The sequence below is a fragment of the Schistocerca piceifrons genome, chromosome X (genome assembly GCF_021461385.2).
Source record: "Schistocerca piceifrons isolate TAMUIC-IGC-003096 chromosome X, iqSchPice1.1, whole genome shotgun sequence".
Lineage (NCBI taxonomy): Eukaryota > Metazoa > Arthropoda > Insecta > Orthoptera > Acrididae > Schistocerca > Schistocerca piceifrons.
In genome coordinates this window covers 29,509,903-29,581,991 of record NC_060149.1, presented here as the reverse complement: position 1 = coordinate 29,581,991, position 72,089 = coordinate 29,509,903, and positions in this window count along the sequence as shown.

The window sequence follows — 72,089 nt, the reverse complement described above, 5'->3', positions numbered from 1 at the left end:
CTGCAAAAATAATTCAGATGCAAACAAGGACATCAGCTTTTTGAGCTTTACAAAAGATGAAAAACGGTAAGGTAACATTGTTATACAGAGTGGTCAGAAACTCTGGAAAACCTGTGAGGTTCTTGCAGGGTAGGTTGTGCTGAGGAATAATTGTCAAGGAAAAATACGATGCCTTACGCCCTTTCCAAGTTAGCCAGTCAAGCCGTTGTACGTGCAAATTCAAGCCACCTGCCAGAGACAGTGTCGCCAAACGAGTTCCTTGTTTGGTTCCCTACAACTTAACACGAACGCGATACAAAAACTCGACATGGGACGGTAGTGAGGACCAAAACCAAGCCTAAGGTTGCGCTGTCTCGTGTACTATCATCTACGCTATGAGAACAGCTCAACTAATTGTATCTGGCGGGCCACTTGAACTTGAGGGAGCAACTGCCTGATTAACTAACTTCAATGCTGCTTAACTCGGAAACAGCGTAACGCATCGAATTTTTTTGTTAACAATTACTTCTCAGCAGAACCTACCCTGCAACACCCTTACAGGCTTTCCAGATTGTTTTTGACCGCCCTGCATATCTATAACTTACTAAGAGTTGATTGTTATCAGTTATGAATCAGAGCAACATAATAATTGCAATTATTTGGATAGCAGGAAAGCGGAACAAAGTATGTGGCAAGGTCAAAAATATATTACAAAGACCCAAACTGCATATTTTTAACTTTTGGTTTCATTTAGTCTGTGACCTCAAAAAAAATAAAATTTGTAAGCACCTATTTTCTGAGCATGTAATAAACGCTAATACCAGAAAAGACTGGAAAGTAACACACAATAATTTTACAACCAAAAAGTTTAATGGGTAACAAAACAAAAAAAGTCACAAATGAACTTACATCTTTCATCTACTTTTCTACGCAGTCATCAACGTTCTTACCACATTTTCTCCCATCATGGTATCAGTTTCAATATGCCCTGTTCGTAGAAGTCCCTTTGGTTGGAGTGTAGCCGTTTGAGGACTGCTGATTTCATTTCCGCACTTGCCGCAAAGCGTTGGCCGGCCGGGAATTTTTTCATGGGACCAGACACATAAAAGTCCGATGGTGCAAGTCCGGACTGTATGGTGGATGCTGGAGACCGTCCCACACAAATTTGGCGATTTTTTCACGAACAGGAGCAGCAATATCGGGGCGAGCACCGTCATGAAGAAGTTTGACACTGTCAGTATTAACGCTGTGGCGTTTGTCACGAAAGGCAAGACAACTTAACCATAGTTTTAATGTAGCTTGCACCATTCACAGTGGTCCTGTATTCAGTAAAGTCTACTAGTAACATACCATACACATCCGAGAACACTGTCAAGCACTTTCTTAGCAGCCTGAATCACTCTGCATTTTTTTCGTACTGGGGAACCAGCTTGTTTCCATTCCATAGAGGACTGCTTGGTTTCGGGTGTCAGAAGTGACGATTCCTTTCAGAAAGGGATGCCCTTCTACGGCGTAACGCGTTAAGTGATACAAACTTACCATCATTCGCTGACCCTTTGTGGTTGTCTGTCAGGTTCTTAGGCACCCAGGAGCACTAACTTTACGAAATTTCAACGTAACATGAACAATATCGTACACAACACCATAGTAAATGTTGAACTGTTGCGATAAGGTTCGTAGTTGCACACGCAGGTCGTTCAAAATTGATGCCTCAATGGCTCCGACATGCTGCGGGGTTGCGTGGAAGATCACTAAGGTTCACACGATCCTCTTGGAAGAATGCACATCACCTGGAGACATTCATACGTCCTATACAGTCCCCATACACGCCATCAACGTCCCTGTGAATTACACTGTGTTTATGCTCTTTGGCCTACAAATATCTAACTACATTTCGCTGCTCTTCACATGTTGATGAGAGTGATATGCGCGCTGTGTTTGTTTCGCAGTTCAGGATTCTCTCGCTAGAGCTGCACATGAAAGCAAAAAACCTTCGGCTGCGCAAATTTCAAACTATATCGTCGAGAAATGTCAACATTCCAGCTACAAGTCCAGGGTTGAAAACAATTGCTGTGCGCTACTTTCTGATCCTCCCTCGTATTTACCTAATAATGCTAGGTAAGAAGGGAGGCTATACTAATTAATATGACTGATGTGTATTGAGTTCCTCTGTTCAGTGAAGTGAATGTTAGGAGACTGAGGACGATTGATGGTTACTTACATTGTAGCACATGTTTTTTACTGTAGCACATGTGTTAAGCCTGTGTTTATATCCAATGCAAAAAAATGGACTGCATATTCTAAGACAGCAGATTTGCCCAAGAAGGCTACAAAATACTTAATTAACAACTGCACAATATGTAGCGTGCACTTGGAAGATGTGAGAACTGATTAAAACCCAATGCTGTTCAAATAATATTCAGTATACCAAATCCACCAAAGGCAGTATTACTCAAAACGAGGGCTCCTAAGGATAGGACCGGTGACATAAGTCGAGAACCTAAGAAGACTCAATTTGACACGCTGTTAAATATGATCCATATTACATAAAATGTTAGACTCAGCTTCTACGTCTGTGCCTAATTCAAAACATCAGTATACATTAAATTTTAATGCAGCCCACTGTCTTAATTTAAATCAATACCTTCGCATTACTTTCAGGCTGAAACCACGAATGAAAATTCCAGTACTGACACAAACACTGACAGTCCTGCAAAGTGTCCCATAACAAATGTTTCTGTTGGAAGTGAAGTTAATTTATCAGCTCATAATCCCAGAAAAGAAAAATTAAGAAATAAAATAAAATTGCTGCAAGGAAACAACTGATATTTACAACACAAACTAGCTTCATTGTCCTCTGAAGCTAAAATCAGTGGCAGTTCACACCTTTGACGTGTGAACAGTAATGAAATAGAAAGAATATGTCACAAATTTTTAACTAAAGGTTTATGACAGCTTGTGGAAATTCAGATAGATTTAAGGTATCGTAGCGAGAAGGGAATGTGTTTCCTTTCGTAAAAGTTGTCATTTACTCGGTTAGGTTAGTACCGCTTCGTAAAAATGGCCATTTTGAACCGTGGTAGTAAGCACTTATCGTTTCGCGTTGACTCGGTTTCAATATGGCATCGAACGGAACACTTGACTTCGTAATTTTATCCAGTCATGCGACCAGGATGAAAACCATTCCGGTCGTGTGCTGCGTCGATGTTCACTGCTGTTAACGACAAACCCTATTCGACAGCGCGCCTTAAAATATAACTGTTCGTCACAGTAGGGTGTATGTGAGTGACAAGCTCACCCACCTCTCAAATTTTCCTCACCCACCTTTCGTAGAGTTCTCCGAACGCTGCACCCCAAATGTGAGTTGTGCTGTTACCTATTTACATACAACACCACTTATGAAAAGGTACACCACTACCAAATAAAAAGGCCTTAATCCTGGTAGATGTGACCTATATTATGGAGACCGAACGTCCTGGAAATCAGTGACTGTACAGCCGTCCATACAGCATGACACCCTCCAAGATGACACGTGTCAGAATTCAACAGGCAGACTCTGCCGAGAGCATGACGCTACCAACAGAACAAGGTATTGCATGACCCTTCACTCACTTAAGAGTTTAAATGTCGCAACACCACTAACCGATGTTGGGAATGTTCTCCAATACTCTCTGCTTTGCCCTGCCATGCCTTGTCTCGCTACAAAGAACTTGTCATATCTGGTCAGGATATTTTGGACGGCCGAAAGCAAAAGCTAATTATTCCCCGTACGGGTGTCACAAAGGTAAACGACGAGTCGCGATCATACAGTACTCAGCGACGTTCTCAACACCACATTTGAGTAAAGCACAGCCTCCAGTCACGCCATAAAACAACATACCTTGCAACCTCAGATGTGGTATAACGTAACAAACATTCACTTTGCTCCTTGACTTTTTGTCGCCGTGCGGTTTAGGCGCTTCAGTCTGGAACCGCGTGACCGCTACGGTCGCAGGTTCGAATCCTGCCTCGGGCATGGATGTGTGTGATGTCCTTAGGTTAGTTAGGTTTAATTAGTTCTAAGTTCTAGGTGACTGATGACCTCAGAAGTTAAGTAGCATAGTGCTCAGAACCATTTGAACCATTTTTGAACCTTGACTGTTTGAGTCTAATCTCTTCAGTTTGCCACCAGAAAAATACACTTACAACACGTATTCAAAGTCACCTCTAAGCGAATGTAACACCCACATTACTCGCTCTGGATGAGCATTAACAAAGTTAATTCGTCATTTTGACAGAGAGCGACTTCCACGCGTTTATCCAAGTCGAGCGATCCACAGCGTCTACCTTAACAATGGCCGCCCTTCTCTATCCCAACCTCTGCACGCTGTGAGAGAAGTCAGCCACCGTCATTTACTTCATACCAAATTTATCTGTAGCTCTGACCTTCTCTGTTATGAACTTCACTGAGCAGAACGTGAAACCGAATTTTAATAAAGGTGCCTAATCTGCCACCACCAGCTACAGGGAACCATTTAAGGGACTCCTTTCCCGCCGGCCGAAGTGGCCGTGCGGTTCTGGGCGCTGCAGTCTGGAACCGCGAGACCGCTACGGTCGCAGGTTCGAATCCTGCCTCGGGCATGAATGTGTGTGATGTCCTTAGGTTAGTTAGGTTTAAGTAGTTCTAAGTTCTAGGGGACTAATGACCTCAGAAGTTGAGTCCCATAGTGCTCAGAGCCATTTGAACCACTCCTTTCCCCCGAAATGCGATATGTCACGGACTCGCCCGTCCGAAGCCAAGTGAATGGGTATCCCCCCTCTAAAAGTACGCCGTAACTTTCTGCTTTAGGCCCCCCTGGGTATCCCTGCACTTCTCTCTGTCAGCTACGAGCCCTGCAGCTACCATACGCCGCGCGGCGTGCCCGCGGGCTTAGAGGCGCCATGTCACGAATTGCGAGGTCCTCCCTCGGGCATGGGTGTGTGTGTTGTCCTCAACGTAAGTTAGCTTAAGTACCATGTAAGTCTAGGGACCGATAATCTCAGCAGTTTGGTCACTTATGAATTCACACACATTTGAACATCTGAGCTATCATCCGCCATGCTGACATTCAACACTGGGAGCTCGGCACGCCAAAATCGTCGCTCTGATTCTGATACGCTCACAGAATTAAAGTGACAATTTCCTTTATACACATAGTCTGATGTTCAAACCATCTTCATCATTTGACTTCTCATAGTTTACTGCTTTACTTACATGGGTTTGTAACTAGCTCACTTACAACATTCGATGTATAAAATGTTGTTATCGAGTCTTTGAGAGTGCGCAGTGCTATGACAATACACTGCCCTATGCTTTCCTTCGTATGTACTATCTAGTGTGTGCTCTGGGACTAATTTTCCTTCGTTCACTGGACTAATTACTTATTACAGAGACTTGAATACACATTTAATATATGCTGTAGCAGGATTTAATGCCTGGAAAACTGAACGAATGTACAAATAAAAATTTTGCAGTAAGAATCATACCAAATGTGAGAAATCATTCGTAGTGGATAGGAACTTACAAGGAACTAGCTTATTCAAGCCACACAGGGAGGTGTTGATGTCGAGTTTTTGGACAGTGTAATAAACACGAAGGTGTTCAGTAAGGCTGAGGATGGGTAGGAATTTGATAAAATGGTAAAAGAAGGTAAATAAAAGGTGAAACATATCAATTACATGAAATAACAATGTAACTTGAAGCTGTGGCGTTGAATATGGCTTTGTGAAATAAGTGAACGAATATTTATAAAGCGCGCATATAAAGATGACGTGAATACAAACATGCAGAACTAGTATACAATAAAATATACATTTGACACAGAGTTGTTTCTGTTACTTGTAAACGAGAAAAAGACTTAAGGAACTTAAATATAGGTGAACCAGACAACAAAGTTCCCCTACATCCTGAAAAGTTAAACTGTGAGACGGTACATAAAGGCTTTCTGCTGGAAGTAGAACCGCGCTCTACCAAAACTGTTGTTTTGGTAGTTTTGGTACTCTACATAAATGACACAGTAACTGATAATATTACCAGTAGTATTGGTAGAATTCTTAGGGAAAGAACTATAAACGAATGTGTATGAGAAAAACTGGGAGCCGACGAGTTCTCTTGCTTTTTTTGCACATAATTAAAACCGCAAATCATTCAGTGTTAGTCCATTGTGTATTTCATGTCCTTATACAATATAAATTATGAAAGCTGTTTATGAATAACAGAAACATGTTTTATATAAGTTCGACGAAGTACTGAAGTGAAGTTTGATACATTTTGGTTTTGCGTTTTTTTACCTTTCTGCTTATGACATTGCGTTTCCTAGCACTACAAGATAAATTTGTATTGTTTTCCTTATCTTTGCTATAACATCCCTCTGTTTCGCATTACAAATAAACACTTTTCGAATTAAACCTGTATTGAACACTTAGTTTTATTGTTGCTGTGAATAAAAGGCCGGAATATAGGCAGGACAAGAATGTTCTGTAAGTTACCCAGCCATTTATAGCCGGCCGAAGTGGCCGTGCGGTTAAAGGCGCTGCAGTCTGGACCCGCGAGGCCGCTACGGTCGCAGGTTCGAATCCTGCCTCGGGCATGGATGTTTGTGATGTCCTTAGGTTAGTTAGGTTTAACTAGTTCTAAGTTCTAGGGGACTAATAACCTCAGCAGTTGAGTCCCATAGTGCTCAGAGCCATTTTGAACCAGCCATTTATATATCCTCACTCAGTTTCTTGACATTTCACCATCTCCTGTTTTTGAGGAAATCTAATAAGACACTGATCACATATGTCAGGAAAGTGATTGTGACGAGGTAACGCCTGATAGTTATGCAGCACACCCAGTCTACAAATAATGCGGGTACGACCTAAATTGACCAAAGCTACTAGGAAAACTACCGCAGTTGGCGCTTACTTACGGTAGTCTATGGTAGCCTGTTGTAACCTTCGGCAGTTTTACAACTTTATCTATAAACTATGCCAAAGCAGAGTCCCAGCAGCCTCCCTCACTGGCACACAGGGTCACTTGTTTATATGGCAAAGGCAGTATTCTGCCCGCTGAGCAGTTACAAGTGATAACAGCCATGGTCGCGTCACTCGGGCCTCACAGACCACTCAATATAACGCTTAAGCGGAGCATTTACAATAAAATAAACTCTACGTGAAACAAAATTAGGCAAACACAATGAACACGGCATCCCTTATTCGATTACACAGAGCGTTTATGTATGGTGGTACAAACTTGTATCAGTCTGAGATAAGGAATCATGGAACGGTAACGAATGAGTCGAAAGGAACGTATCCACACGAGATATGGACTGAATCTGCCAGTGAAATACAATAACCTACGAATTGTTACTTGTGCAATGTAATTAATTGGTAGACCAACAAGTATGTACGCGCATCCCGTGGTGGGTGTGGACAGAAAGCACTGATATGGTCTGCCATGAAGCCCAGCTCTGCAAAATTGCAGTCTATTCAAGTGTATAGTCAGGGCCTACGAAAATGGCATGCGGGCTGATTACAGATTTGGTTGTTGCATATAGACAAACAAAAGGAAACTATAGGGAAGCCACGTAAAAACATATGACGAACACCGTGATCCCAAATCTGTTCCAGTAGATCAGGGAGACCGGGTCAAAATACAACGAGCGGGTACGAAAACCAATTTTACGGACTTCCCGTCTGGGAGAAACAGTTGAAGATTCTTCTATCTGCCTGTGCAGTGGATGTCATGCAAAACGCTTAGTTCGAAGAAATGTGAGATCACCAGCTGGAACCCTAGCATTCAGATAAATTTCCCTTCGGCTGTCCTAGGATCTAAGCCAATGACTGTTGCAGCTCTTCACTTCCCTGGGTGTATACTTTCCTAGGATGAAGCCTGACGGCAATAGTTGAAATAGTTACGTATGATCGTCAGGACTTTCAGTGATCTTATGGGCGACAAAGTACATACCCCCGTATTTGCTACGACCCCGCTTAACGGCGTCATTGTACAGCGTACACTGTGTTTCGAGAGACATACTCTCAGCGTTGTTGGATGGAACTCCATTTGACCTTCATTCTAGAGCTTGGGTCCAACATGATGGACCCCTCAACTAAGTCTGCAGATGTTGCTAGTGAATCTGAGTGTAATGTCGTCCCTGTTACATGGAAAGGTAGAGGCATTTATATTTTTTGTCCTGCTCTCTCACCTTCCGGGGCCCAATTTGATTTCTTCTTGTGGAATCGCCGAAAAAGCCTTTTGTATAAAACTGACGACGATCTCGTTGACTGAGACATCGTGCGAAGGACGCAGCAGTTCTATTAATGGCTAGCACAAAACATGGTGCGACGATTTCGTGCCTATGTAAGTGGTGGTAGCACCTTGTTAAAGCTGCGCACATAAATACAATTGTGCCAGAATGTCTCTGCTGGGACTTTCATTATTTTCAGTAGAGCAAAGGTATATCCGAAACTTCTTCATCTACGCTTATAACTTACGAGTCATTCTTTTCCGATCAATGTTCACTATCCCAAAATGATACAAATCTTCCACCCTACGAGGAAATCTGTGCCAGTAGGGAAAAGCATTTTACATGTAACATTTGATTTATATTCGTGGAAAGTGTGTAATCTGTGCGCATCCACAGCAAGCCTCGGTCAGACTGCAAAAAAAAAAAAAAAAAAAAAAAAAAAAAAAAAAAAAAAAAAAAAAAAAAAATTTGGTTGAAATGGCTCTGAGCACTATGGGACTTAACTTCTGAGGTCATCAGTCCCCTAGAACTTAGAACTACTTAAACCCCACTAACCTAAGGTCATCACACACATCCATGCCCGAGGCAGGATTCGAATCTGCAACTGTAGCGATCGCGCGGCTCCAGACTGTAGCGCCTAGAACCGCTCGGCCACACCGGGCGGCGGTGAGATTGCAAATTCTCCTCCAAGTTCCGCTACTTCCGCACCATTTCGGCATCTGAAAAGTAACTCGGAAGCTGCATGTTATTGTGATTCCCCCGGAGAAGAGAACTCTACGCGGTGCCCCTCTGATTACTGAAGCTGTTAGACGTGTGTATAAGCGTCTTTATGGCGGCGATGGTGGGGGCAAACTGTTTCTCCACCACATCTGTTGAGGCAACTGGCGGGCTATCCTGGTTTAGGCACCATTAAATCACACCGCCGAATCCCCTAACGGTACTTTACAAAGGTCACGGCCGCTTCGATTCGCTTTCCTACCAAACTGAACATATTTCTCCGCGCGGAATATCGACGAGGCGCTACAGCTGAAAAACCACCGATGCCTTTACAGAGCTAGCGCGATATAAAGCTTTCGCTTACCAGCGAAGTATTTCACGTGCTGCCTTGTGAAGTACCGTGGTGTCGCCAGAATCGTAACTCGGTTGCATTATTTACTTACAAAAACTGTATGTCTGATGCACTTGCTCATAAATCAATCAGAAGCGTATGTCTGGTTAATGTGCAACGATCCTACCCTAAGATATTGAATGAGACGCATTTTGGTTTGGATGCTACACTGATGACTTAACATCAAATATCTTTGACCAACAAACCAAGCATCCTCCTACCGTCCCTTTGACATAGGGAAACGTCAGGATTAGAAGTTAAACATCTACCTCTTTGCTGTTAAGCTTTGCATGTTACATTTCGCGTTAGTGATGTAAAGTTCAAATTTTTGAGCAGCTTCATTCAACTCTTCTGAGTGGAAATCTTCTTATGGAATATTTGCGTCGTATAGCTATAATGTGGAATTGAGCCGTGTTTTACCAACTACGAAATTACCATTGTTTCCAGAGCTACTTTAGTTGTCATACTCATAATGAATGCTACTTCTGTCAACATTAATCTATTTAATCGCATATATAAGTGTGATGTCTGTTCTTTCGTACATGTCCGAAAGAACAGACAGCATTTTGATCCGGTAGCCATTATGAATTAAGACACAGAGGAATTTGTTATTGGTTGCAAGCGGGCATTGATTTAAATCAATGGGGAAAGTTGAAAGATTGTGACGGACGGGGATTCGAACCCGGGTCTCTTGGTTACTAGCCAGATGCTCCGACCACTAAGCCCTCCAGACTCAGTGGTCATTGCAATTGCAAGGTTCGGCACAAATTTTCAACGTCCCCCAATGATTTCAATCAATGCCCTCTCGCAGCTGATCTCTGTGATCCCTTTGTGTCTTATTTAACGGCAATTTTATTCATATTCTATATAACACAGTTGTTATTAACACCAGCACACGTAATCTTATAAAAGAACTCTGTAGACGCTGTACTTATCAGAGCTCCTGAAGATGAATACACCGGTTCCAAAATGATAACGTGCCTAATTTCAAATTACGTATTTGTAAGTGAATGGAGAATTTTTTTTTAATTCTTTCATGTTACTATGATCATTTCTATACACAGTCGATTAGCGCAGCTCAGGCAATAATTTTTCAGAATAATAGTATCTGTTTTATAAGAATGGGGCTACAAAGCAAGATGTATTCTGTACTCTGTTCCAACACCGGTGACCTGAGTCTGGGAGTTTCAAAAACGTGCAGGTTTCCTATCTGAGAACTGGCAAGCACAATGCGGAAGTGTGAGCCGCAAATTTCAATTCGCTTCCCACTACTGTAATGAAGTTCAGTCCTCTCCCTGTTTATATCTTACCGCAATGCTCTACGGGTTTCCCGCGCTGCAGTTTGTAGAGCACTTCTGACACTGAAACGTCTGAGGAAGGGCACAAAAATGGTTCAAATGGCTCTGAGCACCATGGGACTCAACTGCTGAGGTCATTAGTCCCCTAGAACTTAGAACTAGTTAAACCTAACTAACCTAAGGACATCACAAACATCCATGCCCGAGGTAGGATTCGAACCTGCGACCGTAGCGGTCTCGCGGTTCCAGACTGCAGCGCCTTTAACCGCACGGCCACTTCGGCCGGCGGAAGAGCACAGATCTTTCGTGAACCTTCTACTGCTCTTACGTTCATACAACTTGGTGAGTGTCCCAGACCGTTCAACTCATTCTTGAATTACGCTTCCAGAGGATTTTTGCCTAGACGCTTTTGAATGCTTCGGCCTATCGCATAATGAGGCGGTATTGGACATTCCTTTAGATTTATCAGTGTTAAGCTACAGCTGCCGCACTATGAACCAGGACTGTACCTCATCTGCGACTGTCTCTGCATTTAGTAAACATATCTCAACGGTGATAGATTACGGAACACAGCTGCCTTATAGGCGCACTACCTCATACAGTTGCATACGTAGCTAGTTATGTCGTTTCTGTACATCGTAAATAGTATCGTTCTTGTCACATTATTTCCAGGTTTACTAGACGATGGTATATTTTATAGGCTTATTCCTGTGAGTTTGGTTGGTTGATGGTGGCACAATAAGATTTTAGATAAATATAAATTCATATCACTATAAATCTGAAATCTCAGCTAACCACACAATAATATAAAAAAGGAAGGCACTTATCAAAAGTGTTAGATAGAAACAGACACACGTTCGAGACAGAAAATCAGTGGAATTGCAGATGTTGTCCCTTTGACAGGAAGGGAGGTGGGAGAAATAAAGAGCAACAAGGAGCCGGTGTATATATGTGTGTGCCTTTGGGTGAGAGAGAAAGAGAGAGAAGGTGACACGGTTAGAAAATGGCGGTATTTCGTGAAAATTTATCAGCAACCACTCATCTTGGCGTAATAGATCCCAACCGTGTCATTGCAAAAGGCATGTGAAACCGGAATTCCTTGTGCGAAACATACAAATATTTTTACGCCACTCGTGTGATTCAAAAATATTTCAACGAATTACTCTGTCGCTAGCAACACGCAGCTAAACACATCGTCCACAAGCCTCCAAAACCACGTTGTTTATTCGCAGCATTTAGGGAGTAACAAATAATATTTGCTCAGTGCCAACACGTCCCGTTTCAAATAATACGGTTTAACTTTGCAACACATTTCACTCGTTTATTGATATTAATCTAAACGATCAACTCGTTAAACGAAAGGAATTCCCGTCCGAATACCAATGTAGCATAAAAAGCGTGGTATTGGCGAAAGACCACTATATCCAGTTCAAATATTGACTTTCTGATCCTCCTGTTAAAGCTGCCAGCGCGAGAAAAGGCTAGCCCTGCAACAAACATGCCACAGTAAATTAACAGCGTATCTCACAGCCGTATACATGCTGTGTGCAGCTCGTTCAGGGATTGTTGCTCAGTGGTTAGATACGTGGATACAGTCACTCACTCACCACTACTTGCACTCTTTGATCGGTTGAACAGAAACGTCTACAAAACAACGACTGCACAGTCCTCCCACATTTTCTCAGAACAGATACTGCCTGTGTGGTTGATTAGGATTTCCTTTGTAACACAACTGAGTGTATCGTCCTTAATACAGAAATAAAGAGAGAGAATGTCGTGCCTCACCGTAGTACGACTTGTCTGCTGCTGTACGCGACAGGACTGAGGATGTCTTTCTTGGTCCAGAATTTTGTACCTCACTGCAGTATAATTGGTCTTCTGCTGCACACGACCACGAGCCAAAACATTGTTACGGTAACTCCTTCTAAACAAGATGTTGGCCCTCCTTTGGAACTTAACACAGCAGGGATTCTGCATGGCATCGATTCGACAACTCCTTGGTAGGATTCTCGAAATATGTGGCAGCAGACGTCTACACACAGATCACGCAGTTTCTGAAAATTATTGACCGCTGATTTGTGGGTACGGAGCTGATGCCGCATAACGTCCCAGATGTGTTGCATCGAGTTCAGATCAGGTGCGTTTCACGCTCGAGACGTCAAAGTGAGTGCACTAGTATACTCCACAAACCACTATAGCACGCAATTGTGACATGCACAGTTATCCTGCTGGAAGACTCCATTGCCGTCGGGAAAGACATCAAGGGATGCATGTGTTAGAGAAAATGTTTCGTAAACCACAGCTGTGATGATGCCATGGGTTCCTACCACAGATTCCATGGAAGCTGAGATGAATGTTCCCCATGACATAACACTGTCCCTACCGGCCTACGTCCATGCTGTGGTATATGTTTCGAGCAGAAGTTCGCCTGGGTGGGGGCGTATCCCGACACGACCATCGATCTGTTGTTACCATAAATGATATTCACCCAACCAAGCACCATATTTCCATTGATCCACAATTCAATACCGATTGCGGAGCACCATTTTTAGCAACGTGTGCTGAATGGTGTGCTCCGAAAGACTTGTGCCTGTTCCAGCATTGTACTCTATCGTCAGATTTGCTACCGCTCGTTAGACACGTTATACAGTGCCTTCGCTGTGGTCGATGGATTTTGAATTCATGTCCTTACGGCATTTCCAAAGTTCTAATTGATGGTACTAAGCTCAGCTTGCGCTCTGCTCAAGTTGTTGCTTGTGCTTTTCTTCGCTAGGTGTCGAAATTGCGAAAGTAGCCGTTTTGCAAGGGTTTACATACACTCCTGGAAATTGAAATAAGAACACCGTGACTTCATTGTCCCAGGAAGGGGAAACTTTATTGACACATTCCTGGGGTCAGATACATCACATGATCACACTGACAGAACCACAGGCACATAGACACAGGCAACAGAGCATGCACAATGTCGGCACTAGTACAGTGTATAGCCACCTTTCGCAGCAATGCAGGCTGCTATTCTCCCATGGAGACGATCGTAGAGATGCTGGATGTAGTCCTGTGGAACGGCTTGCTATGCCATTTCCACCTGGCGCCTCAGTTGGACCAGCGTTCGTGCTGGACGTGCAGACCGCGTGAGACGACGCTTCATCCAGTCCCAAACATGGGGGACAGATCCGGAGATCTTGCTGGCCAGGGTGGTTGACTTACACCTTCTAGAGCACGTTGCGTGGCACGGGATACATGCGGACGTGCATTGTCCTGTTGGAACCGCAAGTTCCCTTGCCGGTCTAGGAATGGTAGAACGATGGGTTCGATGACGGTTTGGATGTACCGTGCACTATTCAGTGTCCCCTCGACGATCACCAGTGGTGTACGGCCAGTGTAGGAGATCGCTCCCGACACCATGATGCCGGGTGTTGGCCCTGTGTGCCTCGGTCGTATGCAGTCCTGATTGTGGCGCTCACCTGCACGCCGCCAAACACGCATACGACCATCATTGGCACCAAGGCAGAAGCGACTCTCATCGCTGAAGACGACACGTCTCCATTCGTCCCTCCATTCACGCCTGTCGCGACACCACTGGAGGCGGGCTGCACGATGTTGGGGCGTGAGCGGAAGACGGCCTAACGGTGTGCGGGACCGTAGCCCAGCTTCATGGAGACGGTTGCGAATGGTCCTCGCCGATACCCCAGGAGCAACAGTGTCCCTAATTTGCTGGGAAGTGGCGGTGCGGTCCCCTACGGCACTGCGTAGGATCCTACGGTCTTGGCGTGCATCCGTGCGTCGCTGCGGTCCGGTCCCAGGTCGACGGGCACGTGGACCTTCCGCCGACCACTGGCGACAACATCGATGTACTGTGGAGACCTCACCCCCCACGTGTTGAGCAATTCGGCGGTACGTCCACCCGGCCTCCCGCATGCCCACTATACACCCTCGCTCCAAGTCCGTCAACTGCACATACGGTTCACGTCCACACTGTCACGGCATGCTACCAGTGTTAAAGACTGCGATGGAGCTCCGTATGCCACGGCAAACTGGCTGACACTGACGGCGGCGGTGCACAAATGCTGCGCAGCTAGCGCCATTCGACGGCCAACACCGCGGTTCCTGGTGTGTCCGCTGTGCCGTGCGTGTGATCATTGCTTGTACAGCCCTCTCGCAGTGTCCGGAGCAAGTATGGTGGGTCTGACACACCGGTGTCAATGTGTTCTTTTTTCCATTTCCAGGAGTGTATTTACTGTTCAATCGAGATGAAGTTTTATCAATGTATATCATTCGAGGACCAAGAAATTATGAACACGTTGCAAATGTCACTGCTCTTCCATCACATCTGACATGAAGATTCCATGGCCAGATGGCATGTGGACGTGTGTTTCACATAACACTACTTCACTGAGGTTACATGGCACTACCTCATGCAGCCCTTATGTAACAGGAAATCACTTATTCTAAACTGCAGCTGCATCATGTAAAGCTTACTATTGGAATCATCAGTTTGCATTTGCACTACGTTCCAGTCAGCAAGACTGTGCCCCAATGCCTATACTATTACTACCTTTTGCCTTAACTCATCTTCGTATACTTTCTTCTTACCTTCACTTCAAATTCACTCAACCTCAACGTCCACCTCGTCACCCCGCCAGCAGGGTCCTTCAAATCCATTATTACCTTAGAGCTGCATGATTGGTCATTACTTTGAGATTCTCCTCAAACAAACAGCATGTCCTAGTTGACAACTGAAGGTTGATGTTGACTGGTAATGTTGTTTCTATCACCCGGTATGTCTCCTGGTACCTTTCCAAAACGTTCTATGTTTTACCTGTGGGGGTATAAATGCTTGACAATATTATACTCTGCCCTACTCTGCACTATTTTAACATTCTCATACAATCCCAGAGCTTTGGTATTTACTTTCTGCTCATACTTCCACACTTCCCTCATTTATTAGGCGAGTTTGAGAACTCGTTCCCTGGTCTTACACATCTTTCCTATGATCACTCCAGATAGTGACAGCATCTTCGTTCCTACGCGGGGTAGCCGAGAGGTCTCGGGTGAATTGCCACGGTCCACGCGGCTCCTCCCGTCGGAGGTTCGAGTCCTCCCTCGGGCAAGGGTGTGTTTGTTGTCCTTAGCGTAAGTCAGTTTAAGTTAGATTAAGTAGTGTGTAAGCCTAGGGACCGATGACCTCAGCAGTTTGGTCCCATAGGAACTTATCATGAATTTCCGAATTTCTATCTTCTTCCAATACACCACCTCGTACCAGGACATCCCTGTACCAGAGTGAACGTTACAATTCTAAGCTGCCACGAGAAATGAAATATACGTTTTACATTCATTATTGTGAGATTTACTTAGCAACTCAGCGTCTTACTAATATGATGGTGAACACATACCGTTTTAACATTAGTTCGTGGGTGCAGTGGACTAGCTCTTAATTTCACAAACCGTAGCGAATGTCACTGCTCTTCCATCAAGTCTGACAGGGAATTTGTCACTCGGTCTGTGACAAACCAGGCCACCCAGTTTTTAACCAAGGCTGCGCCAGAGTAGCTACTTCTTGGTTTGGGATGGCAGTGATTTCTTTGTACCATCAAAAGTGGACAGTAATCGTTAAAATGAAATGCTTTCCCAATGGAGTCCAGTTAAATCGACCCCCTACATCCAGCCCTCTCATTCGAATGGTATTGTTATTTCCAATAACCTTTCTAAGTGCCTTGTCTATGTCTCATGTTTGCTCGCTGTGCACACTGCACCCTAGTTTCCGGAGTGTTGCTCCACATCTTCCTCACTTCACCTCCACCAGTACCTTTCTGTCATTCTTTGGTTCATTACCCTCCAACCTCCATGCGCAGATGGCAATGTGTTTCCCTTAAACTTCTTCACTGAGCTTCACTTCATCACACACACACACACACACACACACACACACACACACACACACACAGCCCCAGTCTAGGTCCTTTATATAACAGGATATGACACATGCTAAACTGCAGCTGCATCGTGTATAGCTTGTAGTTGGCATCAGCTGTTTGCTCCTCTTCCCACTCAGCAGGGCTACGTCCCAGTGCCTCTATTACTACACCCTTTTCGGTCAACCTGTCTTACTTTACATGTTTCTTATCTGGCTTATGAACTGCTTCATAATCAAATTGACTCAAGTTCATTGCCCACCTCGTGAGCCTGCTAAAACTATCCTTCAAACCAAGCACCAACTTAAGGGTTCACTACTTTCCAGTACAGAAGCACATCCTAGTTGGAAACAGAAAGTTGACGCTGATTGGTGGTGTTGTCTCCGTCACCTGGTGTTTCCCCTGGTAGAATAACAAAATTTCTCTCCTATACCCTTCGTGATATAAGAGATTGACAACATGAATCACTCCCCTACTCTATACTGTGACGGCTCCTCTATGTGCTTTCCTACTACCACCTGCAAATCCACAGCTTTGGTATTTGCTTTCTGCACATGCCTCTGTACTTCCTGTAGTTCCTTGGCGATTTGTGAACTGGTTCCCCAGTCTCACCAATCTTTCGACTGATCACTCCATAAGGTAGTGCATCTGCCTCCTGCACACCACCTCATAAGGAGATAATGCAGTAGCAATGTTCTCCTTCGAATTGTAAGCTCCCATTACAAATGAGAGAAACATATTCCAGTCACTGTGGTGAGAGATTACGTAGTATCTCAGCATCTTACCAATAGTATTATGGACACGCTTCATTCTACCATCACTCTGTGTGTGCAGTGGATTTCGTAACATGTAGCAAATGTCACTGCTCTTTCATCAAGTCTGAAATGAAATTTGTCCCTTGGTCAGTGGTGAACCAGAGCCACGAGTTGCCGACAATGCTTGCGATACAGTAGCTGCTTGCTGATTTTGGATGGTGATTATTTTCATGTACCCTGTAAGGAGGTCATCGTACTGTTTTCGCATTGGAGTCCAGTTCAATCGACACGACACCCTTCGCTATCAATTCGAATAGTATTGTTGCTTCCAGTAAACTTTGTAATGGCAACTCCTTAGGTCCCATGATTGCTCACTGTGCACACTGGACATAGTTCCATCCAGAATTGATCCACACCATCCTTCCTCCCCTTCCATCAGTACCATATTTCCAGTCTTTGGTTCATTGCTCTTCGCCGTTCGTGATGACCGTGCCACAGGTCGCGCGGTTCCTCCCGTCGGCGGTTCGAGTCCTCCCTCGTGCATAGATTTGTGTGTTGTCCTTAGCGTAAGTCAGTTTAACTTAGATTAAGTAGTGTGTAAGCTTAGGGACTGATGACCTCAGTAGTTTGGTCCCATAGGAACTTACGACAAATTTCCAAATTTCATTGCTCTTCGACCTCCATTTCCAGATAGCATGTGACCATGCGTTTTTCTTAGCACTCCTTCACTGAGCTTAGCTGGCACCATCATATGCAGTCTCAATCCAGTTGCTGCGGTAACAGGACTTCACACATGCTAAACTGGAGCTGCATCATATACAGTTTACAGACTGCATCAGCAGTTTGGATAGCTTACCACTCAATAAGGCTATGTTCCAGTGCCTCTTGTACTGATGACTTTAGACTCAATCCATCTCTTTTTACATTCTTCTTACCTGACCTACACACTACGTCATAATCTAATCCATTCATCTTCAATGCCCACGTTGTGAGCCTGCTAGAAGGGTCCATCAAATCCAATAATCATTTTAGAGCGGTATCATCGGTCACTTATTCCAATTTTTTTCGCGCACAAATAGCGTATCCTAGATGGCAACTGAAACTGGACTACATTACCCATTATGGTGAGAGTTAACATAGGAATTCAGTATCTAATATTAGTTTCTGGATGCAACGGACTAGCTCTTTATTTCATAACCTGTAGCAAATGCCACTACTATTTCATCAAATTTGACATGAAGTTTGTAACTTGGTCTGTCAGAAACCAGACCAACCATTTTTTAAACGTGGTTTGCGCAACTGATTTGAAATTGCGATCGTTTCCTCGAACCGTCTAAAGTTATCAACAATCGTTAAAACGAAATGCTTTCGCACTGGAGTCCAGTTAAATCGATCCGTGTCACTATTCGCTGTCAATCTGAATGGTATTGTTGCTTCCAGTAACCTTTGTGATAATAACTCCCCATGGCCCATGACTGCTCACTATGCACGCTGCACACAATTCCATCCAGTACTGATCCACATCTTCCTTCCTCCCGTTCCACCAGTTACATGTTTCTACTCTTTGGTTCATTGCTCTTTGACCTCCGCTCCCATATAGCATACGGTCATGTGTTTCCCTTAACTATTCTTCACTGAGCTTAGCTGACACCACCACATGCTCTCAACGTCAACGGCTGCCTCATGAGCCTCCTAGAATGGCCCTTCAAATCCAATAACCACGTTAGAGCTGCATGTTCGGCCTCTACTCTGAATTTTTCCCATAAAAGTAGCAGGTCCTCCTTGGCAACTAAAACGTGACGTTGATTGGGAATGTCTCCGTCACTTGGTCTGGGATCTGGTAGCTTGTCACAACCGTTTTCATGTTACCCCTAATGGTATAAGGGCTAGACAACGCTACCCATTGCCAGACTCTATTATATGGTAACTTTTCATGTGCATTCCAAGTACTTCTTGCAATTCCAAAGGTTTGTTATTTGCTTTCTCCACATGCCTCTATATTTACCTTAGTTTTATGACGAAAATGGGAACTGGTACCCCATTCTTACTAGTCTTCCGTCTGATCACTCCAGATAGTGAGGGTATCTTCCCCCCATACACCACCTCATAAGGGGATAGCCTGATACCAGAGTGACCCTATGAATTGTTAACTGCCATGACAAATGAAGAGTATATAGGGTGTTACAAAAAGGTACGGCCAAACTTTCAGGAAACATTCCTCACACACAAAGAAAGAAAATATGTTATGTGGACATGTGTCCGGAAACGCTTACTTTCCATGTTAGAGCTCATTTTATTACTTCTCTTCAAATCACATTAATCATGGAATGGAAACACACAGCAACAGAAAGTACCAGCGTGACTTCAAACACTTTGTTACAGGAAATGTTCAAAATGTCCTCCGTTAGCGGGGATACGTGCATCCACCCTCCGTCGCATGGAATCCCTGATGCGCTGATGCAGCCCTGGAGAATGGCGTATTGTATCACAGCCGTCCACAATACGAGCATGAAGAGTCTCTATATTTGGTACCGGGGTTGCGTGGACAAGAGTTTTCAAATGCCCCCATAAATGAAAGTCAGTAGGGTTGAGGTCAGGAGAGCGTGGAGGCCATGGAACTGGTCCGCCTCTACCAATCCATCGGTCACCGAATCTGTTGTTGAGAAGCGTACGAACACTTCGACTGAAATGTGCAGGAGCTCCATCGTGCATGAACCACATGTTGTGTCGTACTTGTAAAGGCACATGTTCTAGCAGCACAGGCAGAGTATCCCGTATGAAATCATGATAATGTGCTCCATTGAGCGTAGGTGGAAGAACAAACTAAAACGAGCTCTAACATGGAAATTAAGCGTTTCCGGACACATGTCCACATAACATCTTTTCTTTATTTGTGTGTGAGGAATGTTTCCTGAAAGTTTGGCCGTACCTTTTTGTAACACCCTGTATATCGCAGCTACTGTGGCGTCTGTTTACAAACGTATTACCTTAGCATCTTACAAACAGTGTGATTGTCACACTCAGTTCTACCATTAATTTGTGCATGTACTTGACTAGGTCTTAATTTATGAACACAAGGCAAGAGTCACAGATCTTTCATCAAGCCTGACATGAAATTTGTCATTCAGCCTACGATAAACCTCACGGATACACCAAACCTAAACAACCAGATTATGACCATATCTTGTGCCACTACAGCTCCTTGGTGGCTTGGCCTATCAATCATTTCCATCTACCCTGAAAAATGGTCAATAACCGTTAAAATGAATTTTTTCGCTCTGGAGTCCAGTTAAATCGACCCCTGACACCCATTCCTATCATGTCAATTATATTGTTGCTTCTAGTCGCCTTTGCAATGGTATTTGCCTATGGCTGATGTCTGCTCATTGTGCACATTGCACACGATTCCTCACAATATTGGTCCACATCTTACTTCCTCTCCTTCCAACAGAACGATTCTGCTACCCCTTCTTTTGTTGCCACCTGACCTCCACGCCCAGATAGCATGTGGTCATGTGTTTCCCGTAACCCTTCTTCAATGATCTTAGCTTGCACCAAAATGCACAGCCCGAGTGTAGTTGTTTTAAGTAACAGGACAGCACACATGCTAAACTTCAGATGCATCATGTACAGCTTGCAGTTTGCACTGCTTGCCTCTCAGTAATGCTTTCTCTCAAGGTCTGTACTACTACTACCTTCTGGCTCAACCCATTTGTTTTTACTTTCTTCTTACCTTCATAATGAAATGCAATCAATTCCAGCACCTGCTGATGAGTCTGCTAGAAGGGTCCTTAAAATCATATAACCATGTAGAGTTGCATGGTTGAGCAATACTTCGTATTTTTTCCATACAAGTAGCATGGCCTAGATGGCTACTGAAGATTCACAGTGACTGGTAATACTGCCACAATCACTTGGTATGCCCCCTGATACACCATCACATACTTTCCTATTTTTACCCTTATGAGTAGCCGGCCGCGGTGGTCTCGCGGTTCTAGGCGCGCAGTCCGGAACCGCGTGACTGCTACGATCGCAGGTTCGAATCCTGCCTCGGGCATGGATGTGTGTGATGTCCTTAGGTTGGTTAGGTTTAAGTAGTTCTATGTTCTAGGGGACTGATGACCACAGCTGTTAAGTCCCATAGTGCTCAGAGCCATTTGAACCATTTGAACCTTATGAGTATAGGGGCTTGCCAACATTAGCCCTTGCCATACTCTGTCCTGTAGTATCTTTACCATGTACTTTCTTAGTACATTTTGCGATTCCCGAACTCTGGTATTTGCTTTCTGCACATGCCTCCACACTTACATTGATTTCTGGGCGAAAATGCGAACTGGTTAACTGTTCTTACCAATCTTTCGTCTGATCACTCCATATAGTGAGAGCATCTTCCTCCCATACACAGCCTCATTAGGGGACAGCCCAGTACAAGTGTGAACCTTCGAGTTGCAAGCAGATGTAACAAATTACAGGTATATATCCTAGTTACTGTAGGGAGAGGTTACATAGTTACTGAACATCTTGCCAATAATATGAATGGACACACTTCTTCCGCCATTACTTGTGGGTTCAGAGATCTACCACTAAATTTCTTAACCCATAGCAAACGTCACTGCTATTGCATCAAGTATCACATGTAATTTGTCTCTCAGTCTGCGACAAACCAGTGCAACCACTTTCTCATCATGACTTGAAGCACCGTAACTACCTGCTAATTTGGAATGGCAATCATTTCCTCATACCATGAGAAGTGGTCAACAACCAAAAAAATGGCTCTGAGCACCATGTCCCATAAGACATATTCATTTATCTGAGCTGGCACCGACACATGCAGCCCCAATCTAAATATTTTACATAGTAGGACACCACACATACTAAACTGCAGCTGCATCATATATGGATGCAGTGGAATAAATCTTAATTTCTGAACCCATACCAAACTCACTGCTCTTTCATCACGTATGACACGAAATTTATCCCTTGGTCTGTGATTACCCTCTCAGGCTCAGCAAACCTCAGCAAGCAGACAGTGGTATGCACTACTGTCTCAATTTGGTGATTTAGGATGTCGATCATATCCACATGCCACGAAAAGTGGTCAATAATCGTTGGAAAGAGACACTATCCCACTATCTTCCAGTCAAAACGATGCCGGCCACACATCATATCATTTCGAATGGTATTCTTGTTTCCAGTAATGTTTTATTGTGGTACTTGCCTATGGCTCGTGTCTGCTCCCTGCGCACACTGCACACAATTCCTTACATCATTGGTCAACATCTTCCTCCCACTCCATCTATCAGAATTATTCTGCTACCGTTTGGTTCTTTGGAGTCCGACTGTGGCAGGGCGGGGTTTGTTTTTTCTTTCTCGTTACATCGTTGCCACTGTGTAGGCTGCAAATTAAAATTCCCCTACTTCAGAACGGCGTCTGCTTATATGTTCCTTCACTCGACAACATAGATACGTACAAGATGATGTAAAAGCAATGTTGATAAAAAAAACACCATCTAAGATCTACAATTACTGAGGCAGTGCAACTCTAGTTATGAAAGGAAGTTCTGTAGAAAAACTATCATTCAATATTATAGGACAGTAAGAAAATGGATTGGCTTCTGAAAAATAATGTCTGAAATTTCCACACAAAAATGTTTATTTTGTCCTTGATAGCCAAAAAAGGTACTATTCGGTCCACATTTAAACTATTGGTTATTTTCTTCCAGTTCACAACTCATACACACATTTCACACGCACGGCAACCAGAAATCTGTCCAAACCCGACCCAAATTAAACAACGTTTTCACAGTCATTAATTTCACCACTAATTTGAGTTATTACATTCAGTCCTTCTTGTGGATTTCTAAAAAAGAAACTGCTCGCCAAAAATACTCAGTGGTTTAATACTGAAACATGCCATGTGGATACTATGAAGACCAATATTTCACACGCGAATATCTGTCCAACAGATTTAGTCAAAATCTCTGAAATTTCTCCAGGCAGCACTCAACAGCAACTGCTATCGACTTAGCTCACCAGTATCTCAAACACCAATAAATTCTTCATGTTACACATTATTTTGACTGGCACAAATAACATGACCGTCCGCATTAAAAGCTAGCGACCGACTTCCTTCTTCCAGCCTCCCTCCCAGTATAACTATCAGGCAACGAGTGGGAACCGTCTCAATTCTGATTGGCTGACCATACTCGCTGCCAATCAGAATGCTCGCTCATGATCATACTCGCGCCAAAACTGGCCTGCACCAATCCCTATACACAGATGCATTTGTGTCAATCTGACATGCAAATATTGAAGTAATGCTTTATAAACGAAAATGAAAAGACAATAATTCTGGAAATATTCTTTAGATACAGATTTTACAACAAGCTGACTTTCTGGCTGCTCTGTTACAATAGCAATCACACCTAGACATACATCATCAGCAAAGTGAGTAAATCCCCTAGGATCATTTTCCCACGACAGGCTTGTGTAACACTTGCGGGTTACTTACGACAGTATATAATGCAACATTGAAATTAAACGAATGTCCCACATACACACTCTCATTTATTCACATTTACTCCCACATCCATATTAGACACAAATAATAACTTTGTCTCATTTTTATATTATGAAAACCAAAAATAATTACGGTTTTAAGATGAAAATCTCAGTTAATTATTTCTGCACACTGAGAGTTCGGTTTATGTTTCCCAATTATACCAAAAGATAAACTATCATATTTCCTAACTGAATTTAGTTCCCTAGGCGTCGTTTTTTTTTTTTTTTTTTTTTACTTTTTAGTAATTTTTTTATCTCCGAACGTATGACAGTTACAATGTTGAAATTTTTATACAATCTTCTCCTGAATAACAAAAGGTAGTGTTCCAATTTTGAAAACGATTGAATAATATTTAATATCATTTATTTAGGTTCTTATAGGTGGTGAATGTACGTGTCCAGTAAGAGAGCTTGAATATTTTTCCCACGGTAGGCTGTGGCAAATGCTCCTGTGTCTCTCGGTTAGGCCGCTAGATGTCAGCCCCCGAAGTTACATGCAGTAAGCTCTCCTAAAACAAACGTTTGCTCGGAACAACTTGCGATGCTACACGACCTTCATGCCCACAAAACACGTGGTCGTGTTTTCCCTTATCACTTCAACACTGTGCCTAGCTGGCGCCACCACATCCAGAGCCAATCTAGCCGCTTTATGTAACAGGACATCATACAAGATCACCAGAGGCTGCATAACACACAGCTTGCATCTGGTATCAGCATTTTGCACTGCTTGCCACTCACCAACCCTATGTCGCTGTCCTCTACTACTAATATCAGATTCACGTAGCTTCAAAGCTCACCGTGGGAGTCTGTGGGAAGTGTCCATCGAATTGAACAATTAGTTTATAGCTACATGATGTCACTGCTTTGAACTTTTCCAATACAAATAGCATGTCCTAGTTGGCTACTGAAGCTTGACACTGACTGGTTGTATTGTCTCTATCACCTGGCATGTCCTTTGATACCTTATCACCAACTTTCTTTGTTTGAACCTTAGGGGTATAACAGCTTGACAACATTATATACTGTGGTAGCTTCCCCATGTGCTTTTCTGCTACCTCTTGCAATTTTAGAGCTTTGTTATTTGTTTCTGCACACATCTCCATACTTCCCTCAGTTTCTTGGCAAAATCGTGAACTGGTTACCCTTCTTACCAATCGTCCATCTGATCACTCTAGATAGGGAGGTCATCTACGTCCTGTTCACCTCCTCAAAAGGGCATAGTGCAGTAGCAGTGTCAAGATTCGAAACTTAAGCTCCTGCAAAAATGATAAGTATGTATCCCAGCCATTTTGATGAAAGTTTACACAGAAACCCAGCATCCTACCAACACCATGAGGGATACACTCCATTCTACAATTAGTTTGTGGATGGAATGGACTAGCTCTTTGTTTCTGAACCCATAGCAGATGACATTGCTCTTTCATGGAGTCTAACAAGACATTTGAAACTTCGTGTGTGACACATCAGAGCAAACAGTTTCTGATAATAGCTTGCAATACTGTTGTTGCTTAGTGATTTTGGATGACAATTGTGTCCACATACCACGAAAATTGGTGAATAATCGTTAAAACTAAATGGTTTTCCAGTGGGGTCCAATTAAATCGACAGTGATACCCCTCTCCCTCATTTAGAATGGTCCTGTAGCTTCCAGTACCATTTATAATGCTACTTGCCCACAGCGCATGTCTGCTGTATGCACACACACACACACACACACACGCACACATACACAATTGCTCATACTCTTGGTCCACATCATCCTTCCTTCCTTTCGACCAGTACTGACGTGTTACCCTTTTGTTCATTGCAGTCTGGACTCTGTGCCCACATAGCATGTGGTCAGGCATTTCATGAAATACTTTTTCATTGAGCTGAGGTGGCACCAACACATGCAGCACCAAGTTGATTGTTGTATACACAGCCCCGCCCGTTGTGGCCGAGCGGTTCTAGGCGCTTCAGTCTGGTACCGAACGACCGCTACAGTCGCAGGTTCGAATCCTGCCTCGGGCATGGATGTGTGTGATGTCATTAGGTTATACAAAATTGTAAAGGCTTTCGTGGCCACTTGTTGACAAACTGCCTCTTGGCTTCTGTCTCGGGTTCTTCGGCCGACGTTCATCTAACGATTTTTCTGTCGTTTCGCCAGCACGAGTGGCTGGCATTGTCAAAGCATTGCCGGTGGTGAACTGGAGCCGAGCTCGCGGCCGCAGACTAAATGTACCTGGCGCGCCAACGTCCGAGGGCTTCTCCGCGGTCATTTCCGGTGCGGTTCTCCTCTTGCTACCTGCGACAGTCGCTCGCTGCAGTACGGGAAGCCAGGATCCGTTTACCTTAAGGCTTTCCTCTTTCTTGTTGAAACTGTTCGCGTGTTTTTGTATTTCTACAGCTTCTCTGAACGAGTGCGTGTGATAGTGCTTCTCTAGAGCCAGAACTTCTGTGTCGGCGAATTTTATTACGTGGTCGGTCTCATTCAGGTGGAGAAATCGGCCGTGGCAGAGCACTCACTGAATGAGACCGACCACGTAATAAAATTCGTCGACACGGAAGTTCTGGCTGTAGAGAAGCACTATCACACGCGCTCGTTCAGAGAAGCTGTAGAAATACAAAAACACGCGAACAGTTTCAACAAGAAAGAGGAAAGCCTTAAGGTAAACGGATCCTGGATTCCCGTACTACAGCGAACGACCGTCGCAGGTAGCAAGAGGAGAACCGCACCGGAAATGACCGCGGAGAAGCCCTCGGACGTTGGCGCGCCAGGTACATATAGTCTGCGGCCGCGAGCTCGGCTCCAGTTCACCACCGGTGAAGCTTTGACAATGCCAGCCACTCGTGCTGGCGAAACGTCAGAAAAATCGTTAGATGAACATCGGCCGAAGAACCCGAGACAGAAGCCAATAGACAGTTTGTCATTACGTTAGTTGGGTTTAAGTAGTGCTAAGTTCTGGGGGACTGATGACCTCAGATGTTGAATCCCATAGGGCTCAGAGCCATTTGAACCATTTTTTATACACAGCACGTCACACATGCTGAACTGTAGCTTTATTATGTACAGCTCTACTACTATACCCTTTTGACTCAACACATTTCCAGTCATGTGCTTCTTACCTGGCTTATTCACGACATCATAATCAAATTCTCTCAATTCTAACGCCCACCTCATGAGCCTGCTAGAAATGAACTTCAAACGCAGTAACCACTTCAGAGCTCCATATCAGTCACTACTTTGCATTTTTTCCAATGCAAGTAGCATGCCCTAGTTGACAACTGAAGCTTGATGGTGATGGGTGATGTTGGCTCTTTCATATGGTATGTATCCTGGTACCTTGTCACAACTTTTTTCGTTTTATCCTTAGGGATTTAAGAACTTGAAATTATTATCTAGCTTTGCCACTCAGAAACTCTATGCCGCTGTGCTCTACTACTAAAATAAATTCACTCAGCTTCAAAGCTCACCACGTGAGTCTGCTAGAAGTGTCCTTCGAATTGAATAACCACATTAAAGTTGCATGACCAGTCATTACTTTGAATTTTTCCCATACAAATAGTGTGTCCTAGTTGGCTACTGAAGCTTGACACTGACTGGTAGTATTGCTTCTCTCTGCAGAAACTGCCCCCTGTGCTGGACCCCACTACGTCTTGCAATTCCAAAGGTTTGTGAGTTAGTTTCTGCACATGCCTCCATACTTCCCTCAGTTTTTTCGTGAAATTTCGAATTGGTTTGCAGTTCTTATAAATCTCTCGTCAGACCACTCCAGATGATGAGGGCATCTTCCTCTCCCACCTCATAAGAGGATAGCCCAGTAGCAGTGTAAACCTTCGAATTCTAAGCTACCATGACATATGGCAGGTTCGTACCCCAGTCACTGTTGTGAGAGTTTATGTAGTAACGCTGCATCTTATCAAAACTATGATGGAATGCTTCCTTCTACCATTAGTTTATGGGTGCAGTGAACTAGCTCCTAATTTCCAAACATGTAGCAAATGTCACTACTCTTTCTTCAAGTCTCATATGAAATTTGTCATTCGCTCTGTGATTAGCCTCTCTGATACGCAACCAGTTTTTGATCATGGCGCCGGCCGCGGTGGTCTCGCGGTTCTAGGCGCGCAGTCCGGAACCGCGCGACTGCTACGGTCGCACGTTCGAATCCTGCCTCGGGCATGGATGTGTGTGATGTCCTTAGGTTAGTTAGGTTTAAGTAGTTCTAAGTTCTAGGGGACTGATGACCACAGCAGTTGAGTCCCGTAGTGCTCAGAGCCATTTGAACCATTTGATCATGGCTTGCACCACAGTAGCTGCCTTCTGATGTGGAAAGATGACTATTCCCACATACCATGAAAAGTGGTCAATAATCGTTAAAAACCAAATATTTTCCTACTGGAGTCTTGTTAAATCGACCCATGACAGCCATCCCTATCATTTTAAACGGTAGGGCTGCTACCAGTAGCCTTTGTAATGGTGTGTATTGTATTGTGTGTGCGTATTGAACCAGGGACCTAGCCCTTAGTGGTTCACAACCCAGAAACAGGCCACAGCAGTCCACCCACCCCACTGCTGCCCCAAACCGAACCCAGGGTTATCTTTGTAATGGTACTTACCAGTGGCTCATTTCTGCGCTCTGTGTACAATGCGCTCTGTTCATTATAATATTGGTCCACATCTTCCTTCCTCCACTTCCACAGTACAAATTCTGCTACCCTTTGGTCGGTTTCCCCCTAACCTCCATGCTCAGATAGAATGTGACTGTGTGTTTCGCTTAACACTTCTTCATTGAGCTTAGCTGGCACCGCCACAGTCAGTCCCAGTCTGGCTGTTTCATGTAACAGGACATCACACGTGCTAAACTGCAACTGTATCTTATACTGCATGCAGCTGGCATCAGTAGTCTCCACTGCCTGCCACTCATCAAGGCTGTGTCCTAGTGCCTCTACCGCATTGGTTGAACCTATCTACATTCACATACTTCTTACCTGACTTACGATGTACTATGTCATAATCAAATTCACTCAACTTCAATGTCCACCTCGTAACCCTGCTAGAAGTACTCTGCATATCCAGTAACCACTTTAGAGCTGTACGACTGATCACTACTTTGAATTTTTCCCATACAAATAGCATCGAAAATAGGCTATTTTTTATACTTAGCTGAGGATTCATTTGTCTGTCATGAACTTGTTTTTTTCCACTTCATTGAGTTGACGCAAATCATAAGCCACAGGATGTTCTCCACCATTTGCTAAATGAGTCAAAAAATATCCTAGTGCATAATAGGAAGCGTCACATGACAGCACAGATTCCTTCTGATAGTTGGGGAAAATCGACCCTGGACTTGATGTGAAAGCTTTTCACATTTCCTCAAAGGCAGATTGGCATTCCTTCATCCCCCTAATTTTGCATCCTTTTTCAACAGTTGTGAGAGTGGCTGTGCAATATGTCTGAACCCTTTGACACATTTCCTTTAATATTTGGAGAAACCTAACAACGAATGAAGCTCCTCACCCATCTTTAGAACTGGAAAATCCTGAACTACTTGTACTAAATTCAGGTCTGTTCTTACCCCTCCTATGCAAATTACTTTTTTTAAGTGCCGTTCATCCTCTAAGGTGAAATGAAACTTCTCTGTATTCAGTGTAAGATTGGTGGCTCATCACCTTTAAAAACACTTCTCTCAACCGTTGCTTATGCTCCCCCATATCCTTCAAGAACACAATTGTATGGTCAGGGTACACTTAACATTTATGAGCTTCCAAACCTCTCAGAACCCTATCCAACAATCAGTGAAAACTTGCTGGCGCATTCCTCAATCCAAATGGCATGGACATCTCTGGTATTGATAATGCCACAAAGGAAATGAAAATGATGTTTTCGGCCACTTTTCTAGAATAGTCTCTAACTGCTGATATCCACTCCTCTAATCCATGACAGAGAAGAGTCAGCACTGTCCCAAATTATCAACGTTCTCCCTGAGTTTTGGTACAGAGTATTCGTTCCTTATCAACTTAACAATGCCAAGGCACACAATACAGTTTCTCATATTCCAGTGCTTCATTTCCTACTGGAATTCCCCTTGGTGTTACAGATGTTTCCCATAAAGGAACAAAAGGATAAATAAACCTTCCTACTTTATTAATAATTTTACTATTTCGAGTCCTTGTAGATGCCTTACCTTTTTGCGTAACGCAGTTTTAGCAGCCGCCTGTGTCTGATTATGGTCCATGTCCAACGTGGCCCAGTTGTATTCCTTCAGGATGTCGATATTCGCTATTAATAGTTCATTTTATCTCATCTGAACCTAAATGATCCACAGTGACAGGCGCAACCACCCCGCCATCTCCATCATGTATGTGTACAATTCCCCTTCTTGCAAAATAACATGATGCAACGGATACATCGTACGCTTCTGGTGGTTCCATTACACCCACATTGACTGCCCTGTGCCCAATGTCATGCAGATCAAGCCACGTTTCAGCAGAAAGCCCAACTCCATGGTCATACAGTAACCTTCACTCCCATGAGGCATTACTTCTACACGTTGTTCTAACTACTTTGTCTCAACCTGAAAATACAATAACACTGACCCTAAAGGCTTCATGTCATTGTCTCATATCCCATGTAACCTATGGTATGGTGGGTTTAACCACTTCCAACCTATGAGATCCCAGCTTGCCACTGACACATGCCCCCTGTGTCCAACAAAAACTTATGTTCCACACTTCTCACTGTTCCTGCTAAACAACATTCTGCCTCTGCAGAGTCGAAACTTAACAGGAACGCCATTAGGGGGACTTTCAGTTTCCTTTGCATTTGGGGACTTGAGGTTTCCTTTGCATTTAACTCTTGTCCACTTCCACCCCGACTCTTCCCACCAATTTCGATTTATTCTATTGATGGTGTTAACCTGCACCAATCTAACCCCACTGATGCCGCCAACATTGCCCCTTAACATGCCTTGGTCGTCTACACCTGCAACACTTAATATTATTGAGAAACTCTCTTCTCTCATCAAGCACACTTATTGTTGTATCACTTTCCTCAAACTCTGCAGACAACCTGATAGCAGTGGACAGGTCTTTCGGGATACCCAAGTGCAAGCCAGTCTTATTATCTTCGTAACTCTCCCCCATTTCCTATGTTTGAACATTAATCTTGCATAGTCAGATTGCAAAACCTTCCACTGACACACTGGTCTCTCTGTCACACTACTTAACTGCTAGCACAAAAATCTCGCGTTGTTTTGTATTTTATACCGCTGTAGGAGGTCTTCCTTTAATTTCATAAATGCCCACGCAATTCTTAATCCTTCTGTACACCTGAAAAACGTCTTCCCAAGAAAGTATATTTAGTTACTTGCAGCAGTTTATCGTCTGATCAACCTACCATCTGACTCACAGAAAAGGGTGCAGTTGGGGTGGCGGTGGCTGTATCTATCCGAGGATCAGACTGACCACCTAACGCTAACTGCTCATCTTTCACCATAATTCACTGGAGTAACTCTGTATTGTCATATCGTAGCTGTGCTACCTCACTAAGTAAATATTGCATCACTTTCCGCTGGACAAAACCCTGCATTATTGACCCCATGACTGTGGGATCTTTATCCTCTATACACAGTAAGGTACTACACAGTATCAAGCCACACTTTTCACACACTTACTACTACCATACAACAATTTATACTGTATGCCTCATCATCTACCACCTACATATAATACACTGGTTATCAGTGCGACAGTAACAGTGGCATTTAAAATATTTTACAGATACTGAAATTGCAAAAGGTGGACTATCCGCTAAGATATAGCATTAAGAGCACCATACTGGCTACGAATAGTGCTCCAACGAAACTGTGATATGTAGCTTGACTAACATAACTTTAAAGTTCCAGTGTAGCTTCTCCTAGACCCCCAATTCCTCCGCACACACGTCTCATTCATCCCACTGTGAGATGAGGCGGCCAAATGCTGCTGTTACGTCATGTTACATGGCAGTCAGGCATTCTGACGTCCACTGACGGTTACTAAACCATGATTTTGACAGTTATAAATGCTGACTCCAGAACCTTACATAGTGGCATGCGGCCCAGTTAATGGAACACAGCTGCTCCTGGATGAATCTGCCGGCGATGAAGACTGCCAGATTGCTTGCAAGGGATACCAGCCTCTGATGGTGGATCTTCCACATCTACATCTACATACATTCTCCGCAATCCACCATACGGTGCGTGGCGGAGGGTACCTCGTACTACAACTAGCATCTTCTCTCCCTGTTCCACTCCCAAACAGAACGAGGGAAAAATGACTGCCTATATGCCTCTGTACGAGCCCTAATCTCTCTTGTCTTATCTTTGTGGTCTTTCCGCGAAATGTAAGTTGGCAGCAGTAAAATTGTACTGCAGTCAGCCTCAAATGCTGGTTCTCTAAATTTCCTCAGTAGCGATTCACGAAAAGAACGCCTCCTTTCCTCTAGAGACTCCCACCCTAGTTCCTGAAGCATTTCCGTAACACTCGCGTGATGATCAAACCTACCAGTAACAAATCTAGCAGCCCGCCTCTGAATTGCTTCTATGTCCTCCCTCAATCCGACCTGATAGGGATCCCAAACGCTCGAGCAGTACTCAAGAATAGGTCGTATTAGTGTTTTATAAGCGCCCTCCTTTACAGATGAACCACATCTTCCCAAAATTCTACCAATGAAGCGATGACGACTATCCGCCTTCCCCACAACTGTCATTACATGCTTGTCCCACTTCATATCGCTCTGCAATGTTACGCCCAAATATTTAATCGACGTGACTGTGACAAGCGCTACACTACTAATGGAGTATTCAAACATTACGGGATTCTTTTTCCTATTCATCTGCATTAATTTACATTTATCTATATTTAGAGTTAGCTGCCATTCTTTACACCAATCACAAATCCTCTCCAAGTCATGTTGTATCCTCCTACAGTCACTCAGCGACGACACCTTCCCGTACACCACAGCATCATCATCAAACAGCCACACATTGCTATCCTCCCTATCCAAAAGCTCATTTATGTAGATAGAAAACAACAGCGGACCTACCACACTTCTCTGGGGCACTCCAGATGATACCCTCACCTCCGATGAACACTCACCATCGCGGACAACATACTGGGTTCTATTACTTAAGAAGTCTTCGAGCCACTCGCATACTTGGGAACCAATCCCATATGCTCGTACCTTAGTTAGGAGTCTGCAGTGGGGCATCGACTCAAACGCTTTTCGGAAGTCAAGGAATATGGCATCCGTCTGATACCCTTCATACATGGTTCGCAAGATATCTTGTGAAAAAAGGGCGAGTTGCGTTTCGCAGGAGCGATGCTTTCTAAAGCGGTGCTGATGCATGGACAACAACTTCTCTGTCTCAAGAAAATTCATTATATTCGAACTGAGAATATGTTCGAGAATCCTGCAACAAACTGATGTTAAGGATATTGGTCTGTAATTTTGAGGATCCGTCCTTCTACCCTTCTTATATACAGGCGTCACCTGCGCTTTTTTGCAGTCGCGTTGACTTTACGTTGGGCAAGAGATACGCTCTAAATGGAAGCTAAGTAAGGAGCCAATGCAGTAGAGTACTCTCTTTAAAACCGAATTGGAATCCCATCAGGACCTGGCGATTTATTTATTTTCAACCCATTCAGCTGCTCACAACCCCAGGGATGTCTATCACTATATCCTCCATACGGGAATCTGTACGAGCCTCGAACAGCGGTATGTTTGTACGATCCTCCTGCGTGAAAGATTTCTCAAATGCTAAATTTAAAATTTCAGCTTTCGTTTTGCTGTCTTCCGTTGCCAGGCCAGACTGATCAGTGAGTGACTGGATGGAAGCCTTCGACCCGCTTACCGATTTTACGTAAGACCAGAATTTCCTTGGGTTTTCAGCAAGATCTTTTGCTAAGGTATGACGGTGGTAGTGGTTGAATGCTTCGCGCATCGCTCTTTTTACAGCAGCAGGAATCTCTACTAACTTTTGCCTGTCCTCATTCTCCCGATCTTTCTTGTACCGCGAGTGCAACTGCCTTTGCTTCCTGAGCATTCTCCGAATTGCGCTGTTAAACCACGGTGGGTCTTTTCCATCCGTAACCCACGTTTTCGGCACATACTTGTCCAATGCGTGATTTACAATGTGTTTAAAATTTGCCCATAATTCTTCCACGTTCATCGTACCGGCTCTAAATGAATCTTGTCCCAGTAAGTGGCACCTAGGCACCATAACCAGTGTAGAAGGGTGGGTGGCTGTTCCGATCTGATCGCATTCAGCTGCCCTCCAAGGCAGGGGTCTGACTGCACATGGGGTGGGCCTGCAAGCACCCCATCAGAGGAGAAGTACCAAGTCCATGGAGGAGGATTTAGCACCAACAGACGGTGCAGCAGTAGAGCCCAGAATTCGTAGCAACTGCATGCTTGGCCATCTGGCATGGCCCTCTCAGCCCTATAGGTGATGCTGGACTGCTGATCCCTCTGCTAAAATTGATGGTTGTTTATAGGGGTTTGTGGCCCACTTTCTGTTCTGACACACTGTTTCCAATCACACAGGCTACAAAAAATCGTTGGGCTGGCTGTAATTGATTGGCTTGCCCTGCGAGAACACTATTTTATCAAGGTGTTGCAATATTGCAGTGCTTATCCTTGACTGCCAAGTGCTGTATAAACAGCTCTGACACTGCAAACTTGAAAAGTCTGCTGCCTTCTTCCCATTTTTGTGACAGAGTTGAAAGTTTCTGTGGTAAGGCTCATAAAATGGTAGCTGCACTACAGGTGGTTTTCTGAAGTGGATGTCTGATTTCACTTAAATATTTTCCCAATATGGCATTATAGTGAATTCTGTATTTTTGCCATACAACATCCTTATTAGGTTAATGCTGTTTTTTATTTTCTTTTCATTTTATGTAGTTTCTTGAACTGGTATAAATGTTCTCATTGTATTTTGATAATCTTCCTAGTGTCCTTAATACAAATATAATGTTTTGTTTAGTCAACTTATATCATGACATCTTGGGTTGTCGGGTCGCACCTGATGAAGGTCTCGAGCTACGTGACCGAAATATCGTGCAAGTACGACGCTGATATCCGGCAGAACACCCGACAACCCAAGATGTCATTAGATCGCCGGGAAAGCCTGAAGAGTTACAACTTATATCATGTTTATCTCTTTATATAGGTTCTAAAACATTCTTCTTTGTGAGCTTTCGAGTAACCAGTGCTATTGCGTATTACACACCTTGCGTTTATCTGTCTTTGGTAGATGTTGAATTTCCTGTGATTTTGAGGTCTAGAAAATTTGTTTTATTATTCTGATCGTATTAGATCGTGACTGTGATATTTTTATGTAAGTTATTCCATTATGAATGGAAGAAATATAATTTGTCTTCTATTCTTTCAGGTAAAATTAATATACCATTTACACATCTTTAACAGTACTGAGCTTTTGTATCCCATTCTCGACGGTTTTTAAGAAAATAAATTCTCCATATGGTGAAGAGGAATATTAACATGTGTGCCAGCAAGGCAATGTCCCACTAGTAAACTGTAATTTTGTGTATATACTAAGTTGTTGGCCCTAAAATTAATAAGAAAGAGTATTAATTTTTGTAAAGGAATAAATTCTTCTATTACAATTGCACACAACTTACATCTGTGTGTAAATTATACACAACAGTTTCAATAGTTTCAATAACTTATTTGATCAGCAAACGGCTCTATGTCATAGAAATACATGGGTTTGATAATCCAAGATCCTCGTCCATGTGTAATTTCAGTTGTGGCTACATGTTCAGAACAAAATTATGTTATTTTTCATGACTGTGTAATTTAAATTCGCTATTACAATCGTAGCCTTGGCATTTTCGGTCTCAGTAACCAGTATGAGACGTTTGGGAAGGTCTGCAAGTTTCTTCCATGCATTAACGGCTCTTGGAGTCAGATTGTATCTGCCTTTAATTCGTTCAGAAGTCTACCCAGTTCTGTTCGAACCAAAGTGCTCCTATTGCAGTTTAGTTGTAATATCTTCACAGCGGGGGATATTTAGTGAAAGCATAGCACTTTTGAGCACTTTTGGCGTTTTCTCTTTAGGATCGTAATAAACGCCCCCCCCCCCCCCCCACTAAATCCTTAGAAACTTTATCTATGATTAAACCCTCACCTCTTCGTATGCATGTTTGCCCTTAGAGTCGGCAGAGCTCACGATGGTCGGTTGGCAGGTTCTCTGTCCTAATTATCATTCTGTCTGTCTTTTCCGTTGTCGGGAAACATACTTTTCCACCTTCCAGATGATTGAGGCATATCATCAACGGACAGCATTCTGAAAAAAATTCCCCTTTCCCTAACCTACTTACGCGTAAGTGACGCTCAAGGCCATCATAATCAATCACGTTGTTCTTGTTTTGTTTGGAGTTTCTGTCTGTGTCCTGTGATACATCCCGACATTTTTTTTCTCCTGTTAGTAGTGTACCCTATAATTATCGTAGGGCAGCGAAACCTAGCAGGCACTCTAATGCATTAATGTTGAACTGATTTATGCTGGGAAGAAATTAGTTCAGATTTTGGCCACCAGGTGCAAATCTAGCACTGTGCATGCATGAACTACGCGTAGAAAAGTGTGGATTTGGGATAGGACGTGGGCAGAAAATGTCAAACTAGTGAAGACGGCATAATGTTGATTTTATTATTAACTGCTACTTACACAATATTTTAGTTATAATCTGATACTATAAACAACATATTATAAGAACTATTTGTCTTCTGTAATACAGATACCACCGATGATGGGCAAATGCCCGAAACTAGTCCAGTGAAATAAACTACCATCAAAAAGCAGTATACACGGCTTAGTCAAATATTTAATTACTAATCTTATATACACTATGTCGTGTAACCACTGCGTGCTGCATCCTATTACGAACAGGGGCTCGATCGTGCTGAAAGATGCAACCATCATCCCCGGAATCCTCTTCAGCAGTGGGAAGCAAGAAGGTGCTTAAAACGTCAATGTAGGCCTGTGCTTTCATAGTGTCACGCAAAACAACAACAAGGGGTGCAAGCCCCCTCCATGAAAAACACGACGACATCATAACACCACTGCCTCCGATTTTTACTGTTGGCGCTACACACGGTGACAGATGACGTTCACCGGGCATTCGCCACACACACACCTGTCATCGGATCGCCACATTGTGTACCGTGATTCGTCACTCCACACAACGTTTTTCCACTGTTCAGTCGTACAATGTTTACGCTTCTTACACCATGCCAGCCGGCCGTTGTGGCCGTGCGGTTCTAGGCGCTTCAGTCTGGAACCTAAGTAACCTAAGGACATCACACACATCCATGCCCGAGGCAGGATTCGAACCTGCGACCGTAGCAGTCTCGCGGTTCTGGACTACAGCGCCTAGAACCGCATGGCCACCGCAGCCGCCTGTTATGTAATTCATTGCTGATATGTCGAACAGGTCGTCCAGCTATAGATACTTACTGACACCCGTAGCCGGAGCGGGTTGCTACTTAAATATAAATTTAACTTTTAAGAAGACGTCTCTGAAAGTGTTTTTCTGCCCAGCATTGTGCGGAAGTGAAATGTGGAAGATAATTAGTTCAGAAAAGAAGAGAACGAAGCTTTTGAAATGTGTTGCCATAGAAGATTGCGAAAGATTAGATGGGCGGCTAATGAAGAGGTACTGAATCTGATCAGCGAGAAATGAAATTTGTGGCACAACTTTACTAAAAAAAGGATTGATAGCACTAGAAATAGTAAATCTGGTAATGGAGAGAAGTGCGGCTGTTAAAACCTATATACGGAGATAAGGTTTGACTATATAGTAAGTAGGTTCAAATGGGTGTACATTGCAGTACTTATACTGAGTTGAAGACGCATGCGCCAGATAGGCTAGCATGGAGAGCTGCATCAAACAAGTCCCCGGATTGAAAACAACAACAATAAGAAGAAGTCTGATTCAGAGTAAAATGTTGAGTTGGTTTTAGGCGGTTTTCCAAGCCTGCCTAGATAAATACCGCTGTTGTGTGACACCTTCGCCTCAGAAATTCAAAACATATACAGTATTAGATTACGGAATCCCAGCGTAATGGTGCCATTATCGGTACCTTCATTAAAAAATAGAAATTAACAGCTGATTTCCGGTGGTTGTGATATCGCTGATGTACTAGAAGTTTCTGGACTTTGCAGTTTGCTCCAACGGGCCAGGAATCCCAAGTTAACTGCAGGCGCTTTCAAGGCTTATGGAGTGAGACAAAAATTGGCTAGGGGCGGAGGGTGACTTTCGGGATGCGACACAGAAGTATGGACAGAAGATTAGTAAAGAGACAAGAAGAAAGATTTAAGTCGTGGTGGTAATTGAATATTCATGGGAAGTAACGACATGAAGTTAATTGTAAGCAGTCGTGAGCAATTTCAATATTTCGGAGTGATATGTCCATGGCAGCGATTAGTAGCATGTGGAAAACTAATTTCTTCACAGGCGACCGTGTACAAAAGTTGTATCTCAGAGGAATTCTTTGAAAAAAATGTTCAAATATGTGTGAAATCTCATGGAACTTAATTGCTAAGGTCATCAGTCCCTAAGCTTACACACTACTTAACCTAAATTATCCTAAGGGCAAACACACACACCCACGCCCAAGGGAGGACTCGAACTTCCGCCGGGACCAGCCGCACAGTCCATCACTGCAGCGCCAAAGACCGCTCGGCTAATCCCGCGCGGCAGAGGAATTTTTTAACAGTTTCGGTGAAGTAACTAAACAACTGAAATGTTCTTAATGTGAACTGGATGTAGGAAGTTGACCAATGTCGCTAAGCATGGCGAGGTATGTTGGGCTGGCACAGACTGATCAGGGCCTATAATCTCGATCTGCATGAAATAAAATCGTTTAAACTGAGTGAATTTTATCGTTTCAGAACAATTTTTAAAACCCTTGAAGTATAGGATGCAGCACGCAGGTTGGTTTATGCAGACCTACCTGTATATGTAATGCGACGAACCCCTTTCAACTCGCCCAATTGTCGTAAACTTGAGTGAACGCTATTATTATAAAATATGTATGAGTTTACAACAGCGAAAGAAATATGAGGTCTGCCAAACATTTACGGTCAAAATTACGGAAATGCAAGACAATACTGAACTGAGTTTTTGACATGAGGAAAATGAGTATTTCTGGCGGTACCAATCCCGGTGTATGAAGCACGTGTTTCACAACAAACAACTGCTCTACGTTGCTTTCGGTTGTGCCAACTTTAATAACAAAACACAATCGTCCGCTTGGACGATGGGGCTTACCTCTGTTAACAGTTCAGGATTGTTTGTCGAAGATGGAGCATTACTCGTTTCTGGACTTGCCAGCACACACTTGCAGTAATCACAGAGCAGAACGAGTGAACAGACAAAAGTTTGGCGAAATATGTCATTCCAGTTTGAAAAATTTATCACTCTGGCTAGAACCTGATGAAAGAATGGCTTGCTCGAGCCACGGAGAGCAGGTAAAGAGTCCCAATAAAGAATTGTTCGCTCAGTAAAATTTGAGGAAATGGTGTTGGAACTAGTGGCTGAAATTCATCAACAAACACCTGTACAGTTTCCTGTCGTGGTGCAGGAATTACACAAGGTGAGAACCAATGTTGACAAATGCTCAGTTCCGTCAAGAATTGTTTTGTAAAGCATGCAATCAGGCTACTTATCAGTGTTGCGTGGCGGAGGGTGCTTCGTGCCGATGTTACGTGGCAGAGAGCGCTTCATGTTTATTCTCAGTTACATAACGTTGTTCTCTGAATTTTAATCATAACTGTACACAGTGGCCGGCCGAAGTGGCCGTGCTGTTAAAGGCGCTGCAGTCTGGAACCGCAAGAAAGCTACGGTCGCAGGTTCGAATCCTGCCTCGGTCATGGATGTTTGTGATGTCCTTAGGTTACTTAAGTTTAACTAGTTCTAAGTTCTAGGGGACTAATGACCTCAGCAGTTGAGTCCCGTAGTGCTCAGAGCCATTTGAACCATTTTTTGAACCATATTTTATGTAGCGCCTAGAACCAAAACTGTGTGTGTGTAAATTCCTAAGGGACCAAACTGCTGAGGCCATCGGTTCCTAGACTTACACACTACTTAAACTATCTTAAACTAACTTACGCTAAGATCAACGCACACACCCATGCCCGAGGAAGGACTTAAACCTCCGGCTGGAGGGGACGCGCGATTCGTGAAAAGGCGCCTGTAACCGCGCGGCCACTCCGCGCGGCGTCAACAAAATTACCGCTACGTCAGAGTTGTCCGGCCATAGACACTTAGTGCTACCTGTGCGAAGCCTGGGTGGGTCGACATAATCACACGCGACCATTGATTCCACGTCTCGACATACTCAGTTTTGGATTCCGTATTACTACAGATTATGGGGGCCATGTCTATGCAATCAGTAGAGATTTTCTCGCACTTTTGATTAACATGATGTCACAGTGTCAGGAAACGCAGAAATACAGTTACTTTAAGTTCAGAATCTGCATTGCTTCGATATTATCCCTTTTTATTGAGTAGTCAGTTATTATACCAGGTTAGTGTTGAGCAATCCGAGAACTCGGGGGTTCTCTACTCAAATAGTTCAAGTGGCTCTGAGCACTATGGGACTTAACATCTGAGGTCATCAGTTCCGTAGACTTAGAACTACTTAAACCTAACTAACCTAAGGACATCACGCACATCCATGCCCGAGGCAGGATTCGAACCTGCGACCGTAGCAGCAGCGTGGTTCCGGACTGAAGTGCCTAGAACCGCTCGACCAAAGCGGCCGCCTCGTGATCAATCCGGTGGACAACAGACGACTGGCAAACCGTGACGTGGTCAGATAAATTCCAGTTTCTGTTGATAAGAGCTGACAGTAGGATTTGAGTGCGACGCAGACCCAACGAAGCCATGGAGCCAAGTTGTCAACAAGGCACTGTGCAAGCATGTGGTGGCTCCATATCGGAGTGGGCTGTGTTTACATGGAATGGACTGGGTCCTCTGGTCCAGCTGAGTCGATCATTGATTGTAAATGTTGATGTTGGGTTACTTGGAGACCATTTGCAACCATTAATGGACTTGATGTTCCCAAATAGCGACAGAATTCTTATGGATGACAGTGCGTTTGTCACCCGTAGACATTTGTTCACGACTGGTTTGAAGAACATTCTGGACAATTCGAGCGAGTGATTTGGTGATCCAGATTGACCGATTTGAATCCCATCGAACATTTGTGGGACATAATCGAGAGGTCAGTCCGTGCATAAAATCCTGCACTGGCAACACTTCCGCAATTATGGACGGCTGCAAAGGCAGCATGGCTCATTCATTCTGCTGGAACTTCCAACGACTTGTTGAGTCCTTGCCACGTCAAGTTGCTGCACTACGCCGGGCAAAAGGAGGTCCGACACGATATTAGGAGGTACCCCACATCTTTTGTCGCGTCAGTGTATCTTTCAACGTGAATGTTTTCGACTTACGAGTGGTAGGTCACATACGTTTAGGGAATCATGATAACCGTGGCGAAATTGTGGTATCGTTCGCCATAGGTACCATGCCAAGCCATTCCACGTTCAGAAGTTGGCAGCAACCATATGACTGTACCCCTAAACTGTGGTCGGCTCCGAGACACACGCTCATCAGCCCGCGCAGCCACAGCCGCCATGGAGCCAACTTTATGGACTCCGCACGTCTCACCGGCCAGTCTCCCTCGCCTAGTATGGCTAGGGATCTAATCTTTGAATCTCGATACTCAGCCTCTGTTCCTACCGTGGGTATACAGACTCGGTCTGTCTGAATGACTTGTACCGTTTATTGATCATACTTGTTACTGGAAACTAATTTATACGTAATGTTATCAAAAAATGGTTCAAATGGCTCTGAGCACTATGGGACTTAACTTCTGAGGTCATCAGTCCCCTAGAACTTAGAACTAATTAAACCTAACTAACCTAAGGACATCACACACACCCCATGCCCGAGGCAGGATTCGAACCTGCGACCGTAGCAGTCGCGCGGTTCCGGACCGAAGCGCCTAGAACCGCTCGGCCACTGCGCCCGGCTGGACTATAACACGTGAAAGTATCATTTCCGTTTCCTTGCACTATAAAGAAAACACTCTAATCCAAAACTATGTCATTTTCTTTATTATTATGCAAAATGTAAAATATTTTCCAAAAAATTAACATCCTTAATGGATTTAATATCGCTTCATTGTTGTGCAACTATTTTCTTTGAAGCAGCAGGGGGTGAAATGAAATCTCTAATTTGGGCGTAGGTATCCTGAATATACATCCGCAAATAGAAAACTGAGGGCTTCACGACTACAATCACCTGCCTGGTTGAAGCGCCTGTAGCTCCTGTACTCGTAAAAGCTCTCACTTTCGGGTTTACAGATATGTATTCGGTTCCTGTTGGTTCTTGAGGACAGAATTCTCGTTTCCATTAAGTTCTCGATTCGGCCCATCGCAATGACAGCTGGCAGATATCTCGTGTCTGTTCCGCTACCGTGGCCAGTGTAGATTCCTCGCGAAAGAAACAGCGAGTTGTCGGGTCTGCAGTCGCCGGGAAGCTGCGATGCAGCAGGCGGTGGCGTGAGCAGGTGCAGAATCGACAGGGAACTGTTTGCCGTGCTCTCACAGGAGGTGTCCAGCCGGCGCGGAAGAGCTGGCTGTTTGCCGCCAAACAAGGCCCCCTGCCCCTGTTTGTGCAAGCGCGTCGCCTCTGCCGCGTTTTACTGCGGCACAAAGCTCGCTGTGTTCCCCGTTCTAGGTTACTGCGCCGTGTCTCACAGGCAGGAGTTACACACAAAGCTCGTGTGCTTCACGGGATTGAGCTCACTGTTCTATCACAACAGTTCGAGATCAGATCAGACGTTAGGTCACTGGACTCGTTTCCGGAAGAAACGAGGTTCAAACCCCAACCTAGTCATCCCAGTTACGGGTTTCCCTCGTCTCTCTATATTTCTGGGGCTCCACAGACCTGGTAGTTGGCAATGATGTTCACTGTAGGAAAGTTGAGACGCCGGGAAACCGAACCGAAATGCAGGAAAACCTGCAGACGATCGACGATTCGTACGAACACTATCGTTTGAAACTGGACGTAACAAAATGTAGTGAATTACTCCTAAATAGGCGCAAAGTTCCACTATCGTGAGATTACTTTTGTGTTAGCAGAAGAGCCAACACCGTGTTACGAGTGGAGGCCGAAATGCACGCGTTTTAGCTGACGCAGCCTGACATGAGGAGGGAAGAACTATACTAACGCGAGGTCTGGAACATGACAAGGAATTAGAGTTCAGAAAGCGGACGTAATTAGTTTGATACTTAACTTTAATCCATTAATGATGAACGTCGCTCTTGACGGTGCATGAGTCACAATATTATCTGTTCAGAAGACATAGTAACTGAATATGGCGCCTTGCTAGGTGGTAGCAAATGACGTAGCTGACGGCTATGTTAAACTGTCGTCTCTGCAAATGAGAGCGTATGTAGACAGTGAATCATCGCTAGCAAAGTCGGCTGTACAACTGGGGCGAGTGCTAGGGAGTCTCTCTAGACTAGACCTGCCGTGTGGCGGCGCTCGGTCTGCAATCACTGATAGTGGCGACACGCGGGTCCGACGTATACTAACGGACCGCGGCCGATTTAAAGGCTACCATCTAGCAAGTGTGGTGTCTGGCGGTGACACCACAATTACACAACTGGTGATATAAATCATTGCAAATAATAACGAGCGTAAAATATCTACGAGTAACTGTTCGGAGCGACCTGAAGTGGAACTATCACATGAAGTTACGAGGGCGTGCTGAGTGTTTTATGTGGAAACGTCTACAGATTTTTAAATAAAACCAATTTTGCTAACTAGTACATCTTTATTCCTCATCTCTACATACTTAAAGTCACAATACAGTCACCCTGACGACGAACACATTTCTCCCAAGGAGGTACCAACTTTTTGATACCCCCGTCACTGTAGAATGTTTGACTTTGTTGACGGAGGCCGGCCTAAGTGGCCGTGCGGTTCTAGGCACTACAGTCTCGAGCCGAGCGGCCGCTACGGTCGCAGGTTCGAATCCTGCTTTGGGCATGAATGTGTATGATGTCCTTAGGTTAGTTAGGTTTGAGCAGTTCTAAGTTCTAGGCGACTGATGACCTCAGAAGTTAAGTCCCATAGTGGTCAGAGCCATTTTGTCGACGGAGGCACACCCTCGCCTCTGCTTGCACCGCTTCACCACTATCAAAGTGAAATCCTCGAAGGTGTTCTTTAAGTTTCGAAAACAGATAAAAATCGGATGTGGTGAGGTCGGGACTGTATGGAGGATGATCGATGACGTTGAACCCAAGGGGTCGGATTGTTAGAGATGTCGCAGCGCTCGCGTGTGGTCTGGCGTTGTCAGGCTGAAGGACAGGTTGCTCTGTGTGTGGACCATCTTTTCGAATTCGAAACTCGATTACAGCACACTGTCTCTCACGCACCGACATAGTTGCATTACACAGCGCCATGTTACATGCTACAATTCGGAGCCCCCTAGCGGCGGAGGGCTGCAGATATGTACACATGGAGAATAAAGATATGGAATGGTAATAACGTTTGTTTTATTTATAAGTTTTAAGAGCTTTCACATAAAAAATCAGAGGCATTACTTTCCAGTACGTCATCGTAGATGTAGCAGCAGGTGCTACCCTCGGATTTATTGGAAATATCTAACGAAAATGTAATCCATCTACGAAGTGGCTTACAAAACACTCGTTCAACCGATTCTTGAATATTTATATCTGTCTGGGAAACTTACGGGTCGGTTTAATAGAAGAAATAGAGGAGATCGACGTAAAAGTGAGATGGTTTTGCATTCTTTCGCTTAGGATTCTAGAGCGTTTTGGAGAATTACAGTGCTAGACGCTAAAAGAGACACGTTGTGCATTAATGAGATGTTTACTGTTAGTATTGTGAGAGTGTAGGTTCCAGTGTGAGTTACGAAACATATTACTTACTCCCACAAACTTCTCGGTAAAATTGCCAAATGTTTGCTTAAGTACTGGGTGATACAGGTTTATTATTACCTGTAAACCAAAATAATCAGACAGAAAATGTTGGTAGGTCCCTGGGGCTATGACACACAAGAAAAACAGCTGATACTTTTGCTTTCTGTATCGTCAGCAAAAAAACAAGTATGCTTCTAAAACGATTGAAGACCGGTCCAGTGTATACCATTAGCGTGGAAAGCAGGTGCTGAAATTAATTGGTGGAGTTGTCGTAAGGATGTGTTATTTACCCACGAATGAGATTCTTTACAAAACCCTAGTTCACCTCACGATTACTGTTGCTCGGCCTGGACCCCTTAATAATTTGGATTAAGAAAATGATATAGGTGAAAATAGTTTTTGTTTGTTTCGACAGAGTCTCAGAAACGTCGCTCCTGTGGAAATCGTCCAGGAAAGTATATTGTTCATCAGATAGAAGATTTATTTTATAATCACGAATACGGATATGTCGAAAGATATCTTACCCGCGCACACCTGCTCGTGAGGATCAAATTACAGGAATTCTGTCGTAACCTGAGGTGTACCTCCAGTACTTCTTAGCATGAATTAACCTCGAACTGAACAGGAATGTGCATGTTTTTCGTGCTCTATCTACGAGGGGACTGCGAAAAGTGAATTTACAAAGGTCGTCGTTCGCTAAGACCATTCCGTAACAAGACTGGCGCATTGTCAGAAGAGAGTACATGTTTTGGGTTTACGTTTTGCTGCGGTACAGGTAACAGGTGCGTAACAGTGTGGGAATGAGAGAGTGCGACAATAGGAAACGACCTCCGAAGTTGAAGTACGCGCGGCAGTGCGAAACTTGTGGGCAGAACGTATAAATTTCACGTAGATTAATTATGAGATTCTTATGGCATGTGAACTAAATGTAATTCGCGTCCAGCCGTGGAGAAATAGTGCCAACAATTTGACCAAGGCCGCAGAGACGGGAGTGATGCTGATCGGCAAGGAAGGCATCGACATCTACCAGAGACGACGATGTCCACGCAATCGAAAAACTGATTCGCAGAAGCCGCAGATTTTGTAAAAATAGAGGCCTCGGTTATGGAATGACCAAGGAGCGGATCTCTATTGTCGAGAAACTGAACGATTCGTAGAAGGTTCCGACCGTTGTTTGCAGAGTCTTGGGCACTGTTGGAAAATAGTGCCATGTACCTGTGTAACTCTGAAGTGTATTGTAACATTCATTAAAAGTAACTTGGCCTTCCACTTAATTTTTGCAGCCCCCTCGTATATGTATATCCCACCAAACACCATATAGTAGATACAGAACTCAGGGAAAAGGTTTTCGCTATTTGTCGTTTCTCTTTTTCATCCGAAAATTTGTTGAGAGAGTAACACTTCCCCTTCCATCAGCAGTTTGTTGTATGTTGCAAGAGTAATATACACTCCATGAAATGGAAAAAAGAACACATTGACACCGGTGTGTCAGACCCACCATACTTGCTCCGGACACTGCGAGAGGGCTGTACAAGCAATGATCACACGCACGGCACAGCGGACACACCAGGAACCGTGGTGTTGGCCGTCGAATGGCGCTAGCTGCGCAGCATTTGTGCACCGCCGCCGTCAGTGTCAGCCAGTTCGCCGTGGCATACGGAGCTCCATCGCAGTCTTTAACACTGGTAGCATGCCGCGACAGCGTGGACGTGAACCGTATGTGCAGTTGACGGACTTTGAGCGAGGGCGTATAGTGAGCATGCGGAAGGCCGGGTGGACGTACCGCCGAATTGCTCAACACGTGGGGCGTGAGGTCTCCACAGTACATCGATGTTGTCGCCAGTGGTCAGCGGAAGGTGCACGTGCCCGTCGACCTGGGACCGGACCGCAGCGACGCACGGATGCACGCCAAGACCGTAGCATCCTACGCAGTGCCGTAGGGGACCGCACCGCCACTTCCCAGCAAATTAGGGACACTGTTGCTCCTGGGGTATCGGCGAGGACCATTCGCAACCGTCTCCATGAAGCTGGGCTACGGTCCCGCACACCGTTAGGCCGTCTTCCGCTCACGCCCCAACATCGTGCAGCCCGCCTCCAGTGGTGTCGCGACAGGCGTGAATGGAGGGACGAATGGAGACGTGTCGTCTTCGGCGATGAGAGTCGCTTCTGCCTTGGTGCCAATGATGGTCGTATGCGTGTTTGGCGCCGTGCAGGTGAGCGCCACAATCAGGACTGCATACGACCGAGGCACACAGGGCCAACACCCGGCATCTTGGTGTGGGGAGCGATCTCCTACACTGGCCGTACACCACTGGTGATCGTCGAGGGGACACTGAATAGTGCACGGTACATCCAAACCGTCATCGAACCCATCGTTCTACCATTCCTAGACCGGCAAGGGAACTTGCTGTTCCAACAGGACAATGCACGTCCGCATGTATCCCGTGCCACCCAACGTGCTCTAGAAGGTGTAAGTCAACTACTCTGGCCAGCAAGATCTCTGGATCTGTCCCCCATTGAGCATGTTTGGGACTGGATGAAGCGTCGTCTCACGCGGTCTGCACGTCCAGCACGAACGCTGGTCCAACTGAGGCGCCAGGTGGAAATGGCATGGCAAGCCGTTCCACAGGACTACATCCAGCATCTCTACGATCGTCTCCATGGGAGAATAGCAGCCTGCATTGCTGCGAAAGGTGGATATACACTGTACTAGTGCCGACATTGTGCATGCTCTGTTGCCTGTGTCTATGTGCCTGTGGTTCTGTCAGTGTGATCATGTGATGTATCTGACCCCAGGAATGTGTCAATAAAGTTTCCCCTTCCTGGGACAATGAATGCACGGTGTTCTTATTTCAATTTCCAGGAGTGTAGTTTGAATCATCCGTCAGTTGTAGTATTATGGGATAAGTTTTACGTTCACGTATTATGAACCTTTTTGAAGATCGATGATCTTCTGTTTGGGAATCGATATGGATTCAACAAACAGCTCTTTCTCTGCAGCCATAAGAGGCAGAGGGAAGTTCATAGGGGTTGCCCAGGTCAATGCTCTTCTCTTCGACTTCCGAAAACTGTTCGATATAGTACCGCACTGTCACCTACTAAATAAAACACGAGCTTACGGAACCTGAAATGCACTTTGTGATTGGACTGGGATGTAAGTCAGCATGTCGGGCAGAAAGCGTCAGGTGTGAAAGCATCCCATCAGAGTGTTGCGGGGGCTGTTAGATACATAAATGGCATGGCGAATATCCTCGGCAGTTCTGGGGCGTTTCTAGGTCTTGTATAGAGGCAAGTTGCAACGGAAGTAAGTAGTGCTGAAATACAAAAACGCTTACAGGGGATCGAGGCAACATAAACCAACAAAACGTCTTGTGCACAAGCAGGCGCAGAAAACAATTATTGTTCGAAAGCACTATTGACGATTAATCACAAGACAAGTTACAACAGTAAAATATCTACGAGTATGCTTTAGGAGCTTTCAGAACGATAACTTGAAAGTGGTTCCAGGATATGCAAATGCGAGACATATCAGCTAGAAAAAGTCTAAAGAAAGAGGTAGCGTATAAAGCCCTCGATCGACCGATTTGACAGATTGTGGACTACCGGGGGACAGCCTGGAACCCTTACCATGGAGATTTAGAAGAGGAGACAGAGAAGATTCAAAGAAGAGGGGTGTGTTTCTCCTCGGGTCAATCACACACATCTCGCGAATTGATCATGTCGTAAATTTACAAAAATTCCAGCTCACACGGCGGCTTATCGAGAGTCGTTTTTGCTGCACACCGTCCGCAAATGGAACAGAAAACGGGAAAATGAGAATGGTGGGCGAAGCACCATCAGCCGGACACCATAATGTGACTTGTGGAATGTTAATGTGGATGTACAAGTAATTCAAAGTCAATAATTTACTGAAGAGTTCATAGGTGTGCACTCCCATCTTGTGGAAATGTTACGAAGAGAGGTTATAGGTACCAGCATAAATCCGAAATGCGCCTTTCATACATGCTTTGTGCAAACAGGACGAAGTACCGCTAATGTAGTGAAACGGCCCGCTAGCACAACAGTGAAGGGCGAGGCTTCTCGAAGCGACGTCCCGTGCCAAAGTGGTAGTGGCCCTTGACAGGGAATTCAAGAACTCATTACCCGGACCAAAAAAAAGTAACAGCCGAGTGGTACTTAATCACGGGAGCACATTCCGCTCTTTCTTAACAGCGCTGCCGAGAAATTGTGTCTCGGGCTGCCGTCCACACGAGGCAACTAAACAGCACAAAAAATCAGAAAGTGGACTACTTAACGGAATCCATCACACAGCATAAAACGAAAACCAAGAAAGAAGTGCAGTTTGACAAGTCACATAAGGGAGTAACAAAATAAATCTTTTCTCTCGTATCGGAAGTTACTGTAGGTGGATTCATGAACGAAAGTCTATCCGACGTAAAGAGCGTTCACTTACGTTACGAGCGCACTGTTTCGAAGATCGTCGACCGAGCTTATTCTCCACAAAGGTTGTACACGTGGGTATGACATCTGATCGTGGTAATCAATAAATACTACATAAACCATCGCGAGACATCGCTTGCAAAAAGCACAACCATTTGAATAGCACTTATCAGAAGACAGGTGCCATATTACAGATATTGTCAATGCTTAGGTGCCCATTGTGGCCTCTCCATGCCAAAAATGCAGCTGATAATTAGCAACTCCGCAATGTTCACCCTACCCGTCAATGCCCAGCCGGTTTGACTGTAAAGGTCATATGAGGTATTCGATTCAAGAAAGTACAGTGCATCAGATGTCTCTTTGGAATTCATTGTACGTTTGTACCATTGGTCCTTTTCTTCTAACCCACTGTGTGACGAATTGCGTAAATTATGTAGAGAACCTGTCCGCCGCTCGTGGTCCCGCAGTAGCGTTCTCACTTCCCAAGCACGGGGTCCCGGGTTCAATTCCCGGCGGTGTCAGGGATTTTCATCTGCTCCGAAATGACTGGGTGTTGTTGTGTCGTCTTCATCATCATTCATCCCCATTACGGTCGGAGGAAGGCAACGGCAAACGACCTCCATTAGGACCTCCCTAGTACGGCGGCGCGGCATCGTTCTCCGACACACTGTCAAGAATCATGGGACTCCATTTCCATACAGAGGAAGTAATATAAAAACGTACAATTCCCTTGATGTGAACAATATGTTTCACTTGCTAGTGTTTTAAAGAAACCTAGAGAGTAACTGCCATTTCTGGGCAACATTTGCTGCCAGACGGCCCACAGCCATCACAAACTTATTGAATGAACTCAAGTTGGCATATATCTCCCACTGGGAGATATATACCTGTAATTCCGTGCAATTTTAAGCAAAGAGCATCATTATTAGATACTATGCTGAACGATCAAAAGAGATTTTTTTGTCTTGACGTAAATGTGTGCATTACGTAAGTGATGCCACAAACATTCTGCCAGCGCAACAGACATTAATGCAAGTACGTCTATCCTTGCAATGACCGTGCGGTCGAAATCGGTCAGTCGTTAGAAGAAATAATGTATCTTATTGCGCGCGCAACCAACAAAAAAAAATGTTCAAATGTGTGTGAAATCTTATGGGACTTAACTGCTAAGGTCATCAGTCCCTGTCCTGAAGACAAACACACACACTCATGCCCGAGGGAGGACTTGAACCTTCGCCGCAACCAACAGACCCTAATACGGAAACTTGATTTCTGTTAATGACGAGGTAATGCTAGATGCATTGATTTAGTTTTGTAGGGTGCTTCAAAAATGGCTCTGAGCACTATGGGACTTAACATCTATGGTCATCAGTCCCCTAGAACTACTTAAACCTAACTAACCTAAGGACAGCACACAACACCCAGTCATCACGAGGCAGAGAAAATCCCTAACCCCGCCGGGAATCGAACCCGGGAACCCGGGCGTGGGAAGCGAGAACGCTACCGCACGACCACGAGCTGCATTTAATCAGACCAGCACTGCTCGGAACAGCTTATCCGGCTATAGTTACCATCAATTTGTTATGCGTAATTTGCACCATTGTACTTTCTTCCAGACATTGTTTCCCACTTCTCTGAAAATAAAACTTTCGTTCTGCTGCAATTTTGTATCTCCGCTCATCGGCTAGGGATCTTATACTACGACATTTTAATGACGCTCTGTGGAATTGGGTGAGTCAGAATAATATTTACTGACTTACTTACATATATCAGAAGTTGTGCTGCAGGGAGATGGTTGCGTCTATTAGACCAGTGTTAAACAGGAAAAAAATTGTCATTATCATAAGTAAGTAGTACTTACACTACAGGCTTATCCACAACAAAAGAACTGTTTGGTAACCAAACGTAAAAGACACTCATTCTTACCGACTTGTAGAAACCTCGTACTAATAATTATATTTACGACACAGTGGAATTAATACCGAAAGCCAGAAAATAAAGTAGTACCGTTCACTTGATGTGGTTAAAGAGTCATTCGAACATTCGGTACAGTAGCAACTGACCTAGCTGTAGCAAAGGCTGTATTAAAAAAGAGAAAATGAGGCTTACCAGCACTGGAAAAAACCACACCAGGTAAATGATTTCTTTTTGCCTTCAGTGTGAGTACACTACTGAGTCATCAATAATAACACTATATAGCCTTCAACAGTTACAGTACGTAGCCATCAAATATTACATAAAAGTAAAAATTTTAATATAGATGTTAACATGTTACTTTAAAGTAATTAAGCACAGTTTCTTCGGTACTAGCAAAAAAGGAAAAGCTTCTTAAATTCTGAACGTATAAGTAATAATCAAATTTCTCTTTACAAAAAAAGTTTAAAAGTGTTTAAAGTCTCAACTCTTTGAGATGGAAACAAGTTTTTAAGTGAGCACTAAAAATAGTATTTGCACGTTATCTATAGGTCTGTGGTCAGCAGCGTTTAAAATTGCAAACTAAAATAAACCTTCGTAGACATGCCAGTAGTGTAGCAGTGGGCATACAAGAACAGACAATGACCTTCACATCCGGGGAGTCTGCCCCCTGAGCATGCCTGTCAGGCAATTCCGTGAGGTACAGGATGACCCTGCATCAAGTGTCGATCCGCAGCAGGGCCTCCTGCATTTTCCAGAAAACATGCCCGAATTTAATTTTACTTCTGACGACATACTGTGTTCTGTTTGTTAGGAAGTCTTCAATCCAGTCACACAGTTGGTCTGATATCACATACTCGTATTTTGTTCACTAGGCGGAACTGTGGAACTGTATCGAACGCCTTTCGGAAGTCAAGGAATATGGCATCTACCTGGGTGCGGTAATCTACTGCTTTCTTTGTCTTGTGGACGTACAGAGCGAGCTGTGTGTCACACTTTCACTGTTTCCAGAACTCGTGTTGATTACTACACAGGGGATTTTCAGTCTGCAGTATTTTATTACCGCTTTGTGACAATCGCGTTAAGAGTGACTTTTGATGCTGAAATTTCCATTTCTGAGGTAGAACTTGGACCTGTAATTTGATATTCAAAAAATAAGAAGTAAAGTTATCTTCTTGTTCTGTCGCTAGCAAGTCTCTTCAGCTGGTTATAACTACTGCAACCTTTGTCCTTTATCAACTGGGTAACGTACTTCAGCTTAGATCACCCTCTACTGTTATTCCCTTATATTTCTCAGAGTCGTTACAGAGGTGGATCCAGAGCTCAGTTCTGGAGGGTTACAGTGTGCACTCATGGTTACCAGTCTTTCACTAAGCACTACGATTGTGCACAATGGTCTGAAAACTATGTTCCTAAGAACGTGTAAGCAGGAGAAGACTAATGCAACGTTCTACTGTTTGCGATGGTTTGTATTTTAAAAAGTGTTGAACGTTACTATTAAATTCTTAACGTCCACTGTGTGACAGCATTAACAGCAAACGCTTTGTGCTGAAATTCAAAGTTAACTGTGATTTGTTGCATGAAGATGTCAAAATAACTCTTTCTGTGCCCCCTCTCGAATATAACTGCCATCACCAATACTTTAACGACCAGGAAATTCCAACTTAGAAAATATAGTTTTTGAACAGAAACGTTGAAAACTTGAGAAGTGCATATTTCATGCATAAAACTATATAACTACTCGTACAACCGCAACGAACTATCACAACATCGATAAAGTCATAATTTACGTACTATAAAACTGAAGTGTGGACTCACAGTTACCAGCACTACGACTGGGCACACTGGTCTGCAAACTATGTCTGTAAGAAAGTGTAAATAGGGGAAGAGTTTGCTTTCTGTCGTAGTTTATATTCTAAAAAGTGTTGAACATGTTGATTAAATTCCTATCTTTCCACTGTGTGACAACATAAAATGGCAAACGATTTGTACTGCAATTTAAAGTTAACTATGGTTTATTGTATAAAAACGTAAAAATAATTTTATAATAAAATTTATGTGTGCAGTATTTATTGTTTGTGGTTGAATTCCTTTATTTCCCTCTGCAATATATTATAAGCTATTCCCTAATTAAAGCAAGCATTATAGAGAGGACTGTATGGGGGGGAGGGGGGGGGGGGGAAGCGGGGAATTTACTCTGGCGTATCAATGAATCAATGAGAGAGATTAAATTTACTGAATATGTTGATGAGGACGATGATGAGACAGATGTGGAAATATTGTAAGTAATTTTTTTGATATTCTGTGTGTATGTCTACATCTACATCTACATCTACATCTACATCTACATCTACACGATTACTCTGCAATTCACATTCAAGTGCTTGGCAGAGGGTTCGTCGAACCACAATCATACTGTCTCTCTACCATTCCACCCCCGAACAGCGCGCGGGAAAAAACGAACACCTAAACCTTTTTGTTCGAGCTCTGATTTCTCTTATTTTATTTTGATGATCATTGCTACATATGTAGGTTGGGCTCAACAAAATATTTTCGCATTCGGAAGAGAAAGTTGGTGACTGAAATTTCGTAAATAGATCTCGCCGCGACGAAAAACGTCTTTGCTTTACTGTGTGTGAGGCAATATAATACTTGCAGAGGTGGAACTCAGTGTGTGTGTGTGTGAGAGAGAGAGAGAGAGAGAGAGAGAGAGAGAGAGAGAGAGAGACTTTCACGCAGTTCACAGACAAATATCTTTCAAGATGTCACCATTTCATGAGAAGCTTGCATCTTCTTTATATTCTTTCGATATGGAAGTATTTTATATCATTAAACATGGTGCCATTTTTTAAAACATTCAGAAGTAACATGTCATCGTTTTTGTGCAATCCAAGTTAACCTTATGTAATTTTTTCACATGGAAATATTGTATATCTTTCAACATGATGCCATTTTTCGCCATTCATGGGTAAACATCTTTGAATCTGAACCTGATGCCATTTTTACGCAGTTCCTCGAAGACTACTTGTTTTGTTTTGGAACTACAGCAATACTGGCAAATACCTTTGCTTGAACATGGCTCGATTTTTATGCAGTTCATGTGAGACTTACGTAATCTGACGGCTACATTCTGACTGGCTGCCACATTTAAATATACACTAAAATACAGGGCTATTCAAAAAGAAGGAACAGTTTTCAATCGTTTATTGCTTCCGCAATACAAAAGATAGAGACACAATTCCAGCGTTTCTGGGAAGATAAAAGTTCAAATTTTTATGCATTCAACATGTTACACGACAAATATCAAAACTGTGGCTCCTTTCCTGCCACACACGAAGCAGCTGGTGTCTCGTTATCAAATTCACAGCTTCAACAATGCGATGTCGCAGACTTTCAAGAGTGTCAGGCATAGAGGGGATAAAAACGCGTTGTTTTACGTAACCCCACAGATAAAATTCACAAGGTGTGAGGTCTGGAGACCGGAGAGAAGCAGAAGATGAACTTCATCGCCGTGTCCTCCCAGATATCCAGTCATCAAACGTTGTGACTTTTGTGACGTTACGTAAAAGACCGCGTTTTTATCCCCTCCCCCCCCCCCCCCCACCCTATGCCTGACACTCCTAAAGGCCTGCGACATCGCACTGTGGAAACTGTGAATTCCATAACGAGAGACCAGCTGCTTCGTGCGTGGCAGCAAATAAGCCACAGTTTTGATATTTGTCTTGTAACACATGGTACTCACATTAAATGTGTAAAAAATTGAATTTTTATCTTTCAAGGAACGTTGGAATTGTGTTTCTATCCTTTGTAGTTTGGAAATAATGAATGTTTGAAATATGTTCCTTCCTTTTGAACAGCCCCTTACTATAGTGCTATTTGGTTGAGATGGGAGTGTGGGAGTGTTATGCAGGTGATCATGAAACAGAGTCCACTGGGGATCAGGCCACATAAAATGCCTTCCACAGTCCTCGCAATAACAATTATAGAAAATAACATAGGAGACATAGATAAACTTCCTCTACAATAAAAATTCACGGCACTGGCGAGAGAGACAAATGTATTAATTTGGAAAAGTTTGTATCAGGAGAAATAACTTACGGTAGCTGTGAACAAGTAACAAGCACTATAATTACATAGGAGAGTCAAGAAATAAACCGACTACTGACGCCTACGATGGCTGTATATTACATCGAAATGAACAAGGATAAAGTGGAATTACCAAATGTGAGGAACAATGTGACTACACTAACAAATACAGACGCTAGGCAATATTTATAAACAGTGGATCCGACTCATATTTATAAACATATAGGCTTAAAGGCGAAGATCAATAAACTAGAGGACGAAAGAATTATACACATCGCTCTCTGATATACAGTATAACAAGAACAGAGCATGGAAAGCGGCAATCAATCACCTTCCTCACAACCGAGGCAGCAGATACACCAGTACTGAAGGCAAATAATGTAGACATAAGTATTAAAGTGTTATGTGACCTGCTACGTCACATCTACACAAAAAGATCGGAACCTTTGGATCTATATAACGTGTATACTGAACAGGGACCTAGTACGTGCCCACGGGCGAATTAAATTCCAACCCTTGCCTTCCGTGCATCCAGTAGTACATTCGAATACACTACACATAACGACTTTAAAAATTATACATATACATATACAAGTTTCTTTGCATTGGTTGAACTTAGAGAAAGGGCAGAAGTAGTGGGACCTGATCCGCTGTTGTGTATCCAGGAGCCATAACTGTAAAACGGGAACCCCACACATTTCTCTTCTGACTTAAACTATGTCCTATGATCATCAAATGTCAAAAGGGTTTTTGTGGTTATAAACAGAGGTATAACGCTCACCAAAATCTCGAAAATGTGTAGAGCCTATCAAACATTCGGCTTCTATCGCATTTCAGTTCAGAAATACCGAATGGATTCTCAGAATTATATATGCAAAAATACTGACCACATAGAAATAGTAGCTTAAAAAAAGTCGGGGAAGCGGATAACAACACTCACGGCAAAATCTTGTTGCTAATACCAGAAATACATACTAATAGTGCTCACCAGTTTATCAGACACGCAGATGATAAGGGCTAGAAGTTCTTAGACATCGTTCAAGAACTTGACCTGTTAGTGGTGAATCGTCCAGGGATGGACACAGTCAACAGAATACCTGCTCGGAAAACATCTCTCGAGCAACGGTGAACATAATAAGCAAGTCAACAGGAAGCTTATATGTGCGTTTTACAATGAGTGCACCAGTATTTGGATAATTATACCGTTCGCTGAAGAAAAGTAACCCTGGTCGTAAAAAAGTTGAGAAACGAGGAAGTTCTAGGAGCAGATAATATTCATGCCGAAGATCTCAGTCCGGAATTGCGCGACCGCTACAGTCGCAGGTTCGAATCCTGCCTCGGGCATGGATGTGTGTGATGTCCTTAGGTTAATTAGGTTTAAGTAGTTCTAAGTTCGAGGGGACTGATGACCTCAGATGTTAAGTCCCATAGTGCTCAGAGCCATTTTTTTGAAGTTCTCAAACAATTAGAAGTACGAACTGTTTCATTCCGAAACAGACTACTGAACGATTCCTTAAGACTGGTTGGGTGCTTGGCACCTGTAAATTAAAGAAAAGCTGTAATAATTAAAAACACTGAGGATAAAGCTCTGGCTAATACCAAAGGCTGTAGACCAATCTGTTTGATCAACACTTTTGGAAAGGTCCAGAAAAGGCTCCTTTGTGAGAGATTCCACTCACGCAGGAAGTTTCACAGACTTAATCAGTGCCAGTTTTGTTTCAGCAAAGGGAACTATATTGGAGATGCATTTAAAAAGGCAATAGAATAGGTACATGTAACAAAAAATGCGCAACTGCAGTTTAGCCGGAGTGTAAATGAATTACGACCTGGGACTCTCCCTTGCCGTTAGTAGAAATGTACCTGTAGAGGCGCACACACACCCACACACAATGAGACAGTTACACTGCGCGCGAAAATGCCATGTAGTTCTGCGGTCAGCTGACGGGAGAACGGCAATCTAGTGGTCATTTTGTAGCTGTCTCATTGTGTGTGTGTGTATGTGTGTGTGTGTGTGTGTGTGTGTGTGCGAGCGCGTCTACAGGTACATTTTTACTAACGGCATGGCAAAGTCGCAGGACCTAATTCATTTACACTGCGGCTAAAGTAATTAAGAGCACCCCGCCCCCCCCCCCCCACACACACACACATACATACACACACACACACACACACACACACACACACACACACACATGGTAGGCGGCTGCAGGTCGCTACAGAAGTATTAATTGACATCCGGGAGCATTTGATAATTTATAGTTGTTTCCCCAGATGCGTGAATTACATGTACAGACTATATGCGCTACAACTTCATCGATTACTGTATAGGTAGAGTGGTGGAATGGTAAGCCGGCACACATAAAGTAATAAAAAAACTACTAGAATGTGTCCACAGGGGTCGATTTGCGGGTAGTATTTTGGGATGTGGTAGTCGAACCTCTATTATGACAATTGGAAAAATATAACCAAGTTGATAGGGTGGTGACATATGCCGACGATGTCTTAGCTATGGTGTCGGAGAGCTCAAGAGCTGAGCTGGAGGATGGATATTTCATTTGGTGACCAGTTTCCGTCTTTTATCAGAGCATCATCAGACTATTTTTGACTCTGTAAACAAGACTATTACATATTGCCAGTAGTGTAGGAATAAATGCAATCATACAGCTACAACAACATAAAATAGATGGCTGGTATACGCTAGGTGATAAATTGGAAATTTGTGGCAAGTTCCCGTGGGATCAAACTGCTGAGGTCATCGGCTCCTAGGCTTGCAGACTACATAATCTAACTTACGCTGAGGACACCACACACACACCCATGCCCGAGGAAGGACTCGAACCTCCGACGGAGGGAGCTTGCGTGAACCGTAGCAAGACGCCTGAGACCGCGCGGCTACCCCGAGCGGCGCACTAGGTCATAGCAGGAGTCTGTGGCGTGGGGCGGGCCACTATGGAGGTGTGTGGAACACAGCTGAGTAGAGCTCCGTCGCTCGTGGTTTTCTAGTGAAAGCACCGCCCACCGCCGACATAAAGAACATAAAGAACCGTTAGTGCGATTTGCGAGTGCTTTTTGTGATCGTGTGTTATTATAAGTTGAAGTCACAGAAAAAATCATATAAAAACAGTTAGGGATATAATGAATATACACAAAAGACGTGCGTTACAAACTGTTCTTAAACAGTGCAGAACGTCTCGCCCAATGATACCGGCTCATTTCAATGTATGCTGCCCTATGCAGGCGCTTGTAGCAACGCGAGTGTGGCAGAGATGTTTGACATGACACCAACTTGTTACCAAAACGTTCCTTTTCCCTTGTACACGAAATGTATTCGCAGTTGCGAATATGGACAACTATCGGCTGTACAATGGAATGATGATAATGGAAAGTGTACCGGCACAAATTTTCACTGTCATCATTCCACCGTACAGCTGATGTTTCTTCATATTCGCAACTGGGAATACATTTCATGTATTTCATAACGGCTGTAGTTGCCCCAGTGTCTGTTTCTTCGGGCATCGTAATTCGAAATAACAAGGGCGCTGCAATATCGTACTTGTATTCGCGCATGTGCCAATGTCCTATGACTCCGTGATCACGACGTAGCAGGCTGCGGAACAGTAGGGCTGAAAAAACATTGTCACCCTTTGCTGCTTCGGATCACGGTCAGATTTCGTCGAATGATTTTGAACGGCCCCTAGTGGTTCCAACCTGCACGCGGCAGCAAAAACTACGGCTACATTGCACTCCAAAGAGTTGAGATGACGTTCGATCGGGATGCAGCCCCACAGGGGCTGAGACGTCCGGATGTGTCAGCACCGTCAACCTCGTCCTCTTCCTCACCGCACTGAGAACTGCGACATGTGCGGGAATCAACGCCCAAAGGAAAGGGTGGTTTCATTTGATGCCCTTTATCACGCCACCTTAGGGCTCTCCGTGTCGATTCTGACCGGTGATGTGTCTCAAATCATTTCCACAGCCACCTAGAAGGAAACTGCGTGATGTCAACTGTGTATTCGCCGTTCTGACGGCCATCACAGAGGCATTAAAAGAAGGGGTCAGATGTGAATAAGATGGAGTGTGATGTCCTTCTCATCCTGCAACACGTCGCCGGTGGCGTTGGATATAATTGTGGTAAAATTTGGTGCCAATGTGACATCGTTAACCCATCTTACACGACATAATCTTCCGAGCTCTGGCTTTTTCTTCGTAAGTGGCCACACCTTGCCGTCTAAAGCGTCGTCGAGCTCAAGCATGACGTCTCAGTGCGCCACTCGTTTGCGCCGTTAAGAGGAAGGTTCTAGGCACATGCGAGCCAAATTTCATACTTGTACGTTGCATTGAAAGTCAATTACGGGGTTTCGAAAAAGTCGTCCTTCAATTGTGTCGTGCAATGTATTTACTCATTCTGAGTACATTTAGAGGTGAGTTGCCTCACCCTGTATGTATTTAACGAGTGCTGAAAGTCTCCTTGTAGCAAGTAACAACTCTGCAAACACGATGAGGCGAATTTAGAACACGGAAGAGGTTAGCAAACGCGCGTATGGAGAAAGTAGCGAAGAAGGAAGTTTAAGGAGGCAGCAGGCAGCTACCGGGTGGTTATAATTAAAGTACAGCTACTCACAGACGTTCAGTGTGAGCTGGAATAAACTTCGTTGATATGCTAATGCGTTAATGCGAAACCGAATTCCACTGCAAAAAAATTAGTTCCAATTTTGACCACCAGGTGCATATCTGGTGGTGCACAGCTTTTCGTCGACGTCTCCGGGGCTCATACTGAACAAAACGTCACATCAGCGGTTAATAATAAAATCAACATTATGTCTTTCTCATATGTTTTACCTTCCCCCCCCCTCCCACTTCTCGTCCCTAATCCATTACCCATGGAAACATTTCTATATGTGTTTCTTGCATTCACAGAGACAGATTTGCACCTCGTGGCAAAATTGGAATAGTTTTTTTCAGCGCAAATCTGTTCCACGTTAACGCATTGGAATATCTACCAAGTTTCACTGCCATATGATAATTAGAGCCCACCCTCGACCTCTGAGAGTGGCTGCATTGTAATTACTAGCAGCCGGTAGCTGCTAGCTCGGCAGCTGTCAACCCGAACCTGCGCGCCGCTTCGTCCACAGAATCTGAGACACTTCTCTCTCACTTTATTTTGGAGGCTTCGAATACCACCGAGGCAGTGCTACAGTTTGGTGCCCGAAAATGACGACACTGAAAAATTCTGTACATGTTTCTGCCTCCAAAGAAATCGAGTCTCCTCCACCCGTGACTATGTTCGCGATTTACTGATAGATACCCGTTCTTTGCAGCTGAAAATCTTGATGAACTTTTGATATATCTGGCTCCAGCCCATCCAGGATAGCTCACTGAGTTTTACGTTAGCCGCGCGACAGTTCATCCGTCAGAGTAGCTGTAGTAAAAAGAGCAGCCGCATTGCTATGCATTTCACAGCCTGTGCTATGTTAGCTGTCAGCGTTTCTGGCGAATGGCGGTGACAGCTAACCGCACGCCAGCTGTAAAATATATTGCCGAATGGAACCTTTTTCTCCTTCACTCATGTCTATGAAATGACCATCACACGATTTATGCAAAATACTAATGAAGAGCGCCAGAAGAGCAACGTAGAATTTATCGAATTAAAAAACTTCGCAACACTTTATAATTTCCAAGAATTCGTATTTGTATATATATCTCACGGAATGAGGAGGCATTTGAAATTGCATCGCGGAGTGTTATTCTTATAGCGGTCAGTGTGATAAAAGAAACATTTACAGGTATATTTTATACCATTTGGAAGTGACTTTCATCCCAGATAATATAGAACAAATCAAAACATACACAATTCTTGCTGCACACACCGAAAATCTTCGTCCCGAAATAGAGTAGGCTTAGTTCTTGAGTACATGTGCCAATTTAGTAGCCCCCTTGAGATCATTGGCTCTGGAGTGTAGTATGATTTCGCCGAAAAAATATTATGTTGAAATGATATTATATCTCCTGATTACTTATATACAATTTTAGAAGACACTGGATGTGAAAATTTCGGATGACATCATATTACTTTAACCCAAGAATTACAAAACATATAACACACTATACGGAAATGACTATAGATCTGCAGTTGATGAAGTAAAGCTTTACTCTGTCTTCCCCAGGAGCTATTTTATTTATTTATTGGGACTTTTGGCCTGAAGGCCGTACAGCCAGCCCCGGCCACACAGCCGGTACCTTATCTGGGTTCGCTAGTTCATCTTCCTTATTCTCAGAACGTAACCCCATCCCAAGAATATCTGCATCTCTATTCCGTAATCCACCTTATTTTCTGTGGTGGAGAGTATTTCAGTCATCACTTACTTTTGTCTCCTTTCCTGATCCAATCTCTTATGGCACGTGGAAGGAACGATTCTCGGTAAGTCTCCACGTGAGCACTGATTGCTCTCATCTCCTTGTAGTGGTCATTTCGCTGAGACGTATAAAGTTGGATGCAGTATTTTGCCCGGAGCGCATTTTCACAGAATTTCAATAGCAAATCTCTCCTTGATGCACAACGTCTCTGTTGCAACGTCTGTCACAGGAGTAAACAATTTCGTGACGAAATTCGCCACCCTTCGCTGGATCTGAACAACAGTCAAGAATCGTTCAAACGAATGTTTTCTAAGCCAATTCTTTCGCGGATAAATTACGTTTCCGTAAGATTCTTGCGATGAATTTCAGCCTGGCATCTGCTTTTCCTACGTTTTGTTTTAGTTAGTCATTCCACTGTAGATAGTTCCAGATAGCAATTCCAAGGTATTTTACGGTAGCTACTGTTTCCAGTGAACTCTCTTCAAAAGTGTACTCGAACACTGTTGGATTTCTTCGTCAGTCTGTGAGCAATACGTTACATTTATTTACTTCTAGAGTTAACTGCATCACTCATCTATCCTCCTCAGGCCTTCCCGCTATGCGCTACCGTCTTGCTGCCATCCTATATATAACTTCCTTGCATACCAGCAATCTTCCGCAACCTTCGTATTAATCATTCTTCGGCTACTCCTGAAATTACCTTTACGCCTTTTTTTTGCGTTAAGAGCGATGTGTTGAGCTGAGTTATGTCTAGCAGGAAGTCATGAATCTAGGTACAAATGTGGACCGAAACTCGTTAAACTTGTATCTTCCGTACTTTCTTAACGTTCCTTGCGATGAATATATAGCTCGCAAATTCAATTCGCCCCAAAACCCCACTCCGTATTACAATATCTTACTCACGATATCCCGCAAGCGCTCTGTCACTAAAGCTCGTGACACAGGTTGACTATAAAAAGATATGATTTCCGTGTTTGGTCCACATTTCATACTCAACTTCGCTGACATTATTTTACATTCCAAATCTGTAATAAACTCACTAGATGTTATTGAATTATTTAAAGTATTAAATGGGCCACCACCATTGGTACTCCAGTGTGACATTTGCAATTAACTCCAAATAAAAACATTAGCTGCACCAGTTGCATGACTGTAAACAGAGTACATTACTACTGCCATGTTTACGTAGATTTTATCAGTTTCGATCACTTCCAAATCGATTTCAGTAATATTTTTACAAAACTCAATTACAATTAAATTCCCCTTTTTCCACCATACTGTAATATTACAAAATAACCAACAATACCCCCATTGTCTAAATAATTATCTCAGGACGCGCTGGACACATACCCAGGGCATGTTGCTGGCTATCTACAGGGTCGCGAATATTTCCACAGCAACGGCGGTATGTTCAGACATTTTAAAAATGTGCAAAACGGGACACAGACTCCAGCTCTAGCCGCACCGGCGTTTAACGCACTAAAATCGTCAGTAAAGAACGAACAAAATGTTCTTAATGTTAAAGTTCAAAGTAACTGGTCGAGTGTGGGTGCGAGTTTAAGGGTAGCCGAAATACTTTGGAAGTCTGGCCGATCGTTTCCTGACAGCAAACTAGAAAAACAGTTTGCTTTAGTAGCGGCTGAGGAGTTGTGTCAAGAGCAAAACAGAGTTTGAAGATATTTATGTACCTGCCGGAACGCACTCCTGACGTACTGACGATTTGAGCATTAATTTATGCCAACACCTTTAGGAAAAGGTGGGGTATTTGAATGGTTTTCTTTAGCCATCGATGACAGATAACATCTCAGATACTGCGGAGCTATTAATATTTGTTCGCGAAACTGATCACAACTTTAATGTTTTTGAGAAGTTTCAAAGGAACGACTACAGTACAAGATTTATTTCGCCACTCAGAACAAGCGTCAGTATCAATGCACCTACCATGGCAAAAACTGGTAAGCGATACAACTGATGGAGGCAGAAATATTAGTGGACAAATCAAGAGTCTGGCGGGTAGAATTAAAACTACTGGTTGAGATACGTTGCGATACCCCATCATTTTTCCATTGGGTTCTCCACCAAGAAGCATTAAGCAACAAAATGGACATCGTGATATCCACTGTAAACTTCATCATAAAAATGGGTTGATATATTGCTTGCGGTTTCTGTCAGATATGGAAGTAAATCAACAAGATATCCTTTATTATTGTGAAGTGAAATGGATATATAGAATGCCATATTGAAAATTATTTTTACCTCAGAAAAAATTCAACACATTTATGATAGAAAAAGGCAACTGCGTTACAGAACTTACAGATACTCAATGGTTGATAGATCTTGGATGTGTGAGACATGTAACTGATGAGTTAAGTATCTTGAATACGAGGCCTTAAGGAAAAGGAAACTAATGTCTGCAAGCACACAGACGCAAAGGCATTCTAAATGAAAAACAAGCTCTTCACAAACCATATTGACGAGAAAAACTGGACCGTTTCCCAAATCGTAATAAAAACTATCGAGAAAGTTGGAATGAATTTTCATCGAAAAAATGACAAAATGAATTGTATCTTAATACAACAGCAAAATCAGTTCAACGAGAGACTTCGTGACTTCGAGAAAGTTGCTGATAAACTGAATATTTTTGCACCCTTTTTCATGTGATATTGAGGACATACCGACTAATTTATAAATGAATGTGGTTGATATTAAGTCTAACGACACACTAAAAATCTCTTTCTATGAACCAATGATCTTCTTAATTTTATGGTAGTTTGCTGTCTAACTTTGAACAATTGAAAAGGTTTGCTCGGCAATTAATTAAAATTTTTGTCAGCACTTATGCGAGGAAACTTTTTCTGATCCTAATTGCAGAAAAATGAGTATTGTTCTCTTCTCATATATGAACCTTTCAGTGCCATTCAGCAGATTTCCGTGACATAAATAAATGCAACATTCCACAAATAGCCAGTCACATACAGCAAAAAAAAAAAAAAAAAAAAAAAAACATTAAACTTTCATTCGACACGCATCAATAATTATTTAGAAGTTCTCATTTAATTTGTCTGCCTTTCCCATTTTCTTTTTGTCACTATTGTTATTTATTAACAAGATGATGGTGAATGAAATGTAAAAATAAGTATCTGTGTTTTTGAATTTTGACAAATTATCATCGATATAGGTACGGGTACACAAAATCGTTAGCAAGTGTGGCCCGCCTTTCATTTTGGCACTATATTGTCATTGCCTGCTGAAAGGTTGTCGACCACTGCTGTGGACCAATGACAATCTATTTTTCCTCAAGAACCGAAACCAGTGAGGGTAGTGAATTGGTAGCTGAGGTCTGGAGCAAAGTTTAAGATCGATCTCAACCCAAAAGTTTTCCACAGTGTTGAGGTCGGGACTCTGGGTAGGCCAGTCCATTCCAAGAATGTTATTGCCTACAGACCATTGACTCACGGATGCTCCTTTACGACAGGTGCATTGTCTAGTTGATACAGTCATAGTACTCTACTGCACGCAGTACACTATACAGTACAATGTGTCCACATCGTTCTGCATTTAGCATTTTCGTACGCGCCGACCTAACCACGAACAGCTCGCTCCCATCTTAACAGCACCTTTTCCGCACTTCTCCATTGGTACTATACGTGATGGTAAGTAACGTTCCATAGGTACTGGCCGAGCCCAAATCCATTCACTCCATTGTGCAGTGGCTGCGCTCACTGACTACAGAAATGTGAGGCTTTGAGAATCTGCTCGACCATCGTGCCCCATTCTTTTTCATTCCCTGCGCTGCGCTGGATTACTGATAGCAGTTTAGAACTCACGAGTGATTCCTTCCACTGATTTCGTGCGATTATTTACACCCACGCTCAGCAATAGTCTGCGGATCCTATCCGTCAGTACATGAGTCGACTTGGAAGCTTTAGAAGGGTTGAAATGTCCCTGATGGATTTGTTCCTAGGGTGACACACCAAATGGCTGTCGAAAAGTAAAAATTTCGTATTGGGAGCGCTATCTGACTGCAAGGCACATTAAGAAAAAGTAGCAAAAAACATCTCGACATTCAAGTCCTTAGTTCTTTCTAGACGGCGTTCGCCAACGTCATCCTCGGATTTTCTGCCCTTCTCTAGTTGTCTAAAATGTCTACCTGCCTCCGTTAATATATTTACTGTTAGAATAGCTCTCATTCAGATCGTGAAAAAACCTTACTATAAAGTAAGGAATCTGAACTGCAGTACAGCTGATGTAAAAGTTACTTTAATCGTGTTTCGCTTTGTCTGTTTCTATAATGATGACTTCGAGCACAGTGTATTATTTTATAAAAAAATTAACAACTCCATTTTTGATTCATGTATCCACTTCTAGGCCAGGGGAAACAACTAAGTAAGTTAGTTTCTATCAAACTCGAGAAAAATTGTTTGAACATCATATTATAAGTAGACACAAGAAATTTTATTTCATAAATCTCGTGGTCATCGAATGTGGAAATATCGTTATTGGTATCCGGTGTATTCCCAGAATGAAGTAATTTCCCAAAATGCAGTCAAACGTCATTCTGTAAGGGAAAAGAAACAGATAAGTCAAGTTAGACAGACGCAATAGTTCTTTAAAAATCACGACTAAACGACTTTCTGGTTGTGATAATATAGCAATGTTACTCACATCGCGTATATTCAGCAGCTGACTGAATAGCTTCACAGCAGGGGGACAGTAAAACTTTATCTTCTTCTTTTTTTTTGTGCCTTTGTCCCGCATCTGCGCAATGTCGGCGTTGCTATAAACTGATTTGACATGGTTAATTTAAGGGCTGGCTGGACGCCCTTCCTGTCACCATCCAGTTACCCGAAAGGGACGGAATGTGCGTACCCCAACTGTCTGCGTGTAGCGTTATTCATGTAAAAGCGAGCGAAAGTTTTCTAAATCTTTGCGATATCATCTAGCTGAGGCGAGACTTGGGTACCAACACGGTATTCGCCTAGTTGGATGTGGAAAACAGTCTAAAAACCAGATCCAGGCTGGCTAGCACACCGACCCTCGCCGTTAATACGCCGTGCGCATTCGATCCAGTGCCTGCACACTCCCCGTCTCGAAAGCAGCACTTCAACACGCTTTGCTATCCGGGCGGGTGGTGGCAAAACTTTATCAGGCTTTGCGAATCTTTATTTTTTAGCCTGTCAATTGGACGAGATCGAGGTTAAACAAATACTTCGAGTTAAATTACAGTGGATAGAAGATAACTGCGAAACTATTGTGCACTTAACAATAAGGAATTCTGAAGATAAACACACCATTATAAGCAGGTATGGGCAGTTCAAACAGCCCATCCATCGGTTGACATTGTCATGCTGTCTATATGATGACAGTTTGCATTCCTCCATGCTAAGTCGTTTGATATTTCAACATATGGCAGTGGATGGATTCAGATGATATTCTTTTAATAGGATGCCTTTTGAAAGGGAATTTTGTAGCGTATTTTGAATCCAACAGTTTTTTTTTCTAATCTACCACCATTTCTTGATTAACACTCATAGTGAAAGAGAATGGTTTACATCTGAATGCTTCGACCATTTCCTTGAAATCTTCAGGTGCTTCCATCAGTGTCTTTGCATTCCATAATCCAACATTTTTATTTTCACGAATAGCCACGCCAAGGGAATGTAATTTTGATCTTTTTCAGGCCTCTTATTTGACTGCAGTTATATAATGAACGAAGCGGAAGATGGTGAAGTTTTTACTTTGACCATCAATAGAATTACAAAATACTGTATACAGAAATCTTCAATATCCTCTCCAAGGCATGAGTCTCGAAGTGACAAAAGGACGACGTCACTTCATTTGCACCCTTTTTTCGCAATGCATTCAGGACGAACATAAAAAGGGGTTCGCCTGTTGCAAGAACAAGGATGTTGAAGCAATATGTCAGAAGTAGCCGCTTCAAAAAAACGGCAAGCCTGCATTTTTTTTTTTTTTTTGCAAATTCTATATAGATAGCCACATCCTTTTTGTTTTCCCTTGCCTCCAATTTACTAAAGGGAGGGGGGGGGGGGATGAGAGTATCGGAATTCTGTTTGCTCTGCCCTCACGTGGTCGCATGAGTCACCACTGACTTGTCTGATTTTCCCCTGATAAATTGAGTTACCTGGTTCTTTCCCCTTACAGCAAAACTTTTAATGCCAATATCTCTCCAACCCGCTTGCTTTTTTCCAATCTAAAGAAAAAGTAACTTACCTGGTTTTTTTTCCTCCTCCTCCTCCTCCTCTCTCTCTCTCTGTCCATTTCCTCGTACCCTCTATCTGTCCAGCTCCTCACCCCCTCTCTTGGTCCACCTTCTTCTCTGTCTGTCTCCATCTCTTCCACTCCCCTCTCTACCTGTTCACCTTCTCCTCTCCTCTCTCCCTCTGCCTGACACCTCCTACTCCTGCATCTCTTGTCCCTCTCCTCCTCACCATGTCTCTCTCCCCCTCTCTCTGTCCAGCTCCTCCATTCCCTTCTCTCAGTCCACCTCATCCTCCTCCCCTATATCTGTTCATCTTCTCCTCCTCTCTGTCTCTGTCCATCTTCTTCTGCCACCTCTCTGTCCAATTTCTCTTTCCCCTCTCTCCTCTCTGTCCATCCCATCATCCACCTTTCTCTGACCATATCCTTCTTTTCTGCCTTTCACCTCTCTCTGCTCATCTCCTCCTCCTCACTCTATCCGCCAGCCTTCTCCTCCCCAGCCTCTCAGGCCAACTTCCCAATCTCTCTGTCCATCTCCTCCTCTCGCCTTTCTCTGTCTATCCGTTCTTACCCTCACTCTATCTATCCATAGCGAGCATATGTGTTCCAAAAATCTTCTCCTCCCCTCACTCTAATCATTACCTCCTCCCCCTCTCTCTGGCCATCCCCTCTTCTCCCCTGTCCCTGCCATCTATTCCTCCCCACTCTATCTATCAATCTCCTCCACCCCCTTCTTTCTCTCCATCTCTTCTAAGCACTCTCTATCAGTCGTCCTCCTCCTCCTCCCCCTCTCTCTCTCCACTTATTACTACCCCCACTCTGTCTGTCCACCACCTCCTTCTCCCTCTCTCTGCCCATCTCATACTTCTCTTTCTGTGTCTGTCATCTCCTTCTCCCCACTTTCTCTGTCTCTCCATCTCCTCCTCCCTTTTTTTCTATGCCCATCTCCTACTTCCACCTCTGTGACAGTCTATCTCCTCCTCAATCCTTATCTGTCTACCTTGTACCTTGTGTTCTCCCCTCTCTCACTATCCATCTTCTCCCCCTCTTCTCTCTGCTCAGCCATGCCCATCTGTCAGGGTAACCCTCGCAAGGGATGCGGATACTTCCTACACAACAGACCTGTAATGCAGGGCAGCCTACACATCACAGGTTGAAAACCGTTTTTTGTACATATCTCTGTTCCTATCGAAGCTAGGCAGTTCTACCCCACAGTACTGACACTAATATGGCAAGTACTAAGTGTACCAAATTCGGTTGTAATCGATCCACTGGTTTATGAGGAGATACTGGACATATCCTGTTTTATATTTATCAGGATAAGATTCACGCATGGTCTGTCTTCCTAGATTCCCAGAGATGTTGGACATTATCTATCGATCACCTCATAATGGAAATACAGTCATATGGAGTATCTTCTCAAATATGATAGGTTTCGAATATTTTTTATGAATGAAACTCATTAGATCCTAATGCACAGCGAGTTTTCTACAGAAACGAAAATAATATGAACATTCCTCAAGGAAGTAGGGCATCACCTCATTTTCGATAAAATTATTTTGGGTCACAGACTGGACTTTGTAAAATGATGTAGCAACTTTTCATCTCGTGTTAATAGCTGCTAATCTGTGTGTATAATACTACTGTGGCAGAACTGTCTTCACCTACAATTTCTTAACAGAAGCATGAGTAAAATTTGGCGTATGATTCGATGTCCAAAGTGGAGAGAAATCATCTTACACTTTTTATTACTATCGTTTCAAGGCGGGATTTTATTGTTCCATATTGGCGAGATACTTATTCTGCTCCTGCACTTAGGACAGGCTAGTTCGTTCTGTGCGTTCACATGCTGGCAGCCAAGCTTGCAGTTCGTGTTGCTGGTCCACCTATAGCATCATTGCATCTTTCTTTTGAAGGGAAGTGGCTGCCTAGGTAGCACATGGCTCCCCTCGAACTGCATACGTAGGTTGCAACTTAAATAGTGGCAACACTGCTGTGGAGACACTATGCAGTGGAATATACTATTGTCGCTGATAGCACACATTGCTGACATACCTACCTTACCTCCGAGCAAATGGACCGGCGTGCGCACTATCGAGGGAAACACAGTCACGTGTGAGCGAGAGGTCTAACGTAACGGTGTCACTATCTTTTCGAAACAGGAACAACGGAGTTGGGTCAAGATTGAATATACCAGAGGTCGTACAACACGGCCGTGTCATCAAGGTCTTAAAGAGGCGTGCGGGGAATCGGCATTGCCGTACAGAACAGTGGCACATTGGGTAAAATCCTTCAACGAAGGTCGGTAAACTGTGGCAGACATGTATCGGGCATGTCGTCCTAGTGTCTCTGAAGAAAAAGTGCGTGCTGTTGCAGCGTTAGTTGGCAGTGATCGACACCATACAAAACCGGATTAGCGCATATGACTGTGCTTCGCATCCTGAAGGCCTGAAGGCCTGGGCATGCAAAAAATAAATTGCATCACGACGGCTTCCGCATCACTTGACGGAAAAGCAGAAATGGATGTGTTACGGCGCTACTCAGACGCACTTGGAGCGTTATGAGCGCGAAGGAGAGGCTTTCTTACGCCATATCGTAACACTGAGTGAGACATGGGCCACATAGTACGAGCCAAACTGAAACTGAAACGCCAATCCAACGAATGGCGTCATTATGGATCGTCGCAAAAGTCGAAAGCGCATCAGACCCCCAGTATGGTGGAAGTTATGGTGAGTCTCGTGTACGACTGTAATGGCGTTATCCAAACGCATTACGTTCCTCAATGGCAGACCGTCAATGCTCAGTATTAATGTTCATTTTTGGAGCATCGCCTGTGACCAGCTTTGCGAAAGAAGCGGCGACACTTTCTGCGCCAACACACCCATCGTTTTGCACGACAATGCGCGGGCGCATACAGCGCAAGCCTTGGCTGCTCTGTTCGGTCAATGGGACTGGGATGTATTGTACCATTCACCATACTCCCCGGACTTAACTCCTTGTGACTTTGATTTGATTCCGAAGATCAAGGGACCACTTCGTGGCATTCTCTTCAGAAGTGTTCCAGAGATTCGACAGGCAATAGACCGCTCCATTCGCACCAAAATAACAGGCTCTGCTAACGGTATACTACGCCTTCCACATCGCTGGCAATGGGCTCTACACAACGCTGGTGACTACTTTGAAGGACAGTAACAGGTGCAAACATGTAACTCTTTTGTGTCGGTTGTGAATAAATAGTTGCCACTATATAAGTTCCAACCCTCGTATGTGCAACACATTCATTTTGCTGATTTGGCTCCACTGATTTACGACGTAGTAAGATCCGTAAGAACTCGTGCTCATGTAACCTTGTCGTGATAGATATCTCCAACGAACACTACTCCGTATTAACAACCGACTTGTGTAACCAGTCGACATCCTCTTAGTTGGACTACGATGATTTTGTTGTTGCCCCGACTAATCGATTAATTCTGGACTCGGCGAATTTTTTCCTGACACGACTGATGAATCATTGAAGAATAACAGAATAATGGTTCGCGATTGTTCCACCTACTCATATCTCTCACTTTTACCTTTCGTGGGCAGTGTAATTTTCTTGGCTCCTTCGTTCTATACATTATCTCCGAAGGTGGTATACGGCTTCTGCAGCTCCGATTTGATGCTGGCTACAGTGCGCATTCGGTGTGCGATCTCAGTCAGCATACGATATACCAAATTCTTCTACTGTGGGTTGCGGTGAGGCATAGCGAGCGAAAGTATTACTGCCATGCCTAACTCTACTTAAGCACAGGAATACTGAGTGTGTCTCTAATTTCCAAATACAGCAACAGGTAGAAACAAATTCTCTGGTGTGGTGGGAAAGCTCTCGATATGTGACTATAGCGCGGGAAGGCAGTGACCAATAAAACTACAGTGTACCCTATGTCCGCTACATCCCTTGAAAACGAAACCTCTTTTCGACATGGAATTCAAACTACTTAACTACTGATTGGTCCGCCTCTGTAGCTGAGTGCTCAGTGCGTCTGACAGCTATACGGACGACGCGAGTTCGGTTTCCGATACTGAGACGAGTTCCACTCAGCCTCGTGATGCCAACTGAATAGCTGTCTGAATGAGAAGTAGCGTCTCCCGGGCACGGAAAATCATCAACGTGCGGGGGAGCGGTATGCTGAGTTCTGATCACATGCCACTCCATACAGCATCCGAATGACG